The sequence below is a fragment of the Blennius ocellaris genome, assembly GCF_963422515.1.
Source record: "Blennius ocellaris genome assembly, chromosome: 1".
NCBI lineage: Eukaryota > Metazoa > Chordata > Actinopteri > Blenniiformes > Blenniidae > Blennius > Blennius ocellaris.
The window spans coordinates 4,134,911-4,206,999 of record NC_137650.1 but is presented as its reverse complement, the minus strand read 5'-3'; the positions used below and the strand labels follow the sequence as shown (position 1 = coordinate 4,206,999).

Sequence of the window (72,089 nt, the reverse complement as noted above, 5' to 3'; positions counted from 1 at the left end):
GTCAAGTACCAGCCCAAGTTATTTCACAGTAAAGTACAGACTAAACCCAGTTATTTCACAGTAAAGTACAGACTAAACCCAGTTATTTCACAGTAAAGTACAGACTAAACCCAGTTATTTCACAGTAAAGTACAGACTAAACCCAGTTCTTTCACAGAAAAGTGCCAGACTAAACTCAGTTCTTTCACAGTAAAGTGTCACATTAAACACAGTTCTTTCACAGTAAAGTGCCAGACTAAACATGGTTCTTTCCCAGTAAAATGCCAGACTAAAACCAGTTATTTCACGATAAAGTACCAGACTGTGTGCCACGTTCAGTGTTTCACAGTAATGTAGGTACCTGACAGGCTAGTTAGCATTGACATGAGCTAACGGCTAACATGCGAGTGATGCTTACTCAATTCCACAAAAAATGTGGCATTGGTGAAGACCTGCACTCCACCGAGCATAGTTCTAGTTATTGTGTTCATTATTAGATCTGTCTGTCTCCTGGCTGTCTGTCTCCTGTCTGTTGAGACATGTGCTTAGACATTTCATATTAGTATAGTGTAGTGTAGCGTCGTGTGGTATGGTATAGAGAAGTATAGTATAGTTAGTATATTATAGCATAGTGTTGTTGGGTTTTATGGTTGGTTATTAGGGTTCAAATTACTGTAAGTAATAGAGTACTGAACATTAAAGTACTGAATTAATTTATGAAAAATTTTAATTATTATAATTATTATCATTGACTCATTAGAGTACACAACTCCTAGAGTAATGGAGTAATCACTTAAAAGTTAATAAATTATCAAAAATAATTTATTAATGAAAAATTATCAATTTGAATAAATTGATTATTTATCAAATAATAATGAAATCGGGGCACCACTAGCTAAACTGGAATTAGCTAATACCAAAATATCAGTCTTTGTAAAAAGGGTTATTTAAGTTAGTTAATATTTCTGTGTAAATATAACAATCTTAAATAAAAGGGAAGGTGTGAGATTCGAGCACAGACTGTTGCAAACCAGTGGATTGTCAACAATAAATACACAATAATTACCAGTAATTGATCAATTCAGCTAACAGGCGGTTATTAACAAAAATGTATTAATTCAGAAATCATCTCATAAATCAACACATCTCAGTAACAAACGACATCTAACACAGATCTAATCTACTAAACAGCAAACGCTATGTTCAGAGTGTGTGTGTGTGTGTGTGTGTGTGTGTGTGTGTGTGTGGGGTGGGGGGGGGGGGGGGGGGGGGGGGGGGGGGGTGGGGGGGGGGGGGGGGGGGGGGGAGTCTGAGTGGGAATGTAATGACCACGAGGGTCCACCAGGTGGCAGTTGACCTCGGAGGGTCAGTGTGAGTGTAATGATCTCGAACGGACGCCAGAGGAAGGTTGGCGTGAGAGTGGCCTTTATAGACAGCTGTTTTCAAAAGTGTATTTTATTTATATTAATTTATTTGTTGTTATTTACATTGACTATGACTCAGTGAGAGTCAGACACTCAGTGAGAGTCAGTCTGTTTGCAGCAGCTGCTTCTGCCAAATAATAGTTTTCTTTTTTTGCATAAACAGTTGTGAAAGACCGGCCATAATTGTGAAAGGTTATTATTATAAGCATTATTTATATTTGAAATCTTGGTTTAGGCAGGCAGACAGGAATATGGACATTGCACGATTGAAATATTAATGCTGTTGGATGAAGAGTGGAATATAATGCTCTTTTCAGTTCTTACAATTGTAAACCTGGGTCCAAAGGAGTCGGTGCCTCACCAGCCAAGAACCTCACCTCACTGGAGGAGTCTGTGCCTCACCAGCCAGGAACCTCACCTCACTGGAGGAGTCTGTGCCTCACCAGCCAGGAACCTCACCGCACGTCACTGCATCAGTTATATGTAAAACCTTCTACGTCCAACATCACAACCTCACAAACATCACAACCTCACAAACATCACAATCTCCAGCCTGTGTCCGCTGAAAGCCAGAGGAACTCTGAGCATCAAGGAGCTCAGATCGTCATCTGGTGGTCACTTTTGTTTTCTGTCCCAAAACAATCCAGCAAGCAGTCGACAGTCCAGAGGACCAGTTGTGCAGCCTGGGAAGCCCCACACAGTGAGACAGAATATTCCCCTGAGTGAAGCTATTGACAGGACAAACATCAAGGAGTCTCCCTGGTCTGTGCCTCTTTCCTCAGTATGTCAAAGCACACCCTCTTGACCTCCGGACTCCAGATCCTCTCCTCACACCAGTGGTCACATCAAACATGGCTACAGCTGCCATGAAATGAAATGACTGACACACACGCACACACACACAGCAGTCGGGCATTTCTAGACACCCTGGGGGCCCTAGGCAAGAAGGACTATGGGTTCTCCCGACCCAAGAATAATGATGAATGAAGTCCAGAAAGGTAGATCAGTAAAGAAATACCTTATTAAATAATTAACATATAAGATAAATCTTTAAAACTTTACACACAATATCTAAATGCCAGAAAAATGCAATTTTTACCACAATCAAATTGCTTTCGAGCAATATAAACATTAAACCATGCACCTGTGTGTGCTACTAAATTTGTCTTTGTGCTTCTGAAATATTTAGCTTTAAGACTCAAGTTATTTTGTTGTGCATGGAGAAAGAGGGAGAAGTGGTTTTTCTGAGTGGTTTGTTTTGTAGTTAATTTTTGACATTACTGGTTAAACTATTTATGGATCTGTCAGGTTTTCAATATGTGCCCCCCCACCCCCCCATGTTAAAGTCATTCCTATGCCCTTGATTACATTTATATCAAAAGACAGAAGTAATTACTCCCAGACCTTATTATTTGGTTACATCAATACTGTGAGTTGAATGAAAAAGAGTACATTTGGTGAACTTGTATGAGTCATGAAAGGCAATGCTTAATTATTCCTTTTTTTTTTTAAACAAAAAGAATCCGTGTATTTTTTTAAATGTAGAGTTTCGTGTGATATTTAAGTTTACATAAACATTTCATTCTGAAGCAGAGTTTCCCTTTAATTGCAGTTTAAAATGTATTTCCCTGTAAATGTAGTATTTAGTTTAAAAGTGACAATGTCCCATTCAGAGTGGCTGGGGGAGGGGCCTCATGGAGAAGCTTTGATCTTTTCCAGATCTTTTAAGATCCAGTTATGACATCAAAAAGAGAGACAGCAGATAGAACCCATTTGGGCTTTTCTCTTCAGTTCAACTCAGCTTCGTTCAGCAGTAGATATCACGAGTTTCACTCTGATTCCAGTTTGATTGCTAGTTGATCACCTGCCAGTAGTTGTGAGACAAGCGAGAGCAAGTCATCGAGAGACTTGATCCACTGCGAGATTCTTCGCAAGGAATTACTTCGAGACCACAATATTTACTTACACCAATACTGTGAGTTGAATGAAAAAAGTACCTTTGGTGAACTTACATGACTCATGAAAAGGCAACTTTTTGAGAAAAAAATAGATCATATCAGTATCAGTACTTCCGGAAATGGAGACCGAAGAGAGGAAAGTCCTTCACGAAGTGCTCGGCATTTTTAGTGCGAGTTGTTGTTAAATACATTTTACATTTTATCAGCAGGGTTGGGAAGGTTACTTGAAAACTGTAATCCATTACAATTAGGGCCGATATTGACTTAAAAATGTAACATTTGGAAATATCGGTATCGGATTTTTACAACCGATATTGGAATTTCCGAGTCCACATGAACGCAGCATGGGACGTTTACGGGCGCGCGCTTGATGACGTTTAACAACACGCTGGACTCGTGGCTAAGAAGGAGAAACCCCGTGAATGAAATGTCCGTGGAGGACTGGAGGCTCAACCAGGCCCTCTTCCCTGCTGGGCCAGTACCTGACTGCACCCTGCACCAGTGTTGACAGTGAACCAGTGTTCAGCACTGGTACCAGTACCTGACTGCACCCTGCACCAGTGTTGACAGTGAACCAGTGTTCAGCACTGGTACCAGTACCTGACTGCACCCTGCACCAGTGTTGACAGTGAACCAGTGTTCAGCACTGGTACCAGTACCTGACTGCACCCTGCACCAGTGTTGACAGTGAACCACTGTTCAGCACTGGTACCAGTACCTGACTGCACCCTGCACCAGTGTTGACAGTGAACCAGTGTTCAGCACTGGTACCAGTACCTGACTGCACCCTGCACCAGTGTTGACGGTGAACCACTGTTCAGCACTGGTACCAGTACCTGACTGCACCCTGCACCAGTGTTGGCAGTGAACCACCGTTCAGCACTGGTACCAGTACCTGACTGCACCCTGCACCAGTGTTGACAGTGAACCACTGTTCAGCACTGGTACCAGTACCTGACTGCACCCTGCACCAGTGTTGACGGTGAACCACTGTTCAGCACTGGTACCAGTACCTGACTGCACCCTGCACCAGTGTTGGCAGTGAACCAGTGTTCAGCACTGGTACCAGTACCTGACTGCACCCTGCACCAGTGTTGACAGTGAACCACTGTTCACACTGGTACCAGTACCTGACTGCACCCTGCACCAGTGTTGACGGTGAACCACTGTTCAGCACTGGTACCAGTACCTGACTGCACCCTGCACCAGTGTTGACAGTGAACCACTGTTCAGCACTGGTACCAGTACCTGACTGCACCCTGCACCAGTGTTGGCAGTGAACCACCGTTCAGCACTGGTACCAGTACCTGACTGCACCCTGCACCAGTGTTGACAGTGAACCACTGTTCAGCACTGGTACCAGTACCTGACTGCACCCTGCACCAGTGTTGACAGTGAACCAGTGTTCAGCACTGGTACCAGTACCTGACTGCACCCTGCACCAGTGTTGACAGTGAACCACTGTTCAGCACTGGTACCAGTACCTGACTGCACCCTGCACCAGTGTTGACAGTGAACCAGTGTTCAGCACTGGTACCAGTACCTGACTGCACCCTGCACCAGTGTTGACGGTGAACCACTGTTCAGCACTGGTACCAGTACCTGACTGCACCCTGCACCAGTGTTGGCAGTGAACCACCGTTCAGCACTGGTACCAGTACCTGACTGCACCCTGCACCAGTGTTGACAGTGAACCACTGTTCAGCACTGGTACCAGTACCTGACTGCACCCTGCACCAGTGTTGACGGTGAACCACTGTTCAGCACTGGTACCAGTACCTGACTGCACCCTGCACCAGTGTTGGCGGTGAACCAGTGTTCAGCACTGGTACCAGTACCTGACTGCACCCTGCACCAGTGTTGACAGTGAACCACTGTTCACACTGGTACCAGTACCTGACTGCACCCTGCACCAGTGTTGACGGTGAACCACTGTTCAGCACTGGTACCAGTACCTGACTGCACCCTGCACCAGTGTTGACAGTGAACCACTGTTCAGCACCGGTACCAGTACCTGACTGCACCCTGCACCAGTGTTGACGGTGAACCAGTGTTCAGCACTGGTACCAGTACCTGACTGCACCCTGCACCAGTGTTGACAGTGAACCACTGTTCAGCACTGGTACCAGTACCTGACTGCACCCTGCACCAGTGTTGGCAGTGAACCACCGTTCAGCACTGGTACCAGTACCTGACTGCACCCTGCACCAGTGTTGACAGTGAACCACTGTTCAGCACTGGTACCAGTACCTGACTGCACCCTGCACCAGTGTTGACAGTGAACCACTGTTCAGCACTGGTACCAGTACCTGACTGCACCCTGCACCAGTGTTGACAGTGAACCAGTGTTCAGCACTGGTACCAGTACCTGACTGCACCAGTGTTGACAGTGAACCACTGTTCAGCACTGGTACCAGTACCTGACTGCACCCTGCACCAGTGTTGACAGTGAACCAGTGTTCAGCACTGGTACCAGTACCTGACTGCACCCTGCACCAGTGTTGACGGTGAACCAGTGTTCAGCACTGGTACCAGTACCTGACTGCACCCTGCACCAGTGTTGACGGTGAACCAGTGTTCAGCACTGGTACCAGTACCTGACTGCACCCTGCACCAGTGTTGGCAGTGAACCAGTGTTCAGCACTGGTACCAGTACCTGACTGCACCCTGCACCAGTGTTGACAGTGAATCACTGTTCAGCACTGGTACCAGTACCTGACTGCACCCTGCACCAGTGTTGACAGTGAACCACTGTTCAGCACTGGTACCAGTACCTGACTGCACCCTGCACCAGTGTTGGCAGTGAACCAGTGTTCAGCACTGGTACCAGTACCTGACTGCACCCTGCACCAGTGTTGACGGTGAACCAGTGTTCAGCACTGGTACCAGTACCTGACTGCACCCTGCACCAGTGTTGACGGTGAACCACTGTTCAGCACTGGTACCAGTACCTGACTGCACCCTGCACCAGTGTTGACGGTGAACCAGTGTATTCATACAGAACAATCTCCCTCTTACACATGAGGACATGGGGAAAGAAATAGACCAGTTATATGGACGAGTCAACTTCAGTCTTTGTTGTTGTTGCACTTTAAAGGAGGGCTGTTTTAATTTTGTGAGCATTTCTGTGCCTTTCTTGTTTATATTTACACTATTGTGTTACTCTTAAAAGAGATTGAGCCCAGTTTGAGTCTATTATTTGGCAAGTTATGTCCAGTTATTCATTCATTGACTGTTTACAACTAATGGACTGAAGATTTGCCTCTTCCTTTTTTTTTATATTGTCTGTGGTGTTGTTGAGTTTGTTGTTGAGGTTTCTCTCTAACACTAAATAAATATGGCACTTTTTTCCATAGTTTAAGTTGTTGTTCTCTTATGTTTCTCAGTGTGTACATTTGGAAAGCCATGTTTGATTCACATATGCATCCAGTGGGGCATCACAATAAAATTAGGTATAATGTGTTAATTCCACAGTAGGAGATATTTTATGTTGTTGTTACCCAACAGTTTTGATGTAAAAAGCCAGCATATATCGGTATCGGTGATATCGGTATCGGTGATATCGGTATAGGAAATTAAGAGTTGGACAACATATATCGGATATCGGTAGAAAAGCCAATATCGAGCATCCCTAATTACAATTACAAGTTGTCAAAAATATAATCAGTAACTAAGTACTAAAATAAAAAAGTAATGTACCAAAGTACATTCAGTTACTTTTGGATTACTTCACCAGCAAACATAAAAAATATAGACAAGAAAGAATAGAATATGTCGTCTGCTCAGTGTATTGACACATCTTATACACAGCAGATACAAATTGCACTTAACAAGTTTTGAACTATCAAAACTCAGTAACCAATCAGGTGTCTAACACTGATTTATTTTTTAAAGAATCAAAACCACAATACAAATAAAGCTTTCAATTTCTATTCAAGAAAATGTGCCCATCTTTTCCAAAACTCTCTCTCTCTCTCTCTCTCTCTCTCTCTCTCTCTCTCTCTCATCCCGTTTCCTCATAGGTTTTAATGTTTTTTTTCTGGACTAAATATGAATGTTTGATAGGTTTGAGAGGCTGTATCTGGCAGCATGAATCACTGATTGATAATAACTAACAACCTGCTGGACCTGCTAGTCAGTCAACGAGCAGACTTTAAAAAAAAAAAAAAAAAGGTTATGGCATGTGTCGCCCCAATTAATACCTAAATCATGAGATATAGTGATGAGAAATCCGACTCCTTGAACGGACTCACGGGTTTTTGAGTCATTCATCCAAGTGAACCGGTTGTCTGGGTCATTTGATTCAGTTGCGCCTGCGCACTATTTCTACCCGCTCCAGGACCTGGAGGCTCAGCTGAACCAGGGGGAGAATCAAGTATTCATAGTAAAATGCTGAAACACTTCTGAGGAAAATAAACAATAAGTACACATTAGTTTTTAGTGATCCTGGTCTCCTTATTCTCCATTATGTGTGTTGTTTTTGAGGTTTATTTGAAGCAGAAAATAGATTAAATGAATGATTAAAGTGAATAAATACCTGGCATCCAGAATGGCAGATATACTATATATTAATATATACATATGATTTTATCGTTTTTTTTCCTTCCAACATTCTGATTTTCTTTTTTTACTAGTATCAATAAATAATGTGATGTTCATAGGGCAGAACTAATTATAGAGAACAATATTAAATGTAACACAATACACGCTACAGTCGTATTTTAACATTGTATATTGTGTTTTTTTCATGTATTATTCATGTTTTTATCTCTACAAGCTTTTTGAAACAAACAATGTGTGTTTTTTTTTTCTCCGCCGTCAATCAGAAACTGCCTTGGCGGAGCGCCGCTGCAGATTTTCAGGTGAGGGAGCGGCGGAGGGCTCTGAAACGGAAACAAGGTGAGTCGGTCATTCGTGCTGAACTACACCTACAAGCTGACTCGAGCTGCTGAAAGCCTCATGTGAATGTAAGGAGCCGGAAGATGCTGCGCTTTGCAGCTAGCGTTAGCGGCTCGGCTACTCGCTTCTTTTAGCAGCTCTTTTAGCAGCTCTTTTAGCAGCTCTTTTAGCATTACAGCTGCTTTTCTCACTGGGACACTAAAGTGAGTAATGGAGTTAGACGAGCTGCAGAACAGTGACACTTATATTTTCCTCTCTGCGGCTGGAGGCTGTAGTAAGAATGACTCAGTGAACGAGTTAATGAACATGATAACTCGTAAGTCACCGTTCAGTAAAGTGACTCGCAGGTTTTGAACGATTCGTTCAGATTCGATCATCACTAATCAGATCCTCTAAAGTATTGAGAATGGCTTGCTACCATCAGCACCAGTACTGGTATTGGCAGGTTACTGGCAGGTTATGAGCTAATAAAACTAGTTGACAGAGTTCAGGTGTGTTTCAGTGAAAGTGAGCAGGTTTTATCCTACCAGATGTTTCTTCAGGTGAGACGTGGAGTTCCTGAACGTTCACAGCACTTTCACGTCTGGGAAGCATCATTAGCATTGTACAGAGAGGTTAAGAGATTTCTCTGACTTTAAAACATAGTGAGGAGAGCAGCTGGCTGCTGTATCCATGGCAACACGTCAGTGCCGGTCAGCCTGAAAGCGTCAGGAAGTGTCGCAATGCCAGTGGGCCGCTGCAGTTCTAGTTTATTCCATCTGATTTTCTATTGTAATCCCGCTCAGTAATCCCAGTTTTTTTTTTAATATACCTGTAACGAGACTAAAAAAAAATTTATGTACTGTAACGGATTACAGTTGCATTTTTTTGTATCCTAATTACATAACGCCATTACAAGTAATCCGTTACTACCCAGTCCTGTTTATGAGTCATAAGTATTTCGAGTAGAACCATATAATTTTGGATGTAAATGAAATGAGAGGCTGAATGATGAATGAAGTCCAGAACGACAGATCGGTGAAGAAATACTTTATTAAATAATTAATATATACGATAACTATTTCAAACTTTACACACAATATCTAAATACCAGAAAAACAAACAACTGAAAGATGCAAAATTTTAAGTATGATTAAAAATGCAACCAAGCAAAAAAAAAAAAAACCAAGAAATTGAAGTGGAAAGTAAGAACTGTGACACCTTGGTCTTTTATCTATAGTCCACTTGTAGTGCAATGTTTTTTTCTTAAAAACTGGTGCTTGCTTGGGTTCTGCAAATGCAGCCATTTTAACTTCTATATCTAAGAACCTCTGAACATCCAGTGCTCGTCCTGTGAGCCTCTCCTGGCACAACAACAAGACTGGACTACTTCTTAAAATAAAGCTGTTAAAATTGGTGTAAAGTAAGAATAAATATGTGCTCAAAGTTTGTCCGCCCCGCGCCCCTAGTGGTCGTCACGGTCACCGCCCTGAACCAGACGCCTGCCTCCCTCTGGCGTCCGGTCGAGATCATTACACCCACTCACACTGACCCTCCAAGGACTGCCGCCACCCGATGGACATTCGTGGTCATTACACCCCCGCTCAGATTCACACACGCACACACACACACCCTCTTTCGGCTCCCAGACACACAGTTGCCAAGGCTGTGTTTTGTATTCAACTCTCCTGGATGTCCCCCCCCCCCCCACCCCTGGCCCTCCTCCCACCCTCCCTCCCCGGACATTTCTGCCCACTGGAATTTTACCAGCAACTTTCACCGTCTTCGCTGTGCACCTCACCCAAATCCCCAGCAGAGGCCGCTGGAAGAAGGCGGCTGCGCGCCCGAGGGGCTGCGCGCGAAACACCTTCTCCTAGCGGCAGGCTGCAAAACTAGCCTTCACATACCCCAAGTGCTGTCTCGTGAAATATGTTGTAACCTGTCTGTGTTGATGCTAAACGTGCCTGAGGTGGTTTTTCCCCCTCTCCTCACCTCATGTTGTCCTTCTTTCCCCAAAACTTTCTATGCAATTTCGTTGTACCTGTACCTGCACAATGACAAATAAATCTGATTCTGATTCTGATTTCTTTGCACATAGTGTTTGCTGTTTGCTGTGGAACAACTTCACTCAACACCAGGGATCTTTTTCAGAGAGAGCCATGGATTAGCTGTCTGTGGCAGTCAGTCTCTGCAGCTCCCGCTGTATGGTGACATGCAGGTTGAAATGTCAAGGCAGGGAGTTAGCACGGGCCTTTAGCTGCTACTGAAAGGACCACCACCTGCTGCTGAACGTGGAGAAGACGAGGGAGATGGTGGTGGACTTCAGGAGGAACAAGCCCCTGCCCTCTCCAGTCAGCATCAGTGGGAAGGACGTGGACTTGGTGGACTCCTATAAGTACCTGGGTGTCACACTGGACCAGAAACTGGACTGGTCCACCAACACACAGGTTCTACAAGAAGGGCCTGAGCCGGCTTTACTTCCTGAGGAGGCTCAGGTCCTTTAATGTCTGCAACAAGATGCTGCACATGTTCTATCAGTCTGTTGTCGCAAGCACCATCTTTTTTGCTGCGGTGTCCTGGGGTGTCCTGGGGTGTCCTGTGGTGTCCCGGGGTGTCCTGGGGTGTCCTGGGGTGTCCTGGGGTGTCCCGGAGTGTCCTGGGGTGTCCCGGGGTGTCCTGGGGTGTCCTGGGGTGTCCTGGGGTGTCCTGGGGTGTCCTGGGGTGCGGGCATCAAGGCAAAGGACACCAACAGACTGAACAAACTGATTAGGAAGGCAGAGTCTGTTGTTGGCTCCAAGCTTGTCCCCCTGGAGGAGGTGGTGGAGGACAGGATGCTGGCAAAACTGCTAGCAATCATGGACAACCCCCCCCCCCCCTCCACAAGACACTGGACAAGCTGAAGAGCAGCTTCAGCAACAGACTGATTCAACCCCGCTGCTCGAAGGAACGCTACAGGAAGTCGTTCCTCCCCACGGCAATAAGACTTTTTAACTCGTCGTCTACCTCCGTCAGAGCCTCATTATAATTAATTACGCTTATTTCTAAGTGCTCATGTTCCGTTCTGTGTTTTACTAAATTTATGTCCTACCCAGATATTTTATGTCCTACCCAGATATTTTATGTCCTACCCAGATATTTTATGTCCTACCAAGATATTTTATGTCCTACCCAGATATTTTTATATTTGAATATTTGTATATTTTTATTTCCTACTTTTATATTCTATTCTATTATATTTTATAACATTCCTGGGTACCAGATTGCTGCAACAAAACAATTTCCCTTCGGGGATGATTAAAGTTTTATCTATCTATCTATCTATCTATCTATCTATCTATCTAACCACAGAGGGTGCCACCCCACACATCCCCCCTCAGCTGGGCAGACCAGTGAATCCCACCCTACGTGGGGGACCAGCCAGGTGCCCGGGGCAGGGAAACCCACGGGACGGCACCACCAGCAGGGAAGCCGGTCATCACTAGTGTAGCGACCCCTAAGAGTTCGTTAATTTACTGAATTTAAATAACACTTTTTTATCTCCAGTAACCACTGGAGATAAAAAAAAAAATTCTGTTAAGAAGCTAATGAAAGTAGAAAATTAGATACTGTCTAAAGTAGATACAAGTAGATAAATAAATCAATAAAAAACACATCTGCATATGTACATAAACATATAAAAAACATACACATATATAAAAATCAGTTAAAAGCCTGATTAAAAAGGTGAGTTTTTAACCCTTTTTTAAAAACCTCAATGGACTCTGCAGCCTTGAGGCCCCCGGCAGGCTGTTCCACAAATAGGGGCCATAGAAGCTGAATGCAGCCTCCCCATGTGTCTTGCTCCTCATGAAGGAAACTTCAGTGCAGGATGGAAGCTGGAGATAAAACAGGCTTCAACGACGCTTCTTCGTTTGGTTAAAAATGTTTAATATCGAATAGGATGACATCCAAAATCAAAAGCTGACATGACACGGTGAGAGAAGCGACTTCCAATATGCAACTCCGACACACAAAGGAAACTCAGTCGCCTATATGGTCAGCAACACATGCAGCTAGTTAGTTCACGACAATAAACATCACTGATGCCCTAGCATCTGTGGTCTCACTGAGGACATCTCCTAACTTCCACAAGTCCAAACAGAAGATGATATGGTCTAACATTTGACCTGACCTTTGACTCTGTCCGGACTCTCTGGAGCCGGCCTGCATACTACAAAGAAGAGCAGCATGATAGCAAAATAAGAAATAAAACATGTATGAGACAGTATAAGAAAATATACTACACTCATTTGAGGGACAATTAAAAGGCTAGCGCCAGAGGACCTCAGGGCCCATGAGGGTCGATATGATAAAAGCAGGTCAGATAAATAAGACCGTTTATTCACTTAAAAACAAACAAAAAAAAAGAACCTTAAAATCGATCCTGAAGCAAACAAGTGCTCCAACACGTCAGCTGTTGCTTTTGCCTTAGAAATGAATTCCATTGTTTATTCCTCCGAATCTCTTCCTTCCTCCTCACGGTGTTCTCATGCTGCACTCAAGGTGCATCAGGTGCCCCGCCTCCCCAGACAAGAGTGACTGACAGGAGGGTTACCTCCTCATTACTCCTCCCACTTTATGAAAAGTTTCAGTCTGGTTTTACTGAAACTGCCCTTTTATGACTTTTTAATGACCTTCTTTTAACTGCTGATGCAGGACACTCAGTTGTTTTAGTGCTTTTAGACCTGACAGCTGATACAGTCAGTCATAATATTATTTTATCTCGTCTTGAAAACTGTGTGGGCATCAAAGGCACATAACTGGTTTCAGTCTTACCTGAAAGATAGAAGCTTCTCTCCTCAGCTCGGTGACTTCTCCTCTTCCACTGCCCCACTTTCCCTCAGGGATCTATTTTAGGTTCCTTACAGTTTTCTTTATACATATTACCCCTGTGGTCCATTTTTAATAAACATAATGTTTCTTTTCAGTGTTTCGCTGATGATGTACAGATCTACCTGCCAATCAGGCCCAAGTCTGCAGATTCATATCAGCCGCTACTAAACTGCTTAGAGGATCAAAAATCTTGGCTGGAAATGACCTTTCTTTGCCCGAACGAATCAAAAACTGAGATTATTGTTTTTAACCAGCCAGATCCACGAGCTGACTACACCAGTGCTCTCGGCCCTCTGCAATCTTATACGTGACCGTTCTCCAAAAATCTGGGAGTGACTCTTGATAGTGGCTTTAAATTAGATAAACAAATCAAATCTGTTTTGAAAATTGGTTTCTTTCAGTTGAGGGTGTTGGCCAAAGTGAAGCCCTTATCTCACACATAAGAACTTTGAGAGAGTCGTGCATGCCGTCATCGCATCGCCTCGCAGACTGGACTACTCCAACACCCTCTACATTGGTCTCGACCAGTCGTCTCTCCGTCGGCTCCAGCTCCTACAAAATGCTGCTGCCCGACATTTAACAGGGACTAAGAAATGAGAGCACATCACCCCAGTTTTAGCGTCACTCCATTGGATTCCGGTCTCTTTTAGATTTGTTTTTAGGACTTTATTATTAAAAAAAAAAATGTTTAAGCATTAAATGGGCTAGCACCGTCTTATTTAACCAATCTTTTACATGCTCACACTCCTGTTTTATCACTGATTTCAGCAAATCAGATGATTCTTGTTGTACCAAGATCCAGACTAAAAACTAGAGGTGACCGAGCCTTTTCCGTGGCTGCTGTCCGTCTGTGGAACCGTTTGCCTCTACACATTAGAACTCCACAGTCTCTTGAGTCCTTCAAGTGTCAACTCAAGACACACATGTACTCGCTGGCTTTTAACAGTATTGGAACACTGAGATGCTGTGACATTGGGGTTTTTTTTTGTTTTGTTTATTTAACTCACTGTTTACTGTGATTTTTTTATTCACTATTACCCTGTTTTTACTTATTGTTGCCCTTTTTGTTTTATTGTTTTATTTTTACTTTTAAACGTGAAGCACTTTGTTCAACTCTGGCTGTTGTATTAAATGTGCTGTATAAATAAAGTTGGATTGGATTGTATTGCTATGCAACCGAGAGGAGTCAGTCGAGACAGATGCAGTGACGTTAACTCATCATCCAGTGTCTTTGGTAAATGAAAAATTATCGAGCCTGGCAAACTTATTGAGCTCATTTTTAATTATTGTGCAATTAATTGATTTATTGATTATTGAGACAAGCCTAAGTGCAGCCTCTTGTTTACACTCATCTGCGGCTTTGCCCTCCTCACGTCGACCCCTAAACGAGCATCCGAAGCTTCACCGCTCAGCACTGTGGGTAATTAGTATGATGAATGCTTTAGTTTTAGTGGCAGAGGGCTGTCTGGCTGGCAGTGTGGCTGCGCTGTCACAGCTCGGAGACTGCCAGCTCATCAGTGTAATGAATGATTCTGCTCACAGAACTGGAATAGCAGCACAACCACTGGACAGGAGCTGCCATTTCACGGCATCAAGATGTGAAACCTGAATCTTGAGGTTTTGTGGAAGACATCAGCACTATTTGTGGATGTCAAGCACTTGAATAGAGGTCACTCACCACTCATGGGGGAATTTCATTTTCACAAATTTAAATAAACAAGAAAAGTGAAGGGATGATGACTTGTCTTTCTGTGTTTTCCTCAGAATATGTGAATATACAAACCTCATCTAATCTTGGGAGGGATTTGTGGGCATGCTGCTGCTGTAGAGTGCTGCTGCTCAGATGCTGGATCACATTATTAGATTAGAGGAGAGCAAGGACACCGTACAACTGGATTTGCAATTCACAGCCTCTTCTGGATATGGATATTCTCTGTATGAAAGGAATGGACTAATTGGGCCATTGTCACAGAGTCAGAGACAGTTTTAACAATGCAAGAAAACCTTGCAATAAATCAGGTCAGCTGTCGGAGCCACGTCACAGGACATGGAATTAATCACACATGCAATGTACAGAAAATAGATGGTGGTGTGCTGGCAAGAAGGTAAGTCTGAATGTCCTAATTCTACCATCAAATGAAGGCATGTAGGCTGGATGAGGTCCTTTCAGTAGCAGCTAAAGGCCCGTGCTAACTCCCTGCCTTGACATTTCAACCTGCATGTCACCATACAGCGGGAGCTGCAGAGACTGACTGCCACAGACAGCTAATCCATGGCTCTCTCTGAAAAAGATCCCTGGTGTTGAGTGACTTGTTTCAGAGGCAGCCGGACTCGGGGTCATCGGAGCATAAGAGACAGGTGGGGTCGTGGAAAGGTTACTTTGGGGTTCAGGAGGTAAGACTTTGGGGATGTGGAGCCGTCAATCCGGTAGAGTCCACGGGTCAATGTGAAAACAAGTGGAAGACACATTCCTCTGTCAGCACGCCAGGAGTTCAGCCTTCTGTCCTGAAGTCCCAAGTCATTGAGTCAATAGCCACGGAACATGACACAACCTCTCACAGTCACTGGGCATCAAGCGGAACAGGGAATGGCGTGCTTTCCATTTCACTGCATCGTGGCCCCGGTGAGAGAGAAACAGCAGATCTCCAAGCCCGGCTGACCTGGCCCCCGACACAGAGGTACACCATTACCCAGCGGCGCTCCATAACCCCAGTGATGATCTGCCGCAACGCCACCGCAGGGCGGCTGGGACACCACCGCAGGGCCACAGCTCATCACGTTCTGGTTAAACTCATGTCAGAATTTGTCTTCTTCTGTCAGAGAAAAAAAACATCCCTTAACCCTATGTGACCTTTCAAAATCATCATGAGCATCGTATAAAATCAAGTCTTGTACCTTCAAAAGATTAATAAATTGCTTGAACTCGTCTTTTTGAAAGACGCCCCTCAAATCCCAGACAACTTGAAACTGAATGGTTTTCACAAGTTGCAGATAAAGCTAATGGTCCAGGGACCAGAGAGCTATTCATACTGTACAGGTCAGTTTCACAAGGACCAACATCCACATGTTGGCATTGCAGTCATCCACATGTTCCCACAATTAAACCTTCACTGACTGGTGGCCCTCCTGTCCAGCCTCACCTCCAGGAGCGTCTTTATGCTGAGACCTCGAAATGTGAAGTTTAGCTGATTGTATTTCATGAGGTGATGACTGTCAGCAGCACAGAAACTGTTGTGAGGATTCGGAATGTGATACAGAAATCTAGAAAAAGAAATGTGTTTGACCCAGGAATGTATTCTAGATAGACTTCAGGCTTCGTTCATCTGACATACCAAACAAAACAGCCCAAGAAAGAAAAGTATTGGGACATTTTCCATGGCTCTGCTATGTTAATTGGTTTAAAATCCAAAATGAAATCATCTACCCAACACTAAGCTTTGTTCTCGTGTGTTTTTTTGTACTTGTTCATAATGAGGCATTAAAAACTGTAGAATTTAGCCAAAATAAAGTTGGAGTGTGGATGTGAGCGGAGCAGTGTGTGACAAAGACCCTTTAACTCATCGGCGAGCTACCTGCCATCATGTTTCCAGACTAAGAAAAAAAGCTGGGGGAATAGTGAGCATTCACACACTCCTTTTGACTAAAATAATATTAAATTGTTGTTTCAATCACTATATTGTAGTACTGTGATGAGTGATATTCTGCCCTTGTAAAAATGTCCATTAATTGTCTAAAACAGGGGTCGGCAACCCGCGGCTCCGGAGCCATGTGGCTCTTTGGTCCCTCCACTGCGGCTCCTTGAGCCTCCGTCCCACTGCAGTTCATCCCAGAGGGACGTAAGGAGGCAAAGCCACCCAGAGCGCAGTCCCACTACAAAGAGTGGTAAAATGTAGGGTCGTGAACGACGCAGCGATGTGACGTCATTACGCAACAATAATGGCATGAAGAATTGCGGCTGCGGGTCATGACAGCGGCTCAACTGGTGTCTGAAGCTGGGAGCTTCCTGTTCCTTTCACAGGAAAACTGCTGTGCTGCGGAGCGCTGACAATTCCGGGAGGTTCATTGCAGACTTGTTGAGAGTGACGGAACATTCTAGTGAATTACACAACAACTAAAGGACATTAAAGCCACACCACTCACACTCATGGTTCTAAAAATCCACATCTCCCACATTTATCTTCCATTTTAATAATGTGGAGCAATAAAGGAGCTGAGAGCTGCAATGCATTATGGGAGTTTCTGTTTGTGGTGTTTTAAATGTAATTATTGGGGTTATGTTAGGTTTGTAGTGTTGGTAATAATTGTGTTGTGTTGTGTTTTTGTTGCTTAGTTCATGTAGTTTAGTTTATTAGTTGTAAGTTGTCAACCAGCAGTGAAGAAGGTTTTGTGTGTAGTGTCCTCCTGGCATGGTCTGCCTGTGGGACTGTCAAAATAAAATGTGTGCAGCTTTCTGGGTGTTGTATTCAGTGGGATATGGGACCAAATGGTTCTTTAAGCAATAAAGGTTGCCAACCCCTGGTCTAAAACATTTTATATTGCTGAAGAAATCGTCATACTTTTGATATTAATGATCAGGCAAAGAGGCTGAATTAGAAACAAAAATAGTATATTTAATGTATTTACAATAAACATACAATCATGTAATCTTATCCAAGAAATATACCGAACCTAAAGCTCTGAAATATAAACTCATGTCACTTGAAAGAAAAATGTAAAGGATTAACATCTTTGTGATGCTCTGAAAGTACAGGTGATCATTTCTTGTTCCAGTGAACTTTCGTGTTGCGAACATCCTCTAACTCCAGTACATGGTGATCACAGCGGTTCACAGATCAAACCAGAGGCGTTATGCTGCCTGAAGGCTCCAAACACCAGCATAATAAGACTTTCCTCCATGTACAGCTACATCGACTGATCCTGGCGTGTTGGCCTTGGATGATTGATCACAGCTGAACGCTCTTCATTAAAGTCAGACCTATTACCAAGCAAGGCCATCGAAAGAGGAAAAATGAGAAAAAACAGGATGTACAAAGTGTATGCACTAAAATAGTTTCTTCTCATCACAAGGCTGGAGCACCCTCTGGTGCAAGAGGAAACAGTCCTGTCGCCGTGGGTGGATGCAGGCACTGCTCCGGCCAACGTGTTGTCGGATCTGGAAGCAGTCGGCTCCTGGTGAACGTTACAGTGCTCAGGTTGATACGGCACAGTATCAGAGTACTCCGAGTACTTTCACATCCACACACACACTGCAACCCGGGAGCTGTGGGTGAACCGTGACAGCCACCACGCTCATGTCAAGCAAAGTGCTTTTTATCTAAAGGAGACAATACCTTCACGAGTAGAAAAGTCTTACATATTAACAGTTATTACATCCTAAATAATACTTTCCTCTAGACCAATATACAGTATTTTATAGGCAATGTGTTTTGGGGACACATCGGTGTGACGTGGTGAGTGGAGGACATGACAGAGAGGCTACATACGTCTGGATCCATGCTGTGCTCCAGCTCAAAGTCTCACACTTCGACTGTGTCACTTTGGCACTTGTATGGTCCTATAATGAAAAGAGGAGTCGGCACGACACACGGAACTTCACACAATACACACACAGCGCCACCTGCTGCTGCTTTGCGCCACCACAACTGGAAGAGTGTGTTCCTCCTGATTTGGAATCTCAGCTCCTGATTCAGTGGTCTTTAATGTGCTTCCCCTGCTGTGTGGGTCATGTTGTGTTGGTGTGTGTCACGTGTTTGTTGGTGTGTGTCACGTGTTGTGTTGGTCTGTGTCACGTGTTGTGTTGGGGTTGGTGTGTGTCACATGTTGTGTTGTGTGTGTCATGTGTTGGGGTTGGTGAATGTCATGTGTTGTGATGGGGTTGGTGTGTTTTACATTGTGTTCGATAGGTGTGTGTCACGTGTTGTTTTGTGTCACGTTGTGTTGTGTTGGTGTGTGTCACGTGTTGTTTTGTGTCACGTTGTGTTGTGTTGGTGTGTGTCACGTGTTGTTTTGTGTCACGTTGTGTTGTGTTGGTGCGTGTCACATTGTGTTGGGGTTGGCGTGTGTCACATTGTGGTTGTGTTACGTTGTTTTATGTTGGTGTTTGTTACGTGTTGTGTTGTGTTGTGTCACGTTGTGTTGGGTTGGTGTGTGTCACATTGTATAGTGTCACGTTGTGTTGGGTTGGTGTGTGTCACATTGTATAGTGTCACATTGTGTTGGGTTGGTGTGTGTCACATTGTGTTGGGTTGGTGTGTGTCACATTGTGTTGGGTTGGTGTGTGTCACGTCTTGTGTTGGGGTTGGTGTGTGTGTCATGTTGGTGTGTGTCACGTCTTGTGTTGTGTGTGTCATGTGTTGGGGTTGGTGAGTGACACCATGGTGGTGGTGTATAGTGTCACGTTGTGTTGGGTTGGTGTGTCACGTTGTGTTGGGTTGGTGTGTCACGTTGTGTTGTGTTGGGGTTGGTGTATGTCATGTTTTGTTGTGTCACATTGTGTTGTGTCACGTTGTGTTGGGTGGTGTGTGTTACGTGTTGTGTTGGGGTTGGTGTGTGATTATTTTCTATTTTGTAGATAGACGTGACAAAGTGAGTTTTCAGACTTCTGGCTTGGTGATATAAAGTCTTCAGTTGTCGATTAAACGTTTGAACCTGATTACTTTGGTCCAGCTTCATCAGAGTTCAATAAATCCACTTTGTCAGTTCTGTCTGCTTGTGAAGCTCTTAATCCAAATCCACCTCATTCTCTTTAGCAGGAAGTATGTGAAGATATAACAAATGGTTCTTTGAATTATTCCTTTCTATGAGCTCAGCTTCTCACAAGAGTTGTTCTAACTGTTCTGATCAAAAAACCATTAAAAAAAAACCTGTACTGTTTGAAAATGAAACATGATGAGCAGCTGGACAAGCATTCACTTTTTGATTCAAAACATATTAAATCCTTACAGAGTAAGCCAAGGAAAATTATATATCTGGCGTGGATATGTCACAACTCAGAATCTCATAGAATTCCTCAACAAAAATAAAACATAAAATAAACTATTTCAACAATCACTTCAGTGTGAGTGATCATGAACTGAGGTTAAATTAAAAAATACTGTCAACGTCACAATGCAGTATGCATTATAAAGCTCTTCATGGTTAGAAATAGAATTGGGAAATCATTCCTCTTACTGCACATTTAACCATTCTGATGCCGAAACAACCAGTGTCTGTGACACTCAGTGACATGACACTGAAAATCATTCATTTGTTTTTCTCTGCATGCATTACTGGCATGCTTTTAAATCAACTAACTGTGGCTGGACATGCTGCGCTAACCGCTAGCTGCTGACCGCTAGCTGCTGACCACCAGCTGCTGATCGATAGCTGCTCCTGCTGACCGCTAGCTCCTCCGGCTGACTACAAACCACTAGCTGTTCCTGCTAGCTGCTTCTGCTGACCGCGAGCAGCTGACTGCTAGCAGCTGACAACTGGATGTCTGCTATAATCAGAATTTCTCATTGACAGATTAGTGTTTGTTGACTCCCTGACCCCTGACACTGTGTGGCTCTTGTTTTTCTTTCTCATGTTGCTGTGTTTTCTATCAGTCACAACTGCAGCAGGCATCACGCAGGCGTCTTGTTGGTGTCACATCGGTCGTATGCATTGTGTAGACATTGTGTTGGTTGTAGAAATCTCGTAGATCGTAAGTGGGTTACTACCTGTAGGTTGTAGGTGTCTTGTAGGCCATAGGCGACACAGAGGTCGTAGGCATATTGTAGGTCATAGTGGTCTCAGGTCGGAGGCATCACGTAGGTCGGAGGCGTGTCATTGGCCGTAGCCATCATGTAGATTGTATGAATCTTGTAGTTCGTAGGCGTCATAAATTGTAGCTGCCACGTAGATCGTAGGCTTCAAGTAGGTCATGGGTGTCACTTAAGTCATAGGCCTCAAGTAGGCCATAGGTGTCTTTTAGGTCGTACTGGTCTCATAGGACGTAGACGTCATGTTTGTTGTAGAATTCTCGTAGGTTGTAGGCGTCACATAAATTGTAGGTGCCACATAGGTTATAGGCTTCAAGTAGGTCATAAGTGTCTCATAGGGTGTAGATGTAACGAAGGTCGTAGGCGTCGCGTAGCAGTCACATAGGTCGTAGGCGTCGCGTAGGAGTCACATAGGTCGTAGGCGTCACATTAGGTGTCACGCAGGTCATAGGCGCCTGATAGGTCGTTGGTATCACTTCGGTTGTAGGTGCCACATAGGTTGTAGGCGTCTCATAGATCGTAGATGTCTCATAGGTTGTGGGCATCTCATTGGTCGCAGGTGTCACATAGATTGTAGGCACCACATAAGTCATAGGTGACATGTAGGTGGTAGGCATCAAGTCTGCTGCACGTAAATCATAGACGTCTCATAGGTCGAAGGCATCTCGTAGGTCGTAGGCGTCTCATAGGTCGTAGATGTCTTGTAGGTCGTGGGCATCTCATAGGTCGTGGGCGTCTCATAGGTCATTGGCATCATGTGGATTTTAGGTACCACATAAGTCATTGTAGGTTGTAAGCATAAAGTAGCTGTCATGTAGATCGTAGACGTCTCATAGGTCGCAGGCATCCTGTAGGTAGTAGGTGTCTCATAGGTCGTAGACATCTCGTTGGTTGTAGGCATCACATAGGTCGTCGGTGTCACATAGGCGTCACATAGGTTGCAGGCACCTCACAGGTCACAGGCATCATGTAGGTGTGACATAGGCATCACGTACATCATAGGCGTCTCGTAAGCTGTAGGCATCACGTAGATTGTAGGTGCCACATAAGTCGTAGGTTTCACGTAGGTGTCTTGTATGTCGTAGTCGTCATGTAGGTCGTATCAGTCACATAGGGTGTAGACATCAAATAGGCCGTAGGCATTAAATAGGTCATAGGTGTCACGTAGGTCGTAGGCATCAAGTAGGTAATAGGCATCACATAGGTCGTAGGCGTCATATAGGTGTTACATAGATCATAGGCGTCATGGAGGTGTCACGTAGGTCGTAGCCATCACTTAGGCTGAAGTACACCAACAAGTTGACATGAATCCTGGGATCTATTTGCTATCGGCAGCCACGTCCTTGGTTTGGTTGTGAGGAGGAATGCAACTCGAAGTCACAACATCAGTTACTCCATCAGATCGTGTCCTGTCAGGATGAATGAGGCCACCGGACCTGATGTTTCCTCCATGACAGGAAGCTTCTCTTTCAATGACTTATGCACATAAATCTTCTGTTAATTAGATTAAAAAAAAAACTGATATGGAACATTGGTCTCCTCATTTCATCTGGCGTTTCTACCATAACTCCAGACTATCACTCAGTAAGAGCGTAATTATTACCTTCCTACCATCACTGAAAACCACCTCTTCTAGAAGAAGACTTTCTTCTTCTGATCTGCTGTTGGAGGATGCTTTGTTTACACTCACTGCTTTCAAATGAGAGAAAATACTTTACCAAACAAGTGGAAACAAAAGCTTCTTAGCACGCTTTGGGGTGGGAATTTAGTTGCAACTTGAAGCGTGTGGTGTTTTTCTGAGAGGATAAGACCCGACTGAGGACGTGGCTCTGCATGGACATGACAAAGAGACATGAGGTTTCTGCTCATAAACAGCTGGTGTGTGCAGGACTATAAAACTGACTCCATGTTGTCACACATGTCCTGGTCCTCCAGGTTGTATATGAACTTTGTCCTGTTGGCTGGATTCTGGGTGATCTCTTTGCCCAAATTGTCCAGAGTCACATTGGACGCAAAGAGCTCGGTGGGTGTGAGGTACCCCTCGCTGTTCTTGATGTATTTCTTGTAGTTCTTCCTCAGACACTGCCACGTCGTGGCATACAGGATGAAGGCGGACGACTTGAGGGCGATGGCGATACTGACATACAGGTGCCTATAGGCCACGTTGTCGTACAGCATACAGGCGCCCTTCTCCCCGCAGACAGAGCTCCAGAACAGACAGGTGGAGTCGATGCCCATGCCGAATATCAGGGGGGGAGGGATGAAGCCTGCAGAGGGAGGGTGGGTGAAACAAGACAGCAGGTCAGCAGGTCAAGAGAAAAGCAGTTTGAGCTACGGCTGGATCTGTGCAGACAGGCTGATGGAGTTCACTGGAAGCAAGGTGAAACATCGGTCTGACATCCCCATCAGATAGTAAAGCAGCAAAAACACCAGACTGGCAGAATGACTGCCACTGAAAACCAAGGTGTGAATGAAAGAGCACTGAAAATGGAGCTTCCTTACCGATGAGTCTGAGCAGCAGGAAGAGAACGCCGAGCGCGTACGATTTCAGCTCCGGACTCACTGTCCTGAAGACAAACACACACCAGTCACGATCTTCTCACTCGTCATTTTCTGAGACCCCCCCCTGCACAGATTTTAAACATTAGACAACACCTCCACAATTCCTCATCTTTTACATCCAAAGATGTCCTCATCCCATCCTCAGATGTTCCAGTCAAACTGAAGCAGAGTGTCACTTCCTGTTTGGAGACACTGTTTTGACAGGCGGATAAACTCATCTGTTTGTGTGTGTTTGTCACACATTCAGTCACAAAACACAATGCAAGGTGCCTTTGCCTCACAGGGGACAGTGCTGAGCAGATACAGTGTGGTTTCTTTATTTTCATGTTCTGTGACTGCAAACATGAAGGATTTGATATCGCAGATATCTGACAACTTTCACTCAAAGATGTTGAAATGGAAAAAAAACACAAATGTAATAATGACTCTATTAATAATCACCATTTTCTTTTTTTTAAGCAGCGCATACATGCTTGTCATTGTCAGTATTCTTCACAAATGAATGAACGTTGAACATACATGACAAGGATACCTTTAAACTAGGGATGCTCGATATTGGCTTTTCTACCGATATCCGATATTCCGATATTGTCCAACTCTTAATTTCCGATACCGATATCACCGATACCGATATCTGCTGGCTTTTTACATCAAAACTGTTCAGTAACAACAACATAAAATATCTCCTACTGTGGAATTAACACATTATGCCTAATTTTATTGTGATGCCCCACTGGATGCATATGTGAATCAAACATGGCTTTCCAAATGTACACACTGAGAAAAATAAAAGAAAAACTTAAATTATGGAAAAAAGTGCCATATTTATTTAGTGTTAGAGAGAAACCTCAATAACAAACTCAACAACACCACAGACAATATAAAAAAAAAGGAAGAGGCATATCTTCAGTCCATTAGTTGTAAACAGTCAATGAATGAATAACTGGACATAACTTGTCAAATAATAGACTCAAACTGGGCTCAATCTCTTTTAAGAGTAACAAAATAGTGCAAATATAAACAAGAAAGGCACAGAAATGCTCACAAAATTAAAACAGCCCTCCTTTAAAGTGCAACAAAAACAAAGACTGAAGTTGACTCGTCCATATAACTGGTCTATTTCTTTTTCCATGTCCTCATGTGTAAGAGGGAGATTGTTCTGTATGAATACAAGCATCTCAGCATCTCAGCAATGTATGAGATTTCTCTTCTCATCAATGATGTGGGCACCAGTGCTGAACACTGGTTCACTGTCAACACTGGTGCAGGGTGCAGTCAGGTACTGGTACCAGTGCTGAACACTGGTTCACCGCCAACACTGGTGCAGGGTGCAGTCAGGTACTGGTACCAGTGCTGAACAGTGGTTCACCGCCAACACTGGTGCAGGGTGCAGTCAGGTACTGGTACCAGTGCTGAACAGTGGTTCACCGTCAACACTGGTGCAGGGTGCAGTCAGGTACTGGTACCAGTGCTGAACAGTGGTTCACCGTCAACACTGGTGCAGGGTGCAGTCAGGTACTGGTACCAGTGCTGAACAGTGGTTCACCGTCAACACTGGTGCAGGGTGCAGTCAGGTACTGGTACCAGTGCTGAACACTGGTTCACCGTCAACACTGGTGCAGGGTGCAGTCAGGTACTGGTACCAGTGCTGAACACTGGTTCACCGTCAACACTGGTGCAGGGTGCAGTCAGGTACTGGTACCAGTGCTGAACACTGGTTCACCGTCAACACTGGTGCAGGGTGCAGTCAGGTACTGGTACCAGTGCTGAACACTGGTTCACCGTCAACACTGGTGCAGGGTGCAGTCAGGTACTGGTACCAGTGCTGAACACTGGTTCACCGTCAACACTGGTGCAGGGTGCAGTCAGGTACTGGTACCAGTGCTGAACAGTGGTTCACCGTCCACACTGGTGCAGGGTGCAGTCAGGTACTGGAACCAGTGCTGAACAGTGGTTCACCGTCAACACTGGTGCAGGGTGCAGTCAGGTACTGGTACCAGTGCTGAACACTGGTTCACCGTCAACACTGGTGCAGGGTGCAGTCAGGTACTGGTACCAGTGCTGAACACTGGTTCACCGTCAACACTGGTGCAGGGTGCAGTCAGGTACTGGTACCAGTGCTGAACACTGGTTCACCGTCAACACTGGTGCAGGGTGCAGTCAGGTACTGGTACCAGTGCTGAACACTGGTTCACCGTCAACACTGGTGCAGGGTGCAGTCAGGTACTGGTACCAGTGCTGAACACTGGTTCACGTCAACACTGGTGCAGGGTGCAGTCAGGTACTGGTACCAGTGCTGAACACTGGTTCACCGTCAACACTGGTGCAGGGTGCAGTCAGGTACTGGTACCAGTGCTGAACACTGGTTCACCGTCAACACTGGTGCAGGGTGCAGTCAGGTACTGGTACCAGTGCTGAACACTGGTTCACCGTCAACACTGGTGCAGGGTGCAGTCAGGTACTGGTACCAGTGCTGAACAGTGGTTCACCGTCAACACTGGTGCAGGGTGCAGTCAGGTACTGGTACCAGTGCTGAACACTGGTTCACCGTCAACACTGGTGCAGGGTGCAGTCAGGTACTGGAACCAGTGCTGAACACTGGTTCACCGTCAACACTGGTGCAGGGTGCAGTCAGGTACTGGTACCAGTGCTGAACAGTGGTTCACCGTCAACACTGGTGCAGGGTGCAGTCAGGTACTGGTACCAGTGCTGAACAGTGGTTCACCGTCAACACTGGTGCAGGGTGCAGTCAGGTACTGGTACCAGTGCTGAACAGTGGTTCACCGTCAACACTGGTGCAGGGTGCAGTCAGGTACTGGTACCAGTGCTGAACACTGGTTCACGTCAACACTGGTGCAGGGTGCAGTCAGGTACTGGTACCAGTGCTGAACACTGGTTCACCGTCAACACTGGTGCAGGGTGCAGTCAGGTACTGGTACCAGTGCTGAACACTGGTTCACCGTCAACACTGGTGCAGGGTGCAGTCAGGTACTGGTACCAGTGCTGAACACTGGTTCACCGTCAACACTGGTGCAGGGTGCAGTCAGGTACTGGTACCAGTGCTGAACACTGGTTCACCGTCAACACTGGTGCAGGGTGCAGTCAGGTACTGGCACCAGTGCTGAACAGTGGTTCACCGTCAACACTGGTGCAGGGTGCAGTCAGGTACTGGCACCAGTGCTGAACAGTGGTTCACCGTCAACACTGGTGCAGGGTGCAGTCAGGTACTGGTACCAGTGCTGAACAGTGGTTCACCGTCAACACTGGTGCAGGGTGCAGTCAGGTACTGGTACCAGTGCTGAACAGTGGTTCACCGTCAACACTGGTGCAGGGTGCAGTCAGGTACTGGTACCAGTGCTGAACAGTGGTTCACCGTCAACACTGGTGCAGGGTGCAGTCAGGTACTGGTACCAGTGCTGAACACTGGTTCACGTCAACACTGGTGCAGGGTGCAGTCAGGTACTGGTACCAGTGCTGAACACTGGTTCACCGTCAACACTGGTGCAGGGTGCAGTCAGGTACTGGTACCAGTGCTGAACACTGGTTCACCGTCAACACTGGTGCAGGGTGCAGTCAGGTACTGGTACCAGTGCTGAACACTGGTTCACGTCAACACTGGTGCAGGGTGCAGTCAGGTACTGGTACCAGTGCTGAACACTGGTTCACCGTCAACACTGGTGCAGGGTGCAGTCAGGTACTGGAACCAGTGCTGAACACTGGTTCACCGTCAACACTGGTGCAGGGTGCAGTCAGGTACTGGTACCAGTGCTGAACACTGGTTCACCGTCAACACTGGTGCAGGGTGCAGTCAGGTACTGGTACCAGTGCTGAACACTGGTTCACCGTCAACACTGGTGCAGGGTGCAGTCAGGTACTGGTACCAGTGCTGAACAGTGGTTCACCGTCAACACTGGTGCAGGGTGCAGTCAGGTACTGGTACCAGTGCTGAACACTGGTTCACCGTCAACACTGGTGCAGGGTGCAGTCAGGTACTGGTACCAGTGCTGAACAGTGGTTCACCGTCAACACTGGTGCAGGGTGCAGTCAGGTACTGGTACCAGTGCTGAACACTGGTTCACTGTCAACACTGGTGCAGGGTGCAGTCAGGTACTGGTACCAGTGCTGAACACTGGTTCACTGTCAACACTGGTGCAGGGTGCGGTCAGGTACTGGCCCAGCAGGGAAGAGGGCCTGGTTGAGCCTCCAGTCCTCCACGGACATTTCATTCACCGGGCTTCTCCTTCTTAGCCACGAGTCCAGCATGTTGTATTTGTTGTTGTTAAACGTCATCAAGCGCGCGCCCGTAAATGTCCCATGCTGCGTTCATGCAGACTCGCAAATTCCAATATCGGTTGTAAAAATCCGATACCGATATTTCCAAATATTACATTTTTAAGTCAATATCGGCCGATAATATCGGCCCTCCGATATTATCGGACATCCCTACTTTAAACCAATTTAACATCGATGCTCTTCGTTTTTAACAAATACAGAGAATACGGAGAATAAAAAGAGAAATAAGATAATGAAAAAACAAATACGAAAAACAAAGCAAACAGACAATAATACAAAAATAGCATAAAATAAAAATAAAATTCCAGGACTTTTGTGGGGAGATTATCTTGGAGCATCGCAATCTGGTTCGGTTCTTACTTACCTCTTCCTTGAGCTCTTATAAACTAATTTAGGAAGTTGTAACACACCTGCTAAATTGTTCAAAGTCACCATTCAGAGGTCGACTCTAACAAATTGTTTAAGACCATGTATCCAGAGAATAAAACATTTAACTGTTTAAAAACATCCCCTAATACAGGTATTAAACTTTTCAAAACATCCCCAATATGGCTATTAAATCATTTAAACCCCTGTATACAAAGGAATTAAACAATTTAAACCCCTCTGGATTAAACAAAATAACCTTAATTCAGTCAAAGGGAAATTACCTGTTCATTTCTTCAAAGTAACCATAAAATAATAAAATCCTTATAAAATGCTCATAAAACGACCATAAAAGACCATAAACACGTTTTTATGACCTTCTCCCCCCCTAGCTCATCCCCTTTTTGAGCCGGACATCAAAGGAGTTGGGGTCATAAATCTGCATTTTGACATGTGGCACATAACTTTACTACTCATATCTATTGGATGCTCTTTATTGCGTTTCTCAAAAATAACTCCATAGTTGTATCTGTAAAAATCTTGTTCAAGGGAGAATTCTTTTTATAGAGTCTGAAAGTCTCTTGTTAGTTATTGAGTGTAATGTTGTAATTCCTTTGTTTATCCATGTTTAAGTCTATAGTCGAATTAGTTAGTAATAACTTATTTATATTCGGTCTATTGCTTGAATTGGAGGGGGGGGGGGGGGGTCCTTGATTAGATTGTTTTCTATGTCTTTCCATTTTGCCCTATAATCCTGGTTACATACATTTAGTAGAGGCTTAATTTGAGTTGAGTCTTTCAGGTCTGAGATAGACATTCCACCTTTTTTTGACAGTTGAAGTGTCTTTAATCTCACTCTGGGTTTTTTTCCTAGCCAGATGAACCTACAGATAATTCTATCCCATTCAGTAAATTGCTTTGTGTTCATTTCAACAGAAACAGAATTCTAGGGAGAATGTTCATTTTGATACGTTCTATTATTTGGATAAAGCTCATAAATGGGTTAGAGTTCCATCTTGTTACGTCTGCTTTCACCTTATTTAGGAGAAAATCATAATTGATTTGTTTGATTGTGGATATTACCATTGGCAGTGTTGGTAGAGATCTATCCACAAGTTATTTTGGTGGGGAATCATTTTGTTTCAGAATTTGTGTTTTTTGGGTATTTCGTTTGTATCCTGCATATTTACCAAATTGTTCTATTAGATTGAATAATTCAGGGAGAGATATAGAGCAGTGTTTTTCAACTGTTTTTGAGTCAAGGCACACTTTTTTCTTTGGAAAAATCTCGAGGCACACCACCACCCGAAAATGTTACAATTTGAAACTCTGTAGCCTCTATTAACAATATAAAGTCATTCTCATCAAAGTTTTATCAACAGGAATCAAATAAATACAGAAAAAAAGTATTTCCCAATTTCTTTTTTTTATTTTTACTCACTCAGTGTGAAACCTGGACCTGATGGATGAACACAGAACTGAGATCCTGGCAGGAATAGAAGACAGACAAACACCAACATGTCTAGTTCGGAGTTCGAATCCTCCCTTTTCAAAAACTTCTCCATCACTGTCACTGACACAGTAGTTAGATACAAGATGGGAGCAGCCGGAAGTGGTGGTGATTAATGAGACTGACTCTTTCAGTTTCGATTTCAACGGCAAAGTTCTGTGCTGCCATCTATTGGCGAAGAGTATTTATACATGATTACTCTGCACACACTGCTCTCACAGCTGACAACGGCTGTGAGAGCAAATGTTTTTTGGAAAAAAATATGAAATTGGATAATTTCCCACGGCACACCTGACTATATATCGCGGGACACCAGTGTGCCGCGGCACAGTGGTTGAAAAACACTGATATAGAGGGCTCGGTTAGGTATGTCAATATGTCGTCTGCATATAGCGCCACCTTGTGTTTATCATTGTCAATAGAAATTCCTTTGATACTGTCCTGCCTGATCCATTGAGCCAGTGGCTCAATGAAAAGTACAAAAAGGAGAGGCGACATACTGCATCCTTGTCTTGTGCCACATTCTATTTTAGCAGTTTTTGCTAGATATCCATTTATTTTAACTCAGGCACTTGGTTTGTCATACAGGGAACTGATTCCTTTAATTAAATTTTCTTGAAAACCAATTTTTTTTCAGTACTTTGTATAAAAAATCTTCAGCTTGCCGAGTCGAAGGCATTTTCAGCATCTCGACTGACCAGTAAGGCTTCTAGATTGTGTTCCTGGATATAGTTTATAATATGTAAAGAGCCTTGAGTGTTATCATGTGTTTGTCTCTGTGGAATAAATCCTGTTTGACCTGTGTGTATAAGCATAGGGAAGATTTCTTGGACTCTTCTTGCCAGGATTGCTGTGTTCAATTTATAATCCACATTGAGCACTGAGATTGGTCTGAATGTTCCAGTCTGTCTTTTCCTTCTTTGGGTTTGACTGATATTGTGGCCTCTTTCCATGTTCGAGGGATCTTGCCTTCTTTTAGAGCTTTATTAAATATATGAAAGGAGGCTTGGTTTTAATTCATCCTTGAATATTTTGTACCATTTGGATAAAAATCTGGGGGGGGGGGGGGGGGGGGGGGCTGAGGGTCTTGCTCAGGGACCCCCAGTGCATGTTTTTTGGGGAATGTGGGAGGAAACCACAGAAACCAGAAGAAACCCACGCACACACAGTGAGTACATGCAAACTCCACACAGAAAGGCCCTGGGTCATGTTTGAACCCACGAGTCCTTCTTGCTGTGAGGTGAGAACGTTTACCACTCTGCCCCCGTGCACATTCTCATCTGCTGAGGTACAGCATTCTCATCTGCTGAGGTACAGCATTCTCATCTGCTGAGGTACAGCATTCTCATCTGCTGAGGTACAGCTTCTTCATCTGCTGAAGTACAGCATTCTCAAATACTGAGGAACAGTATTCTCATCTGCTGAAGTACAGCGTTCTCAAATACTGAGGAACAGTATTCTCATCTGCTGAAGTACAGCTTTCTCATGTAGATGAGTAGTGAGGTACAGCTTTTTCATCTGCTCAGGACATTCAGCATCTTCAGGCATTACAAACATGATATTCCTGAGTATCTGTACACTTCAGAGAAAATCTCCTAGTAAAAGTCATCAGCTCCCTCTTGTGGAAAGATGTTGTAGTGCAGCAGATGAAGTACGTTTTCTCACACAATCTCATTAGCCTCAGTCTCACCAAGCAGTATGTGCCAGTATATAGTACTATACGGTATGATAGGGTAAGGTATGGTATGGTGCAAAGCATACCCAGACTGTGTTACGTGGTCTCACCACAGGGAAGTACGGTTAAAATGTAGACAGGTTGTGAACGCCGCGGGTCAATGACATCATCACTACGTGATAGTAAACAGTGGCCAGAGGAACACATGAGTTACATTATTCATAGCTTTATATACAATAAAGACACACACGGACAGGATAAATAAGAACACCAAGCAGCATTACACAAAATGACAAAGAAATAGAGGCAAGGGGCACACAAGTACCAAAGCTGCCTGGAGCCAGCAAAAAGAATGTCAAAAAGAGAGACTGCTCCACTCTTAAAAACAGTTCTGAGGAGAAAACAAACAAAACATACATATATGGGTGGGAGTCCATCAAAATCCTCAGTCAGTATGCCAAATAAAACCGAGTTTACACATTTTCTAAACACAAATAGCAGCACAGGCCATCAATGCAAACAGTTAACTCTTATCTCAGTCAAAGTAAGAAAAGGTTTCCACACCTTAATGAAACAACCATGAGAGTTGTGTTTGCTAAAACGAATCTGCTACATCTTAGCAATGAGAAGCATTTAATTGAGCCAACTTTGAAACCTGGGGGTGTTGTACACTTCCAGTTAAACAATGTCAATTGCTTAGCTGCAATCACGCCTGCATTGAGAGCCTGCTTCTGGTGGGAGGGAAATGACCTCGTCCAGTCAGATTTGCCAAATATTGCCAAGTTGAGGTCTGGCCGAATGTTTGTGTTTGTGTCATATTGTTTGGAAATTGACCTGTGTCAATTAAATGTGTCAGTATTGGGCAATGCCAGAGCAGGTGTGATAATGAACCTTCTGCAGTACCACACTATCACACAAAGGAGAGACTGAGTCTAAAAGTTTAGTTTTAGAATAATGCAGTCTGTGGAAAACTTTGAATTGAATTAACCTAGAGCAGGTCTTTATACTAGACAAGCTCTCCTCCCATAGAGCACCTAGTTCTTTGGCCCAGGCCTCCTTGAGATGACCTGGGCTCACTGATGTCATGAAAAACAGATACAAGATGTTTAGAGTTTGGATGTGAAACAAGTAAATAATTCACAATCTGTATGTGATTATATGTGATTATATGTAATAGGAGTTTGCACTAAAGCATTTGGTCAACCAAAAACTTCTTCATTTGATTCAAAATCTTTACAGAATTTCTGAGAATTAAATTATGGCCGTGTAATTCATGGGAGGGTTGTGACCTAGAAAAGAGGAGCACTGGGAGAGAGGTTCCTGAAACGGACATGTCTTTGATTTTTAACCAGAGTGGAGAGGTGGCAGACCAGTCTCCATCTGGGAAGCCCCATTGCCAACAAGTAAAAGCTCTTGCATTTGCAGCCCAGTAATAGTGCTGAAACACAGGAAGGCCAAAGCCACCACTGCATGCACCTTTCTGCAGGTTGAATTTAGAAATGTGCGTATGCATCTTTTAGGACCCGTTTTGTGCATCAGCAACGTTTAAAAAGCTTCCTCCCCTCCTGTTGGAGAGGAGCGTCTGCATCTCGTCGGAACACCAGGGGGCAGTGTTGCACCACACTTCAATAAATACTTTCACAAGACAACCAGTGAGCACAAAGCGGTGTATGAGAACAACAGGGGGTTTATACGCCAAGAAAATATTTAAATATCGCTGCTTCTCCAGAATGACAATCATCACTGACCAATCACCAGACAGCTGCATTGTAGCTCCACCTTCTGGAACCGCTCTTCAGTGCTAGGTCCCTCAATGGATGGGGGACCAGCAGTGGTGAAGGTTGGGTAAGGTACTTTAGGTACCATCCCCAACTGTTGTCAGTGGAGACGCAAGAACACCTGAACCATACCAAGGGGAACAGCGCTTCTGACTCACACTAGGGAAGAAAGCTGTTCAAGCGTTTGTCTTTCCAACACACGACAGGGTTCAAACCAGTAACCTTCAGACCGTTGCAGAGTGAGCCTACCTGATGAGGATGATGACAGAGGGGGTCTGGGCCATGGCTCCGATCATGCTGCACACACAGATCACACACAGGAAGGTGAGGAAGGCCTGCTGGCAGCCTGGACTGGGACACTTCCCGGGCAAAGCCACAGCCTCGGCACTGCTGCTGGATATGCAGGAGCAGCTGCTCAGATTCTGATGGACAAAGAGCAGAAGAGAGTCAGAGCAGAGTCACAACAGAGTCAGAGGAGAGTCAGAACACGATGGAGCTGTGACCCGCAGGACTGGCACTGCAACCCTCACCGGTTTGGTGCAGCCGGCGAAGCAGGCAGAGAGGTAGGTGATGCCATTGGAGCCGCAGACAGGGCTCACTGATGCCGTGTAGCAGTTACAGTTGCTGATGCACGCTGACTCTGGCTGCTGCCATGACTGTAGCGTTCTGCACACGGGGCATCAGGAAACATTCAGGGTTTTCAGCTGAAACGTTTCAGTTTATTACCACATTGCAAGTTATTAAGGTGTATGAACATATCCGGGGACAGAACAATACACACAGACCACACGACCGCAGAACAGCAAGATGTTTATATGCTATGATACGTGGAAGCTTCAGCCTTGGCTGCTCTGAGGTGGTTCATGTCTGAGTCAACATGAAGAGAACGACAGCACACAATCCTGAGTTCACCAACGTCGCCGGATGAAGCTGAAATTTATCTCAGCTCAGAGGAAGACCTCTGCAGAAACACATCTCACAGATCTGACCTGCACATGAGAGTCAGATGACAGTGTAATCAAATATTTGCAGTGTATTCATTCAATAATTCATTCATCCATCCATCCATCCATCCATCCATTCAATCATTCATCTGTTCGGTCTCCACTAACCCAGAATCCCTCCTGCAGATGAACCTCCAGCCACATTATTTACAACCTGTGTGTGTGTGTGTGTGTGTGTGTGTGTGTGCGTGTGTGCGTGTGTGCATGTCTCACTCATTGCTATAGGCCACAGTGACTCCGGCCACAGGTCCGGTGTCACAGCCTAAGAAGAGGAAGGAGACGTAGCAGGCGGTGGACACCAGGTTGACTAGCATGGCCATGCGGACGGCACCCAGCGCTGACAGGTTGAGCTTCTTCACGAGCAGGCCTCCGAGGAAGATTCCCAGGCAGGCGCAGGGGATGGCTGTCATGCCTGTAGAGAGCACAGAGGATATTCATACTCACTGAAGCCACATGAAGGCCACATGTTTTTTTTGGTGCTGTTCTGAAATAAAACCATTTTGGAGTATTGTAAATGCAACTATTAATAATATATTGACCAACAACTGTGTTGTAATGTATCGGGGAAAGCTTTGTAACTTTTCCCAGTTAGTGCCTATAAAGTTCCCAATATTTTTAAAGATACCTGTTGTTTGTCCTCAGCTGAACTCACTCATATATGCTAAGAAATAGAGAACATGCATGCATTTAATTATTCTCAAGGGAAGATGTGAGATAGTACAAGCTGAGGCAGTGTGGGCAACTAATAAACAGATATAACAACAGATCAACTATGTCCTGGTAACCTATCTTAACACTGTCATAAAATCTTTTTTTTTAACTTTGTGTTGAATCTGGGAAAACGTGACGAATCTGTGTAGAAAGAAGAAAGCTATCTGGTTAAAATATTTTACTTATTGTTAGTAAAAAGGCCATAATCAGGAACTGGCACAAAGTGGAAACACCAAGCATGGAACAATGGTTCGAAATCATCAAGGATATTTACACAATGGAAAAGATGACTTTGTGCTTAAAACTCAAGGGACACACATTTGACAGAAACTGGAAGAAATGGAACACCCACAAAGAACATGACATCAAGAACTAAATGGACTAATCTAATGGACTGAGAAAGAAAAACATGCATACTGTATTTTTAGGGACCTTGCGAAAGGCCAGGCCGCAGGCCCCGCCAACGGCAGGTCCCTTTTGTAATTCGTACGTCACCGACAGTGCCGGGCCTCCTTTGGAGGTCACTAATATGGTCACTCTCATGACCCGCACTGACCTGTCAGAGTGGCCCCTCCTCGCAAAAATTGTATATTGTTCTTCGAATGTTTATTATTCCGCGCCGAAAAATTCGTCAATCGCCTCAAATTTGACCCCCTAATTGTTTAGCACTGTTTGTGATTGTTATTTAAAAGAAAAAAAAAAACACATAAGGCCCAGCTGCCTACCAAGCAACTGATTGGCCGAGGACGTGGTCAGGTTGAACTGCTGCTCCAAGTATTTGCCCAGAAAAGCAGCAAAGCCGGCGACCACGGCGATCTCCATGCAGGCCGCCAGTGTGATGCAGCTGAAGACGGGGTTGGAGAGAAGGTGTCGGGTCACCCGGGGAATCACTGGGTCGGAAGGAGGAGCAGAAACAAAGCATGACCAGACCGCCGGACGCCAAGTCACTCACTTACTGCGTCCTCCCGTCAGCCTCTCACCTCTGAGGTGCTCGCACACTGACAGTCCGCTGGTCATGTCAAAGCCATGGACGGCACCGTTGGGTTTGGAGCCCTGGTACTCCGGCGTCAGAGAGGAGGGCAGCATGGCCTGCTCACTCTCCCCCCCACAGTCAAGGTCCTGGCCGTCGAGCGCCTGGGGGAAGCCGAACATGAAGAGGGCCGACAGGAAGAGTAAGGCACCGCAGAGCAGGAAGCCCCCCCACCACGCCCCGATCCATCGGGGGTCGTCAGGGGTGATGTCCAGCTGACCTGTGCAGGAGGGAACCAAAGCAAAGGACACATTGGCCTTACTGCTAACACTAAGAGTATAAGTAGTGATACTGCTACTAATACTAGTATTACTAGTAGCACTAAGAATACTAGTATCATTAACAATACTAGTAGTACTAGTAGTACTGGTAGTACTAGTTGTACGAGCAGTACTAGTAACACTAGTAATACTAGTAACACTAATATACTACCTGTAGTAGTGCTAGTAGTACTAGTAACACGTAAAATATTTGTAATACTATTACTTTTTACATTTCATATTTATAGTTCTTTTTGAGGCATAGGGTTATGGTTAGGGTCAGGGTCAGGTTCACGGTTAGATTCAGGGTTAGGTCCAGGATTAGGTTCAGGGTTAGGTCCAGGATTAGGTTCAGGGCTAGGTCCAGAAATTGGTTCAGGGTTAGAGTAAGGATTCGATTAAATTTTTTGCTTATTATGCAAAAAACGATAGTTCGGGTACTACTTGAAAGGTTTCTCTGACATTGCCCCACCACTGTTGTCGCATAACAAAGTTATTTGAATTTTGAATCTCCAGCCGACGAAATCGGGGGAAGCCTTCTCCTTCATGGGGGCGACCGTGGCTCAGGTGGTAGAGTGGTCGTCTTTCGGAGTGAGAGGTCGGAGGTTCGATCCCAGTCTACACCGGTCTATGTGTCGAAGTGTCCTTGGGCAAGACACTGAACCCTAAATTGCTCCCAGTGGTTCATTAGCGCCTTGCATGGCAGCTCTGTCCCATTGGTGTGTGAATGTGAGCGTGAATGGGTGAGTGAGCTGATATGTAAAGCGCTTTGGGACTACCTCAGTGTGGTTAGAAGGCGCTATATAAATCCAGACCATTTACCATTTACCATGGCCATTGTGGGCGGAGCCTATGCATGACATCACGAGTTGGACATGATCTCGATCTGTTGTGTGGCGTTCATATTGGCTTGCGTTGTTTCCCGTCTTAAATATCGAAGTTTTTACAGTGTTTTGAAGTTATAGTCGGCGTTTTATGAGCCTTGACGAAAGATTGAGCATGGAAGAGACCAGAGAGAGGAGAAAAGGTGGAGGGAAAAAACTATCCAATGTGGACACACTGGAGCTGAAGGTAAACTTGTCTTTTATTTCGCAACCGCCAAAAACCGAAAACAGAACAGCACAACACATCCAAAACACGGGAGTCCCCCTCGGCTAAACACCGGGAGTTAGCCAAGGCTGCACGCACGGGCGGCGGGAGCTGGCGCAGGAAGACGTGAGGGAAAAGGAATCCACCCTCGTCGAGCCCAGCAGCAACAGCATATTGTCCATCAGGTCTACAGCCGAGCCGTCTCCCAAACCGGGCAGGGAAAGGAGTCTGTCCGTCCTCTCGGCGGCAGACAGGCTGTACCTCCGGAGCAGGAGCTGCTTAAGAGCAGCGTACTTCCCAAGATGTGGGGGAGCGCACAACAGCTGCATGGCCCGCCGAGTGGACTGCTGGTCTAAGGCTGCGACGATCAAGTGATACCTGGACTCATCCTCGTGATTCCGCACTGTGGGAAAAGCGCTTCTACATGATCCACGAAGCCGGGTCGTTCTGCTAAAAGTCAGGAAGTCTCAAAGCCGCGGTGAAACCTGCCGGCTGCTGAGGCTGAGGAGACGAGGACGAATCGACGTCACAGTCTTCTGCTTCCTCAAACATGTTGAAAACGGGGTCACCAATGTGGCAGAACGACCCATTCTGTGTCTTCTTCATCAATCACTGGGTTTGAAATGCCCAATGATGATGAAATATCGTTAAATTCAGCCCTTTCTTCATCTCCACCATAATGTAAACACAACTTGGGCACAGCGTGTGTCCAACTCGTGACGTCACGTACACATCGTCTGCTACTTCCGGTCTGGTCAGAAGCGGTTTACCGAGCAGCAAAACTGGCGCTGTTTATCGGCTATTTTCTTGCAGATTGCCATGTTTAAACATTTTACCCTTGGGCCAGTTAAATGTACCTAGAAGCGATAGCCAGAGTGTTTTGGAGGTCGAATTTTCATTTCACTAGGCCTTTAAGGGTTAAGGTGCCTCATGGTTCATCTTCAATCTGAAGTTTTAAACTGAACAAAACATCTTTCCTGACATCTCCATTTCAACACAGTTTACTTTGAAAAGTGATCACATTTGTTTCACTTACTGGTGTCGATGAAGACCGCATCAACGTAGACTTTGGTGCAGACTGAACCCAGGATAAAGCCACAGGCCGGGCCAAACACCAGCGTGGAGAACAATATACCTGGAAGAGACAGAAACACCACAACCCTTGTTACATCCCATTCAGGAGCAGTTCATATCACCAACAGACTGATCGTCTTAAATCCTCTGTGCGATTGGAAACCAGGCCAGAGGAAGTCCTGGAACCAACAGAGCCTCCATCTCTCCTCAGAACCAATAGAACCTGCATCTCTCCTCAGAACCTGCAGCCTTCCTCAGAAGATGATGAATGAGGGCCCTGTAGCTGCCTGAGGGAGAAGATATGTTGATCCTCCATCTTGCAGCTCTGAAGCCACACTGCGTCTCTGGGTGAACCCACTGGGCGAGTAGCTGCAGCCTGTTGAGGTGGAAACGCTGGGCGAGTAGCGAGAGCCTGTTGAGGTTGACGCAGACAAAGGCTATCCCCACACTGCTGAAGAGGGATGCTGAGAGACTAATCCCTATGCTTCCCTTTGCTCTTGTAGTGTGATGATCTTGGCACCACAATGTCCTGGGACTCTGTTCCTTCTTTCACTGCAGCAGGAGGTCATGGAGATGGTAGAGGAGACATTGATGACTTTAATAAGAACTCTGACCCTAAACTTAACCCACCATCAGCGAAAACCTGTAGTGCTGAGCTTACACCATTTGCTCTTGGCTTATAACCCATAATGACAGTGACGCTGGAGTGACCTTGCCAGGGCGCAGGTTATGGAGCTCCTGGGGGTATCCAGTCATCAGAATCCCACTCTCAGCCTCGCTGGCAGGATCCCGCTCTACATTTATATCTCTGTATATCTGTATTTAATGTATGTGTATATTTGAAACATGTCTGAAAGGCAGTTGACTGACACGACACCGTGAAATCTGCTGTGCACTAAAAACTATTTTCAGAGACAGCCTTAACGGACTTCCAGTGGTTCATGAAGGAAGGACAGCTGGAGTGGCGCGGCCTACACACCCTCCGCTTGCTGGGTGAAGTTCTGACAGTCAACATCAAATGATGACGTGCGTGCGCATGAGCACATAACGCACTAACTCTGTGAGTCTTTTAAATTTAAAACTTAGCTTAAAATCGCTGCAGGGAAGTAAAAAAAAAAAAAGCATGTTGTTAAGTGAATTATATGTAACATTTCAGTGGGCAAGGATGAATGGTAAACATTAGCAGCTGTATTTCTGAAAGCAAATAGGCCTTAAAGTTAAAAGCAGCTTCAAAAATGACAGCTTGGAGTGATGCGTTCAGGTGCTCGTTAAACTGTGAGACACCCGACATCCCGGGTTTGCAGAGCTCAGAGCAACGTTACATGCCTTTTCAGAATTATTGATTTGAAGGATTGGATTTCAAAGTGTCTCTGTAATGGTGTAAAGACATGATTTAAATATGACTGAAACAGTCATTAGCCAGGTGGAACATGTATGGCCAGTTTTGGGGTGGGCGAGGGACATCCTGTGCGCAAAGAAGACCATTCTTCGTATGATACTATACTAAATATATATAGGCATATACGAGAGATATGAAATATATATCAAATATCAATTAGAAAGAATATGTAAAACGACATTGAGTTATTTTCTCCCCCCCAAAAATCTGAAATCTCATCGGAGGATGAGTTGTACGTTCACCCTTGTTAGTTCACTTTTATATCTGAGGATCAGGCCCGCCCCTCCCTACACGCAGAACACGCGCTGTGCGTAGGGCCCCGCGATCCATGGGGGGCCCCATTTTGCGCAAGTGAATTGAATTTCCCTCGGGATCAATAAAGTAGAATCATTCTCTGCAAATGCGCAAAGGATGCGCCTGCATTTTGCCGAGAGGCGCGTAGAACACCGCCACCAAGTCAGCCTGAGGCAGGAGAGAGAGAGAGAGAGAGAGAGAGAGAGAGAGAGAGAGAGAGAGAGAGAGAGAGAGAGAGAGAGAGAGAGAGAGAGAGAGAGAGAGAGAGAGAGAAAAGACACGCAATGATTGAAAGCGCGAAGCGTCACCATCTGACCAATCAGCGGTCAGACGGGCCGGCAGGCAGTTGTTGACAGGTAGAGAGAGAGAGAGAGAGAGAGAGAGAGAGAGAGAGAGACAGAGAGAGAGAGAGAGAGAGAGAGAGAGAGACGGCTTCCAAACGTCAATACGATTCAGGAGCTAGCAACATAAAGAAAAAGTCCAAACAGTCAGAGGCTCGTGCTTCACTTGAAGGTGGGATGTTGTTGAAATAAAAAAGAAAAAACTTTGTGGCATAAACTGTTTATGCCACAAAGTTTTTCAGACGTGTGCATCTGTAAAGTTCTTGTTCCACTTTTGATAGAGGCTGTTCATTTGATTCGTTAGTAATTGTAATTTATTATTATTATTATTATTATTATTAGTATTATTATTATGTTATTGGAAGGGGGGCCCCAAAATAAAATCCTGCTTAGGGCCCCCACTTGGCCAGGGTGGCGGCCCTGCTGAGGATCCACACCTCGCTCCAGCACCGGCTCCTCCCTCACTGACACTCCTGCAGGTAATTTACTAATTGATTGCTCCCTCCTCTTTAAGCCCTGCAGTGAGGCAGATCAGGTGCCAGAAGAGTGTGTCTCTGTTACGAGTCACCTGCTTCCTAAATGCGCTCCACGACTCCCTGCTTCAAGCGTCCTCGGCCAGCCTCCTCTCCACGCAGCGCTCTCCCTTGCTGCAGTCCTGAATGCGCTTCATGGCTCCTCACTCCGTGCGTCCTCGGCACACCTCCTCCCGGTGCAGCACGCCTCCCTGCTGTGGTCCTCTCGCCTGTGCACTCTGCACCCCAGAGTCTTCATTCCTCATCTCCCAGGTCTTGCAATATCGATAAACCATTGCTAATTGCGCCTGCTCTGCCTCCTGGTCTGCTTCTGGGTTTCAGAACTCCACACACCGGCTCCAAGCCAGAACATTACAATCATTATCAACGTATTATTTCCACACCATAACTCAGATGGAAGAATGAGGGAGTTATTTAAGTTTAAGTTGAGTTTATTTTGATCTAATTCTGGAATCAGATTATACAGATTATACAAATATTTTATATGCAGCTTCATCAAAAGTCATTCCTGCAAATGTATTTATTGCATCAGTCAACAAATGCATAATGAAGATGAAAACAACATAAATTGCTCTGGATTATGTCACATTTATTTAGAAATGTAATGACTGCTTTTTTTCAATTTTCACTTCCCCCTGATTTTAAACTGTGTGTGTAATAAATGCATCACTGAACCAGCGTACAAATAATTCAGTGATTAGAATAAGTCTTCTATCTGGGAATCCTCTATCTGGAATAATTCACGTTTATCACACTTGCATGCACGTACAACATGCGAGTGAGTAAGGACACCACACATGAGCAGTACGTAATAAGTACGGCCTCCATAGGATAACGTGGCAATCACACTGAGATCTTATGTTGTAAGCACCTACAACTCACTGACCACTTGTTCAATCTATGATGCAGCAACTGTGCGGACCACTTACTTATACCTTGCACTGACATACTCCCTCCCTGCTCTTGCCACTCCCTACCCACGTTTTCAGAAAAACGTGGTGGCCGTGGCCTCCCCAAAAAACGTACGGACTAAAACACGCAGGGTGGGTTGTGCCCGACCCGTAATGGAAAGACACATTTTCATTGTCACATTAACCTGTGTGTAAGGCCCAAAATAACGAGATAAAAGCAGAATTAACAGGATTATTAATTTGGACACAGACACCCAGGAAGCCTGGACGCTTTAGAGAGGACTGAAATGTCCGGCACCAACAATTGGACGTGGCAGGTCCACACTCTCCACTGAAGGAGTGTGTCTATCAGTGCAATCCAACAGAATCTGTAGTCTGGATATGGAAGTATATCTGTGCCATCAGGGTTTAGAATTTTGATTTCTAACCCTAACTATGGAAATCAGACTTTAAATTGAAATAATTCACCTGAAAAAAATCCAGCCACATAAGAGCCAGCGAGAAGCAATCAATCCCTGACTCAGTTCACTTACATCCTGCCAATTAAAGCCACGCTGTTACCTCCCTCCTCCCTCTCCTTCTCCTCCTCCTCCTCCTCCTGCTGCTGCAGTAGCGGGCCGTCAGGACCTGCAAGGCCTTCTCTGCAGGCCGAAGAAAAAGATCTGAATCACAGGCTGATGTTGATTATATTTTGTCCATGAATACTTTTTAAATAATTCCAAAAAGTGTGTCGCTTCTCAGAGCTTCTACCCCGGCTGCACTGCTTCCAGACGTATAGTTCCATGTTAACATTTTTAACCAATCATATTGCAGCCATCCCCTGTTGCCGGGTAAAGAAATGACATTGGCCTTCACTTTCAGTCCTGCAGGTGTCTGCAGTGTCAAACTAGTGTTGGTCACACTGCTGCTTCAGATTTTGATATTGGGGAGTATATCGGCGTATTCAAGCCCTCTGATTGGCTCGTCAAAGAGTTCACTCTCCAACTAGCTTTCTGCAACTGTAGTGAGCTGCACGAACAAAAATATAGTTGTTTATTTGATAGTGGTTTTGTCAACCTACAATGAAAAAAGGAGAAGAAAAAGACATTTGGTTGCAGATTGATTGTCAAAACAATTTTCAATACGGACTTTTCCATAAGTCAATGAACGCACTGCAGCACTCCCAGTGCAAGGATGTTCAATACATCTTACCTGCACTCACTACAAACTCCATGGCAGGATGCAGGATTATATTATTTACCATCATATTATTTTCAAGACCACAAAAAGCTGACGTTTGTCTCCCTCCTTGACCTCCAGAAGCTTTGGGAAATGCAGCAGCTTTTTATCCCCCGCCGTGGCTGATAGGCCCCGAAGGGGGATCTTGAAACAGTCTCCGTACGTACGGACGTTTCTACCTATATCTCGGCAACCCCTGGGCCCACAGTGACCAAACTTCCCATGTGGATACATCTCAGAGGGGGAAGGGATACTATGGTGACCTTGACCTAATTTGCATATTAAGTAGGTCACAGGGTCACGAAGTGCTTAAAAACACATTTTGGGCCCTGGAGGCCTAGGTTTTTGAGCTAGGGCTCTGAAATGTTATACACACATGATACACACTCCAGGGATAACCTCCAGTACAGCAAGTGACCTGACCTTGACCTTGAAGATTGGTAGGGTCTGAAGTTTGCTCGTCATGGTTGCACAATACATGTATTTTCATATAAACATTTCTCCTCATTTCTCAGCAGTTCCTGGGCCCACAGTCACCAAACTTCATACATGGACACTCCCCCTGGGGAGAAGGGGCACCATGGTGACCATGACCTAATTTGCATATCAGGTCACAGGGTCACTAAGTGTATAAAAACACCTTTTGGGCTCTGGAGACGTATTTTGACATAGCTTATGAAGAAGACCTTTCAGATTCTACATAATGATCTACTAGGACCCATGGAACACCCTCTAGTGTACCAAGTGTGCTGCCTTAGAGCTGGCTTTGTGAGAAAATATAAAGCCCTCCGGCGGGGGATTAGCCGAGCAACGGCCTTCTTGTTTAATGTAGCTGCAGGTGAAGCAGGTGAACTCCTGATATTTTTTCATCACTGAAGGTATTTATTCTGGCTACACGACTATCTATCTGGTTTTTGTAGCCATAAACCAGTTATTTAGGGGTGGATTGACCCAGCATTAGTGAAGGCCTGGGTCAGAAATATATATATATATATATATATATATATATATATATATATATATATATATATATATATAAATATACAAATACCATGTTATGCAGAAATGCAGTATAAAAAAATAAATAAGATTAAAAAAACAAATAGTCAAAATGTGAGTGTTTTCAAGTCAGTGGACTTATTGTGGCAAAAATGCATAAATGACTAAAGTAAATGAGGGAATTCTTTGAACACTAGTGTTAACGTATCTTAAGGTGGCAACATGAAGTAAAATCGGGCTTGGGAATCTCAGCACAGAATTTAATAATTTTTTATCTTAAATTAGCAGCAAGACTGTAATTTTTGTCTTTCTTTGGCGCCTCCTTTAGCTTAGGATAGCATTGATGCACACTTTCGCAAAGGAGGAGAGCCATGCTGCCCCACAATTCCTTGTGCACATTTAAACATTTAAAGAGACCTCATCCGAGCGTTTACAGAAAATGACGATTCTACATGATCCACGAAGCCGGGTCGTTCTGCTAAAAGTCAGGAAGCTTCAAAGCCGCGTTGAAACCTGCCGGCTGCTGAGGCTGAGGAGACGAGGAGACGGACGAACAGTCTTCTGCTTCCTCAAACATGTTCCAGACGGGGTCACCGATGGCAGAACGATCCATTCTGTGTCTTCTTCATCAATCACTGGATTTGAAATGCCCGATGATGATGAAATATTGTTAAATTCAGCCCTATTCGTCGGCAAAACTCTGATCCGCCATAATGTAAACAACTTGGGCGTGTGCACATCCAGTGACGTCACTCTATTATTGTCAGAAGCTCCGCCCAGCAGCGAAAATACCACTGTTTAGCGGCTATTTTCTCGCAGATTGCCGTGTTTTAACATTTTACCCTTGGACCAGTTGGCATAAAAAATGTCCCTAGAAGCGACAGCCAGAGTGTTTTGGAGGTCAAATTTTCATTTCACTAGGACTTTAAGTGAAAGTCAATAGATAAGGAGAAAGGAGGGACATTCTGGACATACCCAATGACTCCAGCACTGCAGGAGGTGATTCATGCAGTAACAGCAAACCTCACTAAAGCTTTTGAAGACAAGCTTGAGCCAATCTCCCAGTTCCTGCAGTCTCAACAGTGTTGGGCCCAGAATCCATGCTCTCCTTCAAGCAGTTCTCCCCTAAGAGAACAGGCTCCAAGAACAATGGGAAGGTAATAAAACAGCATGGGGGAGGAGAGGGCAACAAGCCCCAGGTTGGAAAAGCCCCATCATTAGTCAAGCCTGGCCCGGACACCGTAGGTGTCCGAGATGCAACTTGGTCAAACCCAGCTCGCAACCAACTGTCTCACGCTTCTCAACCTGGTCTCCAAGCAAAGAGCACCCCCAGATGCAATGCACTCCACAGACCTGCAGAAAGTCCAGGCCGTGCTGGTACCCCAACACAGCTGGGAACCTGAGGCCTCCCTGCAGCGAAACCAGGCCCTACAGACGTCCAGCCCACGGATGGTGCTGTTAACACACAGCGCAACGGAAACGTAAAAGAGCTTTTATCTGGGCAGCGCTGCTACACTAGCCTAAAGCTAACCTGCAATTGTGTTTCATGTGCCGCTGATAAGCATCTGTTGCGTGTGCACGCGAGCGCGTTCACATGCATCATCGCAAGCTTGGGACTCTGGTTGTCCCCCTCAGAACAGGAGTTCTGAGGAGATCTCTGTGCAGAGAACCGAGCCACAGAAACGAGCCTCGCCAGAACTTTCCTCCTTTCTCTCTCTCCCTTTCTCTCTCTCTCTTCATTAAGCCCTGGTGTGCACGTGCAGGGCGCACGCTGCATGTGTTAACTGATCGAGACAAGCTCTCCACATGTGGCTACATTTGGCATCCGAACCGCTAACTTGTGCCGCCATGATACATCCGTATCGTCACCGGAGTTTGACTGCATGTCTCAACGTCCAGTTAAACTCCGATGTTTCAGTAATGATTGGGCCCCAGTGAGACTGCCTGCTTTGACTGTCCTCTGTAAATGCGCAACGGCCGTCTTGTTTATCTGGTCGCCGAGCAACCGCCACGTCCCCAGAAAGAGTGAGTGAAACGCCTCTAGTGACTGTGTGGGTCATCGCAATTTCTCTCTGTACCTACCTGGTGGTCGCAATGAGTCATTGCGCTCTCCCTCCGTGCGCCGCCACGCCCCCCTAGTGGTCGTCACGGTCACAGCCTCGAACCAGACACCTGCTTCCCTCTGGCGTCCGTTCGAGACCAATACACCCACTCAGACTGACCCTCCAAGGTCCGCCACCACCTGGTGGCCACTTGTGGGCATTACATCCCCCCCCCCCCCCACACACACACACACACACACACACACACACACACACTCTTTCTCTGTACATAGTGTTTGCTGTTGGAGGGGGGGGGGGGGGGGTGGGGGCTCCCCCCAGCACCTCCCGCTGTGGTCCCACCGTGTTCCGGGGTGAGTGCGGCTGGAGTACGGGGGGGGCACGCTAGCTCGGGCGTGGCACCTCCGGGGGGGCTGGGTAGTGGTTCTCCCTCCCTATTCACAGTCGGCCCCAATCAAGCGGAGAAAGGTCTTGAATTATTTTCGGAGGGAACAGGATCATATAGCTTTGCTACAAGAAATACTTACATGATAAAGAACATGTTAAATCACAACAGGGTGCCTTTCAGTATGTTTATTCTTCCTCTTTCTCATCCAGGAGTAGGGGTGTGGCAATCTTAATCAGGAAAAATGTGCCTTTTATACTAGCAGACTGCAATAAAGACACAGGAGGGCGCTATGTGATTGTGAGAGGAAATTGCATTTATGTATTGTGCTGTCTAAGGGGGGCACCCCTGGACAACCGGGGGTTCTGTGGTTTCTGCTTTCACAAAATGTGTTGATCTTAATATTAATAATTTAGTTGTTGGGAGAGATTTTAATTGTAATTTAAACCCACTCATGGACAAGTCCCTGCCAGGTAAACAACATTTACTACCCCAAGCCAAAGTAATTACAAGCAAAGAGCTCGCATTTGTAGATAAGGAATTTACTTTATTTTTCAAACATGTTATACCCGGATAGACAATTGTTTTGTGCCCAAAACCTTACTGCCATTTATCATATCAAGTTCTATAGGTAGTATAGTCATATCAGACCACACTGCCATCTTTATTGAATGTAGCGTTGCGGGGGGGTGTCTCGCCGGATCAGGTGGCATTTTGATTCCTCTATATCACATGTGTCAAACTCAAGGCCCGTGCGCCAAATGTGGCCCGCCACGTTCTTTTATGTGACTCGCAAGAAAGGCCTGATTGTCTTAAAATAAATACTGTATTACTTTTATTAGACGCCCAATGCACGCCTTAGGGCACGCGTCTATTGGAAAAATATAGTAATTACATGTGCCTTTGTTGACACTGAAGTAGTTCTGCACTTGTTTATATCCAGATTAAGATGTTCTCCGTGCCGACCCGTGTTCCACCCAACAGAGGACAACCCCTGTGAGAAACCACACGCAACGTTGACTTGAAGCACCGACATGGTGACATCGACGAAGGCCCAATAATATAAGTCCGCATTTTGACACCAAGCACGGAGGTAAGTATACCAAAGGGTTAGGGTTAGCAGAGCACCTAACAAATATATTTTTTCATACTGATGTAAATGCACATGTAATATTTGCAATATTAATAAATAATAAAGTCAGTTATTTAGAATTGAGGAGGAGTTACATTTATTTGACGTTTTTGTTTACATTTAGTTACATTTACAGTTACAGTTAGTTACATGTGGCCCTTTGAGGGCAGACATTATGCTGATGTGGCCCTGATGTGGCCTCATCCTCATCCTCGTCGTGGACTCTAATGATCTTGTGTTTCATTTCAGGAGGCAGGCAAGCAAACTCCTCAGAGTTGATGTCCACTGAGTTGGGGTTCTCATACAACCCTCCCCCATACGAGTGAAAACTGCTGTCCCTTTCCTCCCACTGACTTGGTTCTTCTTCCTTCACCTCCTCCGAACTGTTGTTGTTCTCCTCTGCAGTAGACAGTGCAGGCAGAACATACGTGTCATCCACTTCATCTCACCTCACATTGGAGAGGCTGTGATCACCAAGTGCAGCTTTGATTGCTTGTCTCTTCAGAAACGTCTTGAGAAGTTTTTCAATGGTCCTGAACGCAGTGTGGCTTGCTACGTTGCCTCATCCAGTGTAGTTCACTAAGTCGCCACCACTGTCCGTCCACACCTCTGCAGGAAACGAAGCTCACAGTGATTTTAAGTTCCAGTGGAAGAGGAGAAAGTTTTACTTGAACTGGTTCTGGTGCTGGGATTTTACCAACATTTTGTCAATAGAGCACACTAGAGCAGTTCCAGAAACACTGCTACTGTTCCTGGTGCTGGTGGGGTCCTGGTTCTAGAGTAGTTCTGGTTCTGGTCCTGGTGTAGGTACAAGTCCCGGTCCTGGTCCTGGTTCACCACATTGGTAGTAACTAGTAGTTCTGCACATGGTCAGTCAGATCAATATTTCCTCTGTGGTGTCATGACTGCCAGTCGATAGTCTCCTGGACTCACCATAATAACAATCAAGGAAAAAAAGAACAACAGAGCTACATAAAATAAATATTAATATTCTCCACTGATTTGAGTAAAAGATGCATTTTCAGTATGACTCTCCACATTTTTTACATTTTCTTAAGTAAAAATGTGACAGTTTGAGAATTAGTGGATGAAATTCCAGGTGAGGCAGTGGAGAGCTGTGCCTCATGTCTGAAGAAGCTGGGTCACATGATACTGCCCGTTTCTGTTCCTCAGCATGTCAACAATATGAACTTTACACTAATGTTTGTTATACAGCAGAACTCTCTACAGCCTGTGTCATTATTTTATGTATGTGTGAGAGAATTGTCCTCGCTGATCGTACAATAAAGTGCAGAGAAAAGTCCAGCCAGTGAGGCACGCAGTGCACAGCCTCACCTCAAGGGGGTGTAGGTGGACTGAATTTTTGTCAAAATTTCCATTGAGATGGAGTTGTTGTTTTTTTAAAAACAAGATAAGAGTAAGTAGAAAAAAAAACAAGTATGTGATAACTAAACTTTTGGCCTAAAATTATTTTTTTCTTGTCATTTTGACAGACAATCTTTATTCAAATTGATTAAAAAGCACCAGAATTTAAAGTTGAAAAATAACAAATGTTTACTGAAGATCAAAATTACATTTGTGCTGCACACATCTCTAAACTTTAATTAGATTACAGTAAGTATGAATTGCTTGAACACAAGAAGGGTGCTCTATCCATCTCTATAAAAGACACTTTCTTTGAAGGACAAACATGTTCCTGTGTTTATGTTTGTGTTTATGTGTCATGCCTGCTCCACAGAGGCCTCTTAGGGGCGTGGCTGGGTTTTCCCTCTCCTGTGTCTCCTCCCCTTTTGTTCCAGGCTGTTTGAGGAAATGGGGTTGCTGGGGGATTCATTACCTGATTCAGTTCAGCTGTGACGACCGGGTGGAGCTCGTGTTCTCCTGATCATCTGCACTTCTTAAATGTGTGTTCGACTCCACCCGGTGCTGGACCGTAACACTCTCTGAGTCAGTATGCCTACGCGTGTTGTCACCCAGTTTATGTTTGCTACTAACCCCGCTTTGTTCTGCCTTCCTTCTGAAGACTCGCCTGCCTCAGCCCCCACTGCTTCCAGACCCACCGTGACCAGACCCGACTCCAGCCCCCAGTTGCTCCCGCTTCCACATCGCAGCCTCGGCCATCTGTGTCATGATCCTGCTCTCACTCACCCCTCCCTTCCTGAGAGTTTTTACTCCTCCCCTCGCTTAGCTCCGCCCCTGTGCACTCCTGCTTCCTCCTTCTGGTCACAGCTGTGTGTAATCGTCATCAGTGTGTGTATTTAATTCCCCTCTCTTGCAGCTCTGGTTGCCGGTTCGTCTGCGTTCTCACACCATTCGTACCCGTCATATTTCCTTGTGTTGCCTTTGTGTTTTGACCTTCTGCCTGCCCGACTTTGCCTCCTGGATTTCCTCCTCAATCGCCGGTACTGGTTTTGACCTTGGACTGTCTGACTTTGCTTCTGTTGTGGTTTTAATAATAAACACTTTTGAACTGAGCTTCTTGTCTGCTGTGCAATTGCGTTCCACTAACCCTGACAATCTGCCACTGGAGCCCGCAGATCCTCAAGCTCTGGAGGCCCAAACCCAGCTAGGATTTGCTCCCTTTTCTGTTCACTCCATTTCCTCAAATAAACAGTAACCAGTGTACACGTCTGTCTCCTGCTGGTTTATCCGCACCTGAGCCTCCGAAGTCGCACCGTAACATTATTTGTGTTGTCAGTGTAACTGAAAGAGGAAGGCTGATGATATGAAGCATTATCAGTAGATGCTTTTGGATGAAGACTGAAATAAAATGCTCTTTTCACTTCCTACAATGTAAATCTGAGTCCAGAGGAGTCGGTGCCAGGAACCTCACTGCACGTCACTGGTTACTGCTGTTGCGTGGAAACAGACATTGTTTTCTAAATGTTGCCATTTGTAAATGTGAAACTTTTCTGAAACTAAAATGGGAAAAGGATGGTATCGGTGTGTTTATAGGTGCATACATGAGCCCATATTTAGTTGTGCAAAACGAAGGCTTTAAACACATGGTGAAAGTGCTTGAGCCAGGTTGCAACATACCTTCGCACACCCACTTCAGCGAAAAGATTGTGCCAGATCTTTATGAGCAAGAGAAGAAAAAAGTTGTGGATGAACTATCCCAAGCATCCTCTGTTGCGCTCACAGCCAACGGGTGGATGTCCAGGGGAACGGAGAGCTCTGTGACAATAACCGCTCACTTCATCACAGAAGACTGGGAGATTAGAAGTCCGGTGCTGCAGTCCGACGCTCCCTCTACCAGAGTCACACCGGCATCTTATCTTGCACAGGTACTGACACAAGCAGTGGAGGAATGGAAGATAAAGAAGCCCAGTACTATTATCCAAGTCACAACTGATAATGACAAAAATCTAATAAATGCAGTGAATGAGGCAGGACTGGGCCCACAGATAGGATGCTTTGCACATGTAGTGCATTTGGCATCACAGAATGGAATCTCAGTCAATGAGGATGGACGCCTCCTTGGGAGGATCAGGAAGGTGGTTTCCTACTTCCACCAAAGCACAACAGCTGTTAATGTGCTTAAGACAATGCAAGAAATGCTAAAGCTGCCTACTCATAAGCTCATACATGATGTCTCAACAAGGTAGAACTCCACTTATGATATATTGGAGCGTTGTCTGGAGCAGCAGGCAGCTATATACTCTACATTGACCCACAAGTCCCTGATGATAAATGTCAAAAACATCATCACCCTGTCTGATGATGATGTGAGAGTGGCAGAGGAGGTCCTCCAGGTGCTTAAACCCCTCAAAACTCGTACATCTCTGCTGAGCACTGCAACTTCACCATCTTTGTCAATGATCCTGCCCCTGAAAGCAAGGATTCTACAATCCATGGCTCGAAGTGTGGAAGACAGCACCAACACTCAAGTTGTCAAGACTGCCATTAGAGAGGACCTGAAGCCCAGATACACTTCACCCCCTACTCTATAGGATGATCTTCCCAGATCTACTGCCCTGGATCCAAGGTTCCCTGTCATCTCACATAGACCCTGACCTATGGCACAAGGCACAAGGCACTGAAGACTGTGATGAGGTAAAGAAAAGTAATATTATTTAAAAATTATCAATTTAAATCTACATTTAAAAAAAATCTGTAATAATGGCTTTTATTAAATGTTGTTGCCACATTTTTTATGGCTATGAAACATGAAAATAAATAACAGGTTTAATTAATCAACAATTTTTTTTCTGTAGGGTCAAGCTGCAGAGCCAACAGGAGCAAACCTGGACACATCTTCTCCACAAAAGATGTCGGCGATGGCAGAGCTTTTTGGAGAGACCTTTGCCAGCAAAGACATGAACAGCAAGACTCCTGCTGAAATCATTGAAGAGGAGGTGGCGTCCGACCTGGCAGCAAGCGGCATTACAGTGGATAGTGAGCCACTGACATGGTGGAAAAGCAATGAGTGTAAATACCCTCATATTGCCAAGATGGCCAAATGCTATCTCGCTGTGCCAGTTCCTTCCCAGAGACTGTTCTCAACAGCAGGGGACATAGTGGCTGCAAAGAGGTCCACACTCTCCAGATAATGTAGACATCCTTGTCTTTTTGAAAAAGAATTTGAAATTATAAGCTCAAGTATGCTTTGCTTTCTTTCATTTATTCTTCTTTGATGATGTGAACACAGGCTTTATGTCACTCTCCATGTTTCAAGGAAGATGATGTGCCTTTTTATGTTGCACTTGAAGTTGTTTTTTAGTAATGGTCATTGGTCCATGTTGAAAGGAAGGATATACCTTTTTATGTTGCACTTTAAGTTGTTTTTCATTAATTATGTTAAAAAGAAGATACAATGCCTTGTGCCTTGCTTTTCTTATTCATTTTATTTTATTATTGTATTATTATTTGTCTTGTCTTTTTTTTTTTTTTTTGCTGATCCGAAAAATTATCTGATCCATGACTCTGATCTGAGGAACGAGCCGAACTGTGTTTTTGATCCGTTGCACCCCTAGTGTTTGTCACTTGAAATGTTGTATCAGCGCGGCGTGAATTTCTTGTGTTAAAATGAGTCACGTGTCTTTATTGATTTTAATTTTAGTGCATTTTGGTGGATTCATGACTCTTCTCATTCAGACTGAGAAGACAGAAGAACATACAGACATTTAAATATACAGTTTGTACATAAAATCGAGCAGCAGAAGTGGTATTGAGTAAATCCCATGTAGTAATGTGAGCAGCGTGAGTCACAGCTGAAGTACTGAGATTTGAACTGGAGTTACGGCTGTTTACAGTACCAACAGTACTGGACTGGAGTGACTCACAGTACCAAAAGTACCAACAGTACTGGAGTGGAGTGACTCACACTACCAAAAGTACCAACAGTACTGGACTGGAGTGACTCACAGTACCAAAAGTACCAACAGTACTGGACTGGAGTGACTCACAGTACCAAAAGTACCAACAGTACTGGAGTGGAGTGACTCACAGTACCAAAAGTACCAACAGTACTGGAGTGGAGTGACTCACACTACCAAAAGTACCAACAGTACTGGGCTGGAGTGACTCACAGTACCAAAAGTACCAACAGTACTGGACTGGAGTGACTCATAGTACCAAAAGTACTGGACTGGAGTGGCTCACAGTACCAAAAGTACCAACAGTACTGGAGTGGAGTGACTCACAGTACCAAAAGTACTGGGCTGGAGTGACTTACAGTACAAAAAGTACCAATAGTACTGGACTGGAGTGACTCACAGTACTGGAGTGGAGTGACTCACAGTACCAAAAGTACCAACAGTACTGGAGTGGAGTGACTCACAGTACCAAAAGTACCAACAGTACTGGACTGGAGTGACTCACAGTACCAAAAGTACTGGGCTGGAGTGACTCACAGTACCAAATGTACCAACAGTACTGGACTGGAGTGACTTACAGTACAAAAAGTACCAATAGTACTGGACTGGAGTGACTCACAGTACCAAATGTACCAACAGTACTGGACTGGAGTGACTCACAGTACCAAAAGTACCAACAGTACTGGGCTGGAGTGACTCACAGTACCAAAAGTACCAACAGTACTGGACTGGAGTGAGTTACAGTACAAAAAGTATCAACAGTACTGGACTGGAGTGAGCCACAGTACCAAAAGTACTGGTCTGGAGTGACTCACAGTACCAAAAGTACCAACAGTACTGGGCTGGAGTGACTCACAGTACCAAAAGTACTGGGCTGGAGTGACTCACAGTACCAAAAGTACAAACAGTACTGGACTGGAGTGACTTACAGTACAAAAAGTACCAATAGTACTGGACTGGAGTGACTTACAGTACAAAAAGTACCAACAGTACTGGACTGGAGTGACTCACAGTACCAAAAGTACCAACAGTACCGGACTGGAGTGACTCACAGTACCAAAAGTACCAACAGTACTGGGCTGGAGTGAGTTACAGTACAAAAAGTATCAACAGTACTGGACTGGAGTGAGCCACAGTACCAAAAGTACTGGGCTGGAGTGACTCACAGCACCAAAAGTACCAACAGTACTGGGCTGGAGTGACTCACAGTACCAAAAGTACCAACAGTACTGGAGTGGAGTGACTCACAGTACCAAAAGTACCAACAGTACTGGAGTGGAGTGACTCACAGTACCAAAAGTACCAACAGTACTGGACTGGAGTGACTCATAGTACCAAAACTACTGGACTGGAGTGGCTCACAGTACAAAAAGTACTGGGCTGGAGTGACTTACAGTACAAAAAGTACCAATAGTACTGGACTGGAGTGACTCACAGTACTGGAGTGGAGTGACTCACAGTACCAAAAGTACCAACAGTACTGGAGTGGAGTGACTCACAGTACCAAAAGTACCAACAGTACTGGACTGGAGTGACTCACAGTACCAAAAGTACCAACAGTGCTGGGCTGGAGTGACTCACAGTACCAAAAGTACTGGGCTGGAGTGACTCACAGTACCAAATGTACCAACAGTACTGGACTGGAGTGACTTACAGTACAAAAAGTACCAATAGTACTGGACTGGAGTGACTCACAGTACCAAATGTACCAACAGTACTGGACTGGAGTGACTCACAGTACCAAAAGTACCAACAGTACTGGGCTGGAGTGACTCACAGTACCAAAAGTACCAACAGTACTGGACTGGAGTGAGTTATAGTACAAAAAGTATCAACAGTACTGGACTGGAGTGAGCCACAGTACCAAAAGTACTGGGCTGGAGTGACTCACAGCACCAAAAGTACCAACAGTACTGGGTTGGAGTGACTCACAGTACCAAAAGTACTGGGCTGGAGTGACTCACAGTACCAAAAGTACTGGGCTGGAGTGACTCACAGTACCAAAAGTACAAACAGTACTGGACTGGAGTGACTTACAGTACAAAAAGTACCAACAGTACTGGACTGGAGTGACTCACAGTACCAAAAGTACTGGGCTGGAGTGACTTACAGTACAAAAAGTACCAATAGTACTGGACTGGAGTGACTCACAGTACTGGAGTGGAGTGACTCACAGTACCAAAAATACCAACAGTACTGGAGTGGAGTGACTCACAGTACCAAAAGTACCAACAGTACTGGACTGGAGTGACTCACAGTACCAAAAGTACCAACAGTGCTGGGCTGGAGTGACTCACAGTACCAAAAGTACTGGGCTGGAGTGACTCACAGTACCAAATGTACCAACAGTACTGGACTGGAGTGACTTACAGTACAAAAAGTACCAATAGTACTGGACTGGAGTGACTCACAGTACCAAATGTACCAACAGTACTGGACTGGAGTGACTCACAGTACCAAAAGTACCAACAGTACTGGGCTGGAGTGACTCACAGTACCAAAAGTACCAACAGTACTGGACTGGAGTGAGTTACAGTACAAAAAGTATCAACAGTACTGGACTGGAGTGAGCCACAGTACCAAAAGTACTGGGCTGGAGTGACTCACAGCACCAAAAGTACCAACAGTACTGGGCTGGAGTGACTCACAGTACCAAAAGTACTGGGCTGGAGTGACTCACAGTACCAAAAGTACTGGGCTGGAGTGACTCACAGTACCAAAAGTACAAACAGTACTGGACTGGAGTGACTTACAGTACAAAAAGTACCAACAGTACTGGACTGGAGTGACTCACAGTACCAAAAGTACCAACAGTACCGGACTGGAGTGACTCACAGTACCAAAAGTACCAACAGTACTGGGCTGGAGTGACTCACAGTACCAAAAGTACTAACAGTACTGGACCAGAGTCCAAACAATTGAGTGAAGTTTTGTTTATTACAGAATACAGGCAAAGCTTCTTTATTCCAGAGGTTCACAATGTAAGAGCATGAAGATGAGCAGTAAAGGTTTTTGTTTCAGAGTCCATCAGTAGTTTGGTATTTTATTGCACAGACTTACTATTGCAACAACACATCAGTAGGGTAAAACTAACCTGTCTCACGACGGTCTAACCAGCTCACGTTCCCTATTAGTGGGTGAACAATCCAACACTTGGTGAATTCTGCTTCACAATGATAGGAAGAGCCGACATCGAAGGATCAAAAAGCAACGTCGCTATGAACGCCTGGCCGCCACAAGCCAGTTATCCCTGTGGTCACTTTTCTGACACCTCCTGCTTAAAACCCAAAAAGTCAGAAGGTCAGAAGTCAGAAAAGTCATTAGGTTTTATCAATTCATATCTGGTGGCCAGCTTTGGCAAACCCACTTTAGGTTATAAATACTAGTTTAAGCATTCCTATGTATATCCTGAGAAGTTACAGACTGGGTCTAACTGCGGGATGTACCTTTATGCTTTTCCAATGGCTAAACTGTTCTTCATATAATCGCACTCAACAATATCTCTGGGTGGTTTGTTGTTGGATGTGGACATTTTTAAGATGCAAGCTGAGCTGCCCCCCCCAGTCCTGGCTGATAGAAGCATCATCTGTCCATCATCCTCACCACTTCATTCAGCTTTTCAAGAGATGTCAGTGGGGAAATCCAAGATGGCGGTGTTGGCGCCATACTCATTTACATGTCGCCACTATCTTGAAATCGTGCAAGGTGTACGCAGGAGCAGAAATGACGTACATTGACGCACAGGAAGTGACGTTCACATAAGCGACATACAGGAAGTGACGTGTGGGACCGAAAACGGAGGGAAATACGTTCACGGAGGCCGACCCACAGTAACTTACATTCCGAACCAACATGCAGGACGTATGTAGACGACATGAACACTTGGGAAGTGGCGTAGCGTGACCCACTCGCCGGAAATGATGCAAGAAAGAAGTAATTCGCTGAAAAGACGCACATTTAACATTTCTTTTTACCAGTTTTTCATATGTCAACAGAGTGGAGGATTGTCTTCTCATAAGGTAAAGATTTGCCTTGTTGTCTATATAGAAATGATCAACCTGCTCTGATAAGAAGCAGTAGTTTATCAGTGTTAATGAGAGTAGGAGGAGTTTTGTGGTTAAGTTTGGAGCAATGAAAGTTTAAGTTGCTCTTTCTATCCTCGTTTTTTGTTTTGGTGTATTAAGTGTAATTCTTGCCTTGTGAAAACTTACTCCAGTACACACCGTGTTAACAGACGAATGTTCCGACATTGAACTGCACTAGTAATCATATCATACTGTATTCATGGATGTATACAACGTGCTTGCTGCTGTGTTTTTATCCCAGATAGATGATGTATATATATTCACTTTATAATGGTACTATGTGTGTTTATATGTAAAATTACATTATTATTCATCCTCGGTCACTAAAATGTGACTAATAATTAATTTATTATAATCAGGCATCTAAATGGGAAGCATCTATCTGGGATGAAACTTTTTATCAGTGCATTCACATGAGAAAATTATTAAAGGAGAAATTTTAAATCAAATGTATAACATACTGCAATGAATCATTTAGATGTTTGTCAATAAAGTTAAATGTTTGTGTCTGTGCCACGCATATATAGAGAACTGAATTTGCATTTCTCTTCAAACCTGCATTGACTTTTTTGAGAGGCAATCTTCTATTTTAAATGAAATTAAACAAATATAATGTGAATACAGCTTTTGTTTTGCATGATTTTGTTTATCCAGACACAGAAATGCTGGAATGGATGCAGTGCAAACTTTGCAAAGGCTGGCTGCATGTTGGTTGTGCTTTGAAATCCCACAAACATCTGGATGAGTCATCCAGCTGTGGATGTAACACCACGGATGGTGGTACTACAACAATAGTTTTTACATCCATCCATCCACCCATTGTCTGACGCTTATCCGGGGCCGGGTCGCGGAGGCAGCAGTCTGAGCAGAGTTGCCCAGACTTCCCTCACCCCAGACACTTCCTCCACAGCTCTTCTGGTGGCACCCCAAGGTGTTCCCAGGCCATAGAGAGACATAGTCCCTCCAGCGTGTCCTGGGTCTGCCCCGAGGCCTCCTACCGGAGGGACATGCCCGGAACACCTCCCTAGGGAGGCGTCCGGGTGGCATCCGAAATAGATGCCCGAGCCACCTCAGCTGGCTCCTCTTGATGTGGAGGAGCAGCGGCTCTACTCCGAGCTCCTCCCTGGTGACTGAGCTCCTCACCTTATCTCTAAGGGTGACTGAGCTCCTCACCCTATCTCTAAGGGTGACGCCCAGCCACCCTACGAAGGAAGCTCATTTCAGCCGCTTGTATCCGGGATCTCGTTCTTTCGGTCATGACCCATAGTTCATGACCATAGGTGAGGGTAGGAACGAAGATCGACCGGTAAATCGAGAGCTTCGCTTTTTGGCTCAGCTCCTTTTTCACCACGACGGACCGATACAACGTCTGTATAACTGCAGACGCTGCACCGATCCACCTGTCGATCTCACGCTCCATCTTTCCCCCACTCGTGAACAAGACCCCAAGATACTTGAACTCCTCCACCTTTGACAAGGGCACTCCACCGACCTGGAGGGGCAAGCCACCTTTTTCCGGTCGAGAACCATGGCCTCGGATTTAGAGGTGCTGATCTTCATCCCAGCTGCTTCACACTCGGCTGCGAACCGTGTCAGTGCACGCTGAAGGTCCAGGCTTGATGGAGCCAACAGAACCACATCATCTGCAAATAGCAGAGATGAGATCCTGTGGTCCCCAAACTGGACCCCCTCCGGCCCCCGGCTGTGCCTAGAAATTCTGTCCATATATATGATGAACAGAACCGGTGATAAAGGACACCCCTGCCGGAGGCCAACATGCACTGGGAACAGGCCCGACTTACTGCCGGCAATGCGAACCAAACTCCTACTCCGGGAATACAAAGACAGAACAGCCCCTTAACAAGGGGCCCGGACTCCATACTCCCAGAGCACCCCCCACAGGACATCTCGGGGGACGCGGTCGAACGCCTTCTCCAGATCCACAAAACACATGTGGACTGCGTGGGCGAACTCCCACGAACCCTCAAGCACCTGGTGGAGGGTGTAGAGCTGGTCCAGTGTTCCACCATCAGGAGAACCAGGTGGAGGGTATAGAGCTGGTCCAGTGTTCCACCATCAGGAGAACCTGGTGGAGGGTATAGAGCTGGTCCAGTGTTCCACGACCAGGACGAAAACCGCATTGTTCCTCTTGGATCCGAGGTTCGACTAACGGCCGGACCCTCCTCTCCAGTAGCCTGGAATAGACTTTCCCGGGGAGGCTGAGGAGTGTGATCCCCCTGTAGTTGGAACACACCCTCCGATCCTAACCCTAACCCTCTCCGAACTCCTCCCAGACCCGAGTTTTTGCCTCCACCACAGCCCGGGCTGCAGCTCGCTTGGCCTGCCGGTACCTGTTGACTGCGTCGGGAGTCCTATGAGCTAACAGTGCACAATAGGACTCCTTCTTCAGCTTGATGGCATCCCTTACTTCCAGTTTCCACCACCGGGTTCGGGGATTGCCGCCACGACAGGTGCCAGAGACCCTGCGGCCACAGCTCCGAGCAGCAGCTTCGACAATGGAAGTGGAGAACATGGTCCACTCGGACTCAATGTCTCCAACCTCCCTCGGGATCTGTGAGAAACTCTCCCGGAGGTGGGAGTTGAAAACTGCGCAGGCAGAGGGCTCGGCCAGATGTTCCCAGCAGACCCTCACAACACGTTTGGGTCTGCCGAGTCTATCCGGCCTCCTCCCGGTCCAGCGCATCCAACTCACCACCAGGTGGTGATCAGTTGACAGCTCTGCCCCTCTCTTTACCCGAGTGTCCAAGACACACGGCCAGAGATCAGATGACACGACCACAAAGTCTATCATTGACCTCCGGCCTCGGGTGTCCTGGTGCCACGTGCACTTATGGACACCCATGTGCTCGAACATGGTGTTCGTTATGGACAAACTGTGACTGGCACAGAAGTCCAATAACAGAACACCACTCGGGTTCAGATCGGGGAGGCCGTTCCTCCCAATCACCCCCTTCCAAGTCTCGCTGTCGTTGCCCACGTGGGCGTTGAAGTCCCCCAGGAGAACAATGGAGTCCCCAGTTGGAGCACTATGCAGCACCCCTCCCAGGGACTCTAAGAAGGTTGGGTACTCTGAGCTGGGGGACGCAACCCTCTCGTTCACCGGGGTGAACTCCAACACATGGCGGCTGAGCCGTGGGGCAATAAGCAAGCCCACTCCAGCCCGCCGCCTTAAACCGCGGGCAACTCCAGAGAAGTGTAGTATCCAGCCCCTGTGGAGGAGCTGGGTTCCAGAGTCCAAGCTGTGAGTGGAGGCGAGCCCGACTATATCTAGACGGTATCTCTCAACCTCCCTCACAAGCTCGGGCTCCTTCCCCCCCAGCGAGGTCACATTCCATGTCCCAAAAGCCAGAGTCTGTGTCCGGGGATCGGGTCGTCGAGGCCCCTGCCGTCGACTCCATCCGACCCCTACGGCAGCCTCTGTAGGTGGTGGGCCCACAGGAGGATGAGGAGGAGGGGCCCGCGTTGTCCCTTCGGGCTGAGCCCGGCCGAGTCCCGCGGGCAAGAACCCGGCCACCAGGCGCTCGCGTGCGAGCCTCCGCCCCATAATAATACAATTATTCAAAAGATGTGTGTAGTATGGCAGAAATGACTGAACCACTAAGCTGAGATATTTATTCTGCACTCTTTGTGTTGGATGTTGTGTCTTTATACGAGATCACTACATTCATAAAGGTTTAATCACCAACAGTGATGATCACATTGTCAAAGTAAAATATCAACTGATTCTGCATCTTGTCTACAGTTGACTTATTAATATTGTTTAAATCACAGAAACAATAATTCCAGACAGTTTTGACTTTAATCAAAGTGTTACTTTTCTGCTGCGTCTTTCATTGGTTTCCACAATGTATTTTTCTCAGCAGGATCATTGAGGCTGTTGAAGGAGGAGGATCCTCACTGTGTTTTCCAGAGAGGAGATCAAGGTGAGGGAAACAAACTGTGCTGTTAGTGATTCTATTCTCTTGTGCTAATATCTGTTCTCTCTTCTCTCTTTGCTCTTTGGCTTCAGAGCTTCATGATGACCTCATGGACTCGAGGGTCGTTCAGACAGAATGAACCTCTGGAAGATGTCGTCTGCATCACCTGCCCTCCAGCAGCACGTCATCATGAAGATGTTGTTTCAGTGACCAGCAGGTCATAACAAATCTCTTCAATCAAGTTTGAGAGTTTTTACATAACACAAGCTTGATTTGTTTACTTTTATTCCTCTGTATTGCAAAGGATCTTGGAGCTACTGGAAGAGATGGAGGTCACAGGAATCAAGAAGAGGGACCAGAGACTCGTCAGTCGTGTTTTTGATGCTATACTCCCAGAACTAAAATTAAAGCTGCAAGCAGCATTGGTCGGGACCTCGAGACTGCCCGTCGGGGGGGTGGCTATGAACGGTTCAAAATATTTGCTTAAATATTAAAAAAAAAAAAAAATAATAATAATTTATGACTTTTATTTTGAAAAAAACTGCGTCAAAACCAGCTAATTAGCTAGTGATTTGTGATCGCAGCAACTCCATTAGGCTACCTACCAAATTTCGGCTCAATCAGACAATGTTTCCTCGCATGCTAACAGGCATGCTAAGCCGCAAGCTAGCCGAGCTGCCTAAAAATGTCTGTTGGGTGCTCCCCAGATGGCCCCGATCCTGAATCTGGTCTTACTTCAATTCTAGTGTAAAAGACACAGCACTTATGGCACAATAAAGGTTTTTCAAAAACTTCCACCTACATGAATTATATGGCCTCAGGCCAGGCCTCCTACGGAGGTCAGTGTGTGACATGAGAGTGACCTGGTGGAGTGCCGGGCCTAGGAGGCCCGGCCTTTGTCGGCAGTGTGCGAAGGTGTGAATGATGCAATAAAGGTTTTTCACAAACTTCCACCGACATGAATTACATGTCTCAGGCCAGACCTCGTACAGGTTTTGCATGTCCTCATGACAGGAGAACATGAGACATGAGAGTGAGGTCAGGTCACATGAGAGTAACCTGACCTGAGAATGACTGCTGAGGTCACTCTCAGGTCAAACTGCAGGATATGACAGGCTGTCAATCACACAGCAGTGATGAGCCTGAAGCTACAGGAAGCTGCCCATATATGGAGTGATGCACTGACCAATCACAGTGGAGAATTTCACAGCTGCACCGAGCGCGGACACTCTGACGGCAGAGTGAGCCAGGGAGGATTATATTCAAAGATTTTGCGAACAAGTGCTCTTAATCTATACTTATCGGGGGAGTATGTGGATAAAAATACCATACTTTTGTAGGAATTTTTGTCCTCTTTAATACTGTGTGGGTTTGGAAGCAGTCAGAGGTAAACCTTGGTCACCAGGGGGCGCTGTTTGGCAGGAACGGCAGATTTGGCTCCATCCGCTATAGTGTTAAGATTTCGGACGAGAAAAATTTTACTGTGTCGCTTTAACTCGTCATTCTGGGGACTTGTTTTGGAATTTTCCCCACATATGTTACATCCTCTTGTTCGGCAGGGTCTCGTGTACGTGGCGATGCCCTCGGTTTGTGGCTGAGAGTCACGGTTTGCAAACAGTTAAGAGTAGTTCGGGGAGTTTTAAATCGTTGATTTTCGGCGAGAATTTTCCGTTTCCCCATGTTAATGGATGACAGGAGCCAAAAAGGCGATTAGGGGGTGGGGAGCTTGGACGGCTAATAAAAATTAAACTGGACTAGGTAAGAAAATTTCCCTCTAGAGTTCAGTAGTAAACAATCTCCTCTATTTTTGTATATCTCAATTTAACCGATGCGACCTTCGCCCTATGAGGAGTTAAATTTTCCGTTTCTGCCTTTTTTTCCCTTTTTTGGGCGAATACCTTACATTGAAAGGCAAATAGCCGGCTTCCTGTTGGAGTTAGGGCAAAAGTTAGAGCGCGTGAGTCGTAGGGCTCGAGTAGACGAACAAATTTCGTATTCGCGACATTTCTCTACGACATTCCTACGGACCGTGGCGGGTGATTGCAATTTTCTAGGTGGCGCTAGAGAGCCATTTTTGGATTTTTTGGGAATTTTTTGACGTGAGATTGTGGAGTGCCACACTTTTGACGAGTCTCCCAAATTTGGTGAGTTTTTGAGCGTGTTTAGGGGGTTCGGAGGGCCCGCACTTTTGGCGACGACGAAATCCAAAAGAGACCTGCCGTTGGCTGGGCCTAGGGCCCACCCGTTGGCGAGGTCCCTAATGATCAATCGAATGGAGGACATCGTAGAAGTAGAGTGGTCAATATTTTGTGTCTTTTGAAACCTGTCTACATGCATCTTGTCAGTGTTTTTCAGATCATCATCAACATCCTGATGGGCTCAGGTCACACAAGGCTTGAGGCAGAGGTCATCATAGCCAATGGGAGAAAGTTCTAACTCTCTCACAGGAGAACCAACCGGACATGATGAACAACAGAGCCTGAATGCATCTGGTGATGGTGTAGTAATGTTATAACTTCCTGTTTTCACCTGATAGTAGTGTGTAGCTGCACTGCTGCCGCTCATTACCATCTTATCTATTGGAATCTTTACCTTTACCTTTGGTTCTCAGAGTGCTGGTCTACTGCAGGTTCCTAGGTTTTCTAAAGGTAGAATGGAGACAGAGCTTTCAGGTTCCTCTTATGTGGAACCAGATCCCAGTTTCAGTTAGGGGGGCTGAGACAGTCTCTATTTTTAAGGTTAGGATGAAGAGTTTTCTCTTAAATAAAGTTTACAGTGAGCGCTGCTTCAGGACACCCTGGACCATTCTGTACTAAAGCTGCCACAGGTTAACACTGTTGGAGGACCTGAACTGAGCTTCTTTGCTTTCTTATTCACCACTAGTACGTGTCATTAACATTTGCCTCTCTCGCCTGTAGTCTGTCTCTCAACCTCCCTGCTGGACATCTGACAATGGAGCTGAAGGTGGTTTGAAGCCTCCTGTCCTGATCAGTCTTCACAGAGTGGATCTCTCTCTTATCTATCTACTGTATCTGTCTGTCCTTTCTTCTATTCTCTCATCCCAACCAGTCAGTAGAAAAGACGCCACCTCTGACTCTGGTTTGTGCAAAGGTTTCTTCCTGTTAGAGGAAGTGTTTCCTTTCCACACTTGCTCATATGAGTTTTCTCACTCAAAGTCACCTGTGCTTGTGTATAAATGAAAGAAGAATGACATGATTTAAAGATGGTTTGATTCTTTTAAAGTTGTCAGAGGTACTTTTTGAAGGTTTGTCAGGGACATTTACTCCTTTCCTGCTGAAGTAACTACAGTTACTCTCCATTCTTGTAGTTAGTTTTGCTTAATGCACCACACATTGTCACTGCATGAATGAAGTAGGCAGATCAGTTTTAGCTGAACTCTACAGATGTGGTTCCAGCTGCAGTGTCTTGCTGAAATAGGTTCAGAGAGAGTTGGACAACTTCATCAATCATGTACACAGCAAGTGTATACAGAATAAACGTTTGCTACGTGGCTCAACAACAATCTGGGATATAAAATAACAGGTGTAGTAATGTGAATTGTAAATGTAATGCAGTATTTAGAGTAGAGAAGAGTGGGGTTAGATGAGACACTATGTTGTCCTGAAGGTAAGAAAACATGACAAATAGAATGAAAGCTTATTCTGAAATAATTCTGCCTCATTTCATTGTCAATAATTCATTACCAGTAATACATTATTGCTTCCAATAGCAGTTTAATTTCTTTTCAGAAATGTTTGTAGTTATTTCCTCTGAGCCTGGAGATCAATCAGAGGCTGTTTTTGTGATGATACATTGAAATGACTCTAAATTTGGTTCCATCCTCTTCAACTAAAGTTTTCTTTATTTACGAGAATGAGATCATTTATGTAATTGAAAAGTGATTCAGCATTTTCTTAAGAAGATGCATACAGGTTGATAAAGAAATTCAAAACCTCCATTCTACCTTCTGTTCAAAGTATTCTTCCCCATTCATCATGAGTGATTCTTTTTTTCTAGGCTGTTTTTATAAATTGAATATGGAATATGATGGGGGGGGTTCTCCCTCATCAATCCACTTGGTTCTGGACCTTATAATTACTCTCTGAGCTTTATTCACATTATATCTACCTGGATGTTCCCTCCAGTGTTCTTGAACTCGAACTCGAACTTAAGCCACTGACGTCAGTTGTCCTTTTAAATATGGTGGCGACCACATACACGTATGGCGGTGGCTACAAACAAGTATGTCGGCAACCACAAACTAGTATGTCGGCGCCCGTAGGCCGCCATTATTTGATACCGCACTGGCGAGGTTTCAAATTTTGAGAGTAGTATGGCGCTGACCGTGAGCAATAATGGCAGCGTCCGCAAACAAGTATGTCAGCGGCCATACGCCGCCATTTTTATACCGCATTGGCGAGGTTTCAATTCTGGAGGAGCACGGTTGCATTGCGGATCATGTACTACTGCCTCCCACCGACAGTGGCGCCGTGGTGATGATTCGGATCAAAATGGCAAAACAAAATGGCGGTGATCATAAGGAAGGGGACATATTGTCGGCCATCTTGGATTCCCCAATGACGGCCTCTCCAGCTTTTGGACCTGAGGCGTAACTGAGTTCGGTGATGGTTGGACATGATGACAGTCACACACTCACATACACACCTGCAGGGTTGGGAAGGTTACTTGAAAACTGTATTCCGTTACAATTACAAGTTACTTGTCAAAAAATTGAATCAGTAACTTTCTCTAAGTACTAAAATAAAAAAAGTAACGTACCAGAGTAATTTTAGTTACTTTTGGATTACGTCACCAGCAAACATAAAAAATAAAGACAAGAAAGAATAGAATATGTCGTCTGATAAGTGTATTGACACATCTTATACACAGCAGATACAAATTACCCTTAACAAGTGTTGAACTATCAAAACTCAGTAACCAATCAGGTGTCTAACACTGATTTATTTTTTTGAAGAATCAAAACCACAATACAAATAAAGCTTTTAATTTCTATTCAAGAAAATGTGCTCATATTTTCCAAAACTCTCTCTCTCTCTCTCTCTCTCTCTCTCTCTCTCTCTCTCTCTCTCTCTCTCTCGTCCCATTTCCTTGTTGGTTTTAATGTTGTTTTTTCCCGGAGTAAATATGAATGTTTGATGACAGACTGTATCTGGCAGCATGAATCACTGATTGATGATAACTGAACAGCCACTCAGTCAACAAGCAGACTTAAAAAAAAAAAAAAGTAATGGCCTGTGTCGCCCCAATTAATACCTAAAACATGAGATCATCGAAAGGTATTGAGAATGTCTTCCTACCATCAGCACAAGTGCACAGGCTATGAGCTAATTAAACGAGTTGGTGTGATCAGTGAAAGTGAGCGGGTTTTTGTTCTACCCAGATGTTTCTTCAGGTGAGACGTCGTGTCCCTGGACGTTCACAGCACTTACACGGCTGGCAGGCGTCATTTGCATTGTACAAGTTCAGGCTAAGAGACTTCTCTGACTTTAAATCATAGTGATGAGAGGAGCTGGCTGCAGTATCCATGGCAACGCGTCAGTGCCGGCCAGCCTGAAGGTGTCAGGAAGTGTCGCAATGCCGGCAGACGGCGCCTGTGACGGCTGCATTTGTAGTTTATTCCATCTGATTTTCTATTGTAATCCCACTCAGTAATCTAATTTTATATTGAATATACCTGTAACGAGATTACACTTTTTTTAATGTATTATAACAGATTACAGTTAAAAAAAAAATGTGTATCCTAATTACATTACGCCGTTCCATGTAATCCGTTACTACCCAACCCTGCACACCTGCAGGACATTTACACTCATCGAACACAGGTTTTGTAAACTGTGACACCAAGCCAAGTGAAAACGGCTCAGAGAGAACATGCAAGCTCCAAACCCAAAGGCCCCGAAATCAGGAACTTGTTTGCGATGAAAGTGCTAACCACAGCATTGGTCAAATGAAAAGGTATCTCATACAATGAATGTATGAGATACAGAGAACCCTTTTGAAAAACTCACCTATATACAGTGAGGAGTCCTTCCTGTGGACGTGGTCGTCGATGTAGGACACTCCCAGTGGCTGCACGGGCGTGGCACCGATGCCCAGCAGCACCTGGGCCCCGATCAGAAGCAGGTACATCATGTTGGTGTTGGCCCTGTTGCCGCATTTGAAGCCAGAGTCTCGGTTCTCTGACCTGGTGATGTTAGAACAAACATCTCTGCCGTCCTCGGCGTGCCACGAATCCCCAGCCTCATACTCATACTGATGAGTCAGGAACTCCGGCAGAGCCGACAGCAGGGCCCCCAGCGCCATGACGATCCCCCCGCAGCCGATCAGGCGGGGCCGGTGGGCCTTGGCTCCAAAGTAGCTGACGAACAGGATGAGGGCCAAGTTGCCGATTTCGAAGCTGCTCGCGATGACGCCAACATCGGCACTCTGGAGGTTGAAGCGTCTCTCCAGTGTGGTGAGAACGCTGACCTGGCAGAGAAACCACCACGACACACTTTACGTCTTGCACTCCACCCAGGGCCCATTCACTGATAACTATGAAACCACACATTGACACGTGCTTTTAGTGTGTGTGTGTGTGTGTGTGTGCGTGCGTGCGCGCGTGTGTGTGAAAGCTGAGATGTTGTAACTTTTGTCTTTATATGCTCAAACTGGTCTAGTCTATCAAATAAGCTTTTTATACTTTCAATGCCATCAATTCCTGTACAAGTTCTTGTGTGAGCGTACGTTATATAGATTTATATAGTGCATGTTCGATACATTTTGTGTAAAATAGTGAGAACATTCATCATCAGATAACATCCAATAGAAAGCAGGCTGGAGGCTGTTGCACCGTGGATTTCCTGCTACATCTTCATTAACGTCCTCCTAACTCCTGCTGCAGACGAGCGTGGAGTGACGCGATGGTACTGCAGATGCACTCACGTCGCCCCACCGCCCGTCATTCCGCCCAACACCGGTCCACCGCACATCGCTCCGGAGGCACATCCACGCTCCTCCATGTTTTCTCTGTTTTCCCCACTTTCTTCTCCCAGTTGCAACACACCTGAATGCAACGATGGCCTCATTACTTGATGATGACATCAACGTAAGATTGAGGTGTGCTGAAGCTGTGAGAGAGCTAAAACGTGTAGGACACCGGCCCGACGCTCACTCACTTCTTACCGGGATGCATCACCCCGGCGACTTACACTGAATGTCTAACCTGCTCCGGAGCAGGTTATGTTCTCAGTAAGAGGTCAAAGCTCCGCCTCCTGACCAATCACATCTCTTGGAAAATGACCCGCCCATTATTCTTTGAGCTGCAGCAGATGTGAAATTAATATAGAGATCTTTTTGACATAAAAAAATATATCCTGGTCCCTGAGGCTTTGAAGGATGTTTTTATCCTAAGTCTGTTTTGCTCCACAAGGGTTGATCTGGAATAATGAGGTTAATGATCTCACCTGACTGAACTGCAGAAACATAAATATATAAATATATATGAATATTATCTGTCACATCTATCACTGCTCTGGTTTTTTTTATTTGTTTTTTTTAAACAGTGCTGCTTTTATCTTGGTGGATGTGCTTTAATTCTTCATCTTCTCAGAGAATAACTGCTCCTTCAGTTAGTTAGTAAACTGCACTGCACAATTTCTCCGTGTGTGATTGGTCAGATGCTGCAAACTCCACTGCAAACTCCGCCCCTTTCATCTGAACGTGCACATGTTCACAGTGAGTAGATAACCTGCTTCATAGTAACTAGTGATGAGAAACCCGACTCCTCGAACGGACTCACGGGTTTTTGAGTCGTTCATCCAAGTGAACCGGTTGTCTGAGTCATTTGATTCAGTTGCGCATGTGCACTATTTCCACCCGCTCCTGGACCAGGAGGCGCAGCTGAACTGTGACATGAACCATGGGAGAGAATCATGTATTCATAGTAAAATGTTGAAAGACTTCTGAGGTAAATAAACAATAAGTACACATTAGTTTTTAGTGGTCCTGGTCTCCTTATTCTCCATTATGTGTGTTGTTTTTTAGGTTAATTTGAATCAGAAAATAAATTAAATAAGTGACTAAACTGAATAAATACCTGGCATCCAGAATGGCAGATATACAGTATATATTAATGTATACATATGATTTTTTTTTTTTATTTCCTTCCAACATTCTGATTTTCTTTTTTTATTAGTATCAATAAATAATGTCACGTTCATAGGACAGAACTAAGTATAGGGGACAATATTAAATGTAACACAATACCTGCTACAGTTGTATTTTAACACTATTTATTGTGTATTTATTCATGTATTATTCATGTATTTATCTCTACAAGCTTTGTGAAACAAACAACATGTATTTTTTTTTCTCCGCCGTCACTCAGAAACTTTCTGAGCGGAGCACCGATGCAGATTTTCAGGTGAGGGAGGGGCGGAGGGCTCATGAGATGAACGACACAGCGGAAGTGCTACTGACCGATTCAGTGAACGACTCTTTCGAGTTTCGAGCTGACTCGGGCATGTGAGCTGAACGACGGAAACGAGGTGAGTCGCTCATTCGTGCTGAACTTCACCTACAAGCTGACTCGAGCTGCTGAAAGCCTCATGTGAATGTAAGGAGCCGGAAGCTGCCATGCTTAGCAGCTAGCGTTAGCGGCTCAGCTACAAGCTGCTTTTAGCAGCTCTTTTAGCATTACGGCTGCTTTTCTCACAGGGCGGCTAAAGTGAGTAATGGAGTTAGACGAGCTGCAGAACAGTGACATTTATATTTCCCTCTCTGCAGCTGGAGGCTGTAGTAAGAATGACTCAGTGAACGAGTTAATGAACGTGAAAACTCGTGAGTCACCATTCAGTAAAGTGACTCGTGGGTTTTGAACGATTCGTTCAAATTCGAACATCACTAGTAGTAAAGGTTATCAGGATTCTGCTTGTCTGAATGAGTCAAGCCAGGAAACAGAGAGAGGTCCTGGATATGTTGATCACACTCTGTATAAGTGATCATGCTCAGGCTGTGGCTCCAGTCATTCAGTTCACATGATTTTGATGCCTCTGGGGCTTAAAGCCTGAAGCCCCTCTAATCATTTAGATGCTCAGAGCTGATTGGCTGATGCTGATTGGGGCACTGCTTCACAGAACCTGAGCAAGTCCTCACAAATACCAGCTTGTTAGCAGCTCAAGCTAACAAACAGTTAAGAATCTAAATTAATTCGGTCGATTATTTGTGAGTATGAATACGAGTTTGAAACTTTTTAGCAGATTTAATTTAATCTAACCCAATTTAGCAGAGAAACTGAAGATAACTAATGGTAAATTGAATGACAAGTGAACAATACTTTTTGAGAATCTTGCATCATTGCAGCTTTACTAGTGGATGAGTGGGTAATTATCTGTCTTTGAAACAACATGACTGGTTTGATTCCTATCTTTGACTCTTTTTTTTTTTTTTTTAACTAACTATTTTCCTCAATTGGTTATCTCCAAGGCTCAACATTTTTACAGGATCAATGCCTATATGGTTGATGTAATGTTGTGGCTAAAAGGTTGAGCACCCACTTTACTTTGGAATTCAATGGTGTCACTAGACCTGAAATTAAATATTGCTCACCAAGTATTTACCTCGAGAAACACCACTGTGATCACGGTTTGTAGCACAGGCCTCAGATGGAGCCTCACTGCTCCAAATGCCCCTCCTGTCAACAGGAGCAGCTGAGGTCAGAGTGTAGTAGAGCCTTGAGTATCCTGATAGAGAAAGGATAACTACCAACTCACAAAGACATACTTGTTGTTGCAAGTCATATCATGATTACATGATCATCAAATATTGTCTTGTATTGGGTGCACCACAGTCTAATATAGTCGAGCATCTGCTTATGTCTTCGAATATCATCTAATATTGACAAATATCAACTAAATTGGTATAATGTAGCGCAGTATGGTAATTATTGTCTAACATGATCCAACATATCGGATGTCTAACATGTGAACATATTATTGTGTAATATGATCCAATTAAGCTGCCAAGTGTTCTATTATTGTCTAATATGGTCCAATATGCAGTCACGTTGCACGATGTTGCAGCACTGAGGAGCTCCTGTGTCTTGTGGCGATCACGTCATCTCCCAGGCCCATATCCTCCGGTGACAGCGGCCTCTCCTGTGACGCTGTGGCTGTAGAGCGGACCTCCTGCCCACTGTTTCGTAAGCTGCTCTCCTCCTGCATGTCCGCATGCAGTGTTACAACAGGCTGGAGCCCCGCCGCGGCGGTGATGCGCACTGAGCGCAGAGGCCTGACCGATAATACGCAGCAAGCCATCAATCAGGAGAGTTGCGCGTGCGGGTTACTGGAGGATGAGATTATACTAATGTGATCACAATAATAGGACTATTCATCGCATGAGCCGAGGCGTCGCATCGTTACTGTGTCTGCTCGTGTGAAGGATCCCCCCCCCCCCCCCCCCCCCCCCTTCCTCCAGACCAACTCACCAGATATGCGCCCACTGTGCCCTGCGCCAGCATAAGCGCACATTCCGACACCAGGAAGATCTTGATGTTGGAGAAACACGATGTCTTCTTCTGGCTGTCATCCTGCTCCGTGTCGTCGGTGCCGCTCTGCTCGGTGCATATCTGATTCTTCACCTGCATCCTGCGGCTCGCGCTCAGGCTCCGGTCGGCTCGGACGGCGGGGAAATGAGGGGCTCAGTTCCGGCGGCGAGCATCTGGTTCGGATGATGACGAGCTGCACTGCAGAAGAAACGCCAGCAGCGTGTCGGTGGACGCGTCTCAGGTTGGAACACGGAGCTAGGAGCGCCGCTGTCCACTCAGCATGACGCACCGTCAGTCAGCTTCTCCGCTACCGGACACCACAGCCACCGCAGCCCATCGAATCACCGAGCTACGCCCGGACCTTCACCACGGACACCGGCTGACTGGACCACATCCGGGATGTTCCATCTCCTCTCGATGCCGCTGGGCCATCGGGTCAGATTCTGTGGTTCTCCGGTTCTCCTGAGTCCGCGTCCAGGCTGAGAATTTGCGTCCTGAGAGCGGAGTCAAGACGCTCCTCCCATCGTGTGTGTGCGTGTGTGTGTGTGTGTGTGTGTGTGTGTGTGTGTGTGTGTGTGTGTGTGTGTGTGTGTGTGTGTGTGTGTGTGTGTGTGTGTGTGTGTGTGTGTGTGTGTGTGTGTGTGTGTTAACATTGTATTCACTAGTACTTAGACCATTTTTCCAAAATCATTTCCACATTTACTTTTCACAAAAATACAGTTCCA

The 72,089-nt window shown here is 45.3% G+C and overlaps 1 protein-coding gene across 1 annotated transcript; it reads right to left on the bottom strand.

Annotated features, from left to right (window-relative positions):
• Positions 1 to 20,969: 20,969 nt before the first annotated feature.
• On the bottom strand, positions 20,970 to 71,775 carry LOC308148832 (solute carrier organic anion transporter family member 3A1-like). The gene is made up of 10 exons (XM_080520362.1): positions 71,305 to 71,775; positions 66,848 to 67,307; positions 38,168 to 38,266; positions 35,733 to 36,002; positions 35,478 to 35,642; positions 34,255 to 34,453; positions 33,568 to 33,703; positions 33,287 to 33,459; positions 23,356 to 23,420; positions 20,970 to 23,120 (listed from the first exon to the last, which is right to left on the bottom strand). Exons 1-10 carry the CDS (start codon positions 71,461 to 71,463, stop codon positions 22,744 to 22,746), a joined length of 2,103 nt encoding a protein of 700 aa, XP_080376488.1. The 5' UTR covers positions 71,464 to 71,775; the 3' UTR covers positions 20,970 to 22,743.
• Positions 71,776 to 72,089: the final 314 nt, after the last annotated feature.

Excerpts from the sequence above, each read along its gene's own strand:
- LOC308148832 (XM_080520362.1), bottom strand. The coding sequence starts at position 71,463 with ATGCAGGTGAAGAATCAGATATGCACCGAGCAGAGCGGCACCGACGAC. Across the intron at positions 33,460-33,567 it reads TCGCCGGCTGCACCAAACCG|AATCTGAGCAGCTGCTCCTG; the intron begins GTGAGGGTTGCA and ends TTTGTCCATCAG. Across the intron at positions 23,421-33,286 it reads TCTGTCATCATCCTCATCAG|GACAGTGAGTCCGGAGCTGA; the intron begins GTAGGCTCACTC and ends GTTTGTCTTCAG.